Source organism: Hemitrygon akajei, chromosome 3, assembly GCF_048418815.1.
Source record: "Hemitrygon akajei chromosome 3, sHemAka1.3, whole genome shotgun sequence".
NCBI lineage: Eukaryota > Metazoa > Chordata > Chondrichthyes > Myliobatiformes > Dasyatidae > Hemitrygon > Hemitrygon akajei.
In genome coordinates, this window is record NC_133126.1 from 47,172,702 (window position 1) to 47,244,790 (window position 72,089).

At 41.1% G+C, this 72,089-nt stretch overlaps 1 long non-coding RNA gene and 1 pseudogene across 1 annotated transcript; both read right to left on the minus strand.

Annotated features, from left to right (window-relative positions):
- Positions 1 to 2,492: 2,492 nt before the first annotated feature.
- On the minus strand, positions 2,493 to 12,750 carry LOC140723272 (uncharacterized). The gene is made up of 3 exons (XR_012097851.1): positions 12,701 to 12,750; positions 9,965 to 10,156; positions 2,493 to 2,985 (listed from the first exon to the last, which is right to left on the minus strand). It is a non-coding gene; the product is annotated as an uncharacterized lncRNA (long non-coding RNA).
- Positions 12,751 to 15,632: 2,882 nt separating this feature from the next.
- On the minus strand, positions 15,633 to 39,559 carry LOC140724533 (RAC-alpha serine/threonine-protein kinase-like; annotated as a pseudogene).
- Positions 39,560 to 72,089: the final 32,530 nt, after the last annotated feature.

Consider the following 72,089-nt stretch of genomic DNA (forward strand, 5'->3'; position numbering starts at 1 on the left):
TTTGTGAGCTTTCTTCAAGTAACTTCAGTAAAATTGCTTTCATCAATTGGGCCTTACTCATAGTTTACGCTGCTGAGCAAATTTGAATTTCATTGTACAATAGCTTACATTAGTTACCGGAGAATCATTCACCAGATTACATACCAAGTGACTTGGAGACAGAGCAGTGCTACTTCGTCATCTCGAATTTAAATCCTGTAGTTCCCACTCAATATGCCACGACAGTACCTTCCTGGAGAGGCTGCTGTGAGTGGAGAAGACTGCTTATTATCAACCTAACACCATTGTTTTTGTTAAAAGGGTCCAACAGACCAATGTGAAATGGATTCTAAGCCATCCTGCAGGTCTCAGTTTTAAGTGGGAAAACAATGATCACCTAGGAAAGGGCCTCTCCTACCAATGACCAATTTAATTTTAGGGAAGAGCTGCATTAAGTTAGAGAAGACCCAAACTATTCAGCTTACTAATTTGTCCTGGAATTGTTGAACATTTAATAGGCATCTGTACCTTTACTTTAAGGAAAAATGATTTAACTTGAAATATATTTGAAACAACATTTTGAAAGCTGCATTTATTTGACGATGAAGCAGTACACGATTAATAGTTAAATGTTGACAAATCACTCTGTTCTATTATCGTGTAGTGGTTTCAGTTGAATCTTTGTATGCAGGATCAACATAAAATGATTTGAACTTCAGTACAAATAACATCTGGTTGCTGAGCAAATGTCACATTCTAAACAGCTCAAGAGAATACATACAGTCTGTCATACCACCTGGACATATATAAATTGCCAAATGGCAAGAGATAAACTACCACATATAGTGCAAGCTAATCTTTTACTTACAAAAGCGTGTATCATGCATTTATTTAAACCAAAAAGACATCAAATCATGAAAATATGCAAAGAACACCAGGAGAGATGTTCAACTCTTGGAACAGCTTAACATCAAACAAACAATATCAGAGCAAAAGAAGTTTTAAAACATACCAGATTTATGCAATTTGTTAAATATTGTACCCACAGATAATCTGTTTTGTATCCTTCTAAAGTTGTGCATATCTGGATGGGTCAGTAGCAATTACTGGCCATCCCTAGATTAAGAACACCCAACTTATAGACAATCCCTACATACAGCTTCCATAATATTTTTAAATTCAAATCTCAAATTCTGCCAAATGTACATATGTTCATTCTCTGAATGGTACAGTTTACTTTCTCTGGTTTACTAATTGTTTTTCTTATCAGTCGTATGTGCTTTTGATGCCATTCCTTACAAAATGTGGAGATGTGACTGCCATAATTGAGTGATTTATCGAAACTACGGATGAAATTGACTTGTGGACGTAGATCAAAATGGAACACATTCATTACCCAGGGACAGCCTATAAAATGCACATTGTGCTCGCTATTTGATGAAAGCTGGAGAGTCATACAAATGATGATTAGTGTGCAACCAAGCACACTAATCATCCCACAGTGTACAAACTTGCTGGAACCATTCTTACCATTGTATTATCAGGCAATCCTTGTGTTCTGGTTTATAAATCCACTATTGCTTCCACTATTGAAACTTGTGGCCAGTTCTAAAGCTACTTGCAAATTTAATATTTTTTTAAAAGGTAAAATAGATTTGAGAAACTTTAGTAGTTCTGTTATCTTACAGTCCACTGGAGAATTTATTCAGTTAGAAGACCATAAGACAAAGGAGCAGAATGAGGACATTCGGTCCATCTAGCAGGCAGAGCCATTATATCACGGCTGATTTATTATCCCTCTCAACCCCATACTCTTGCCTTTTCCTTGAATTAAATGTATTATTTACCTCCTCCATATGCATGAGGACCTGTAATCTTTGGCGTGACATTCTTACTACTCAAAAACCTGTCAATTTCTGTTTTAAAGGTAGCCAATGAATTGACCTCCACAGCTGTCTGTGGCAATGAATGTCATTGATTCACCATCCTCTGGCTAAAGAAATTCCTCCTTATCTCTGTTCTAAAGGATGTCCTTCTATTCTGAGCTGTGCCCTCTGGTCCTAAGCTCCCCCACTATAACAAACATCCTCTCCACATCCACTCTGTCTGGGCCTTTCAATGTTCAGTAGATTTCAATGAGATCCCTCCCTCACTCTTCTAAACTGCAGCGAGTATAGGACCAGAGCACCTCATACATTAACCCTTTCAGTCCTGCGATCATTTTTGTAACCCTTCTCTGGACCCCCTCCATTATCAGTACATTCTTTCTTAGATAAGAGGCACAAAACAATAGGTTTCAATAGGTACATTTAATGTCAGAGAAATGTATACAATATACATCCTGAAATTCTTTTTCTTCACAAACATCAAGAAAACAGAGGGGTGCCCCAAAGAATGAATGACAGTTAAACGTTAGGACCCCAAAGCCACCCCCCCCCCAGCTCCCACCTTCCATGCATAAGCAGCAACAATGCAACTACCCCCCCCCACATTAAAAAAAAGCATCGGTGCTCCCTACCAAGCACTGAAGCAGGCAGCAAAGCATCAATAAAGACACAGATCTGCAGTACCCCAAAGACTACTCACTCACCTGGTAATTTGACATACCACAGGCTCTCCCTTTCCGTAATAAGGGAAAAAGAAGTGTCCTCATTTCACAGCCAGAGGGGAAACATAGCAAACAAGTTGCTGATTTTATGATGTTAAAAGTCTGTTGTGTTGCTTTTTTTGAACTCTGAGCCCAGAGAGGCTCAGGTCTCTGGACACACAGCCCACGGCTGCTCCCAATGTTCTGTGTTCTTCTGCGACGCCTCAGTCAGTGGTACCGGCCTAAAATCAGCGCATCCCCAGAACCACGAAATCCCAGAAACATGAAGGCACACTAGTCTTCCAGGCCGTATCCTTGGGTATCAAAAAGCATCCAATCATGAGGCCCTGACAGCGGGTCTGATTTCCACAAAGAACTGACGTCAGTGTGTAATTCCAGGTCAGGGTCTTCAAAAGAAACTTAAAAAGAGAAAAAAGAGATATCAAAGGTAGAAAAAGGGATATCACTGCCAACAACACTCCAAGACTTAGAATTCAGCCCTTGCTTTTATATTCTAGTCCACTTGAAATGAATGCTAAGATTCCACCTTCCCTACCACAGACCCAACCTGCAAGTTAACCTTTGAGGAATCTTGCATGAGGACTCCCAAGTTCCTTTACACCTCTGATTTCTGTATTTTCTCCCTGTTTAGAAAACAATATATGCATTTATTCCTTCTACCAATGTGCATGACCATACACTTTCCTACACCATATTCCATCTCCCACTTCTTTGCCCAGTTTCCTAATCTGTCTAAGGCTTTCAGCAGACGTTCTGCTTCCTCAACACTACTTGTCCCTCCACATAAGACCTAAAGACATAGGAGAAAAACTAGACCATTCAGCCCATCTAGTCTGTTCTGCCATTTCATCATAGCTGATCCATTTCCCTCTCATCCCACTTTCCTGCCTGTAACCTTTCACACTCTGACTAATCAAAACCTGTCAACCTTTGCCTTAAATGCACCCAATGACTTGGATTCCACAGCTGCCTGTGGCAACAAATTCCACAGATTCACCTCCCTCTGGCTAAAGAAATAACTCTTCATCTTCATTCTAAATCAGGGGTGTCAAACTCATTTTAGGTCACGGGCCGGATTGAGCAAAATGCAGCTTCATGCGAGCCTGATCAGTCGGACGCGTGCGAACGCAGCTTTTGTTGCCTCCGTTTTTTCAGCCTGTTCTCATGTGTCTCAGTCTCTGCTATAACTACAAAGTGTTTCATTTTACAAATTCCGTTTCTTATGAAGAAGTCTGCCAAGCAAGACTGCCGAATAAACACTAAAAACCCTGAAAACCTGGTACCTGAATAAACTCAGCATTAGCCATATCATACGCCATAGGCGCTTCGATTACTGGGGCCAGCTTTAATAGTAATTAGATATTATCTCGCGGGCCAAAGATAATTCCACCGCGGGCCTTGAGTTTGACATATATGTTCTAAATGATTGTCTTATAAAGCCTCAGCATTACACCCTTGTTTATATTCTAGTCCTCTTGGAAGGAATGCTAGCATTGCATTTGCCTTCCTCACCATTGACTCAACCTGTAAGTTAACCTTCAGGGAATACTGCACGAGGTCTCCCAAGGCCTTTGCACCTTGGATTTTTGAATTTTCTCCACATTTAGAAAATAGTCCATGCTTTTATTCATTCTATTAAAATACATGACCATACATTTTCCATCTGCCACTTCTTTACCCATTCTCCGAATATGTTTTTCTTGTCCAACCTCCCTGCTTCCTCAGCATTACCTGCTTTCATATCATCTGCAAACTTAGCCACAAAGCCATCAATTCGGTCATCAAATCTTTGACATATAATGTAAAAAGAAGTGGTCCCAACACCATCCCCTGCAGAATGCCACTTGTCACTGCCAGCTTATCAGAAAAATGTCCCTTATTCCCACTTTTTGCCTCCTGCCAATCAACCAATCTCCTATCCATGCTAGTATCTTTCCTGGAATGCCATTGGCTCTTATCTTGCTAAGCAGCCTCATGTACAGCACTTTAGACAATAGACAATAGGTGCAGAAGTAGACCATTCGGCCCTTCGAGCCTGCACCACCATTCTGAGATCATGGCTGATCATCTACTATCAATACCCAGTTCCTGCCTTGTCCCCATATCCCTTGATTCCCCTATCCATAAGATACCTATCTAGCTCCTTCTTGAAAGCATCCAGAGAATTGGCCTCCACTACCTTCCGAGGCAGTGCATTCCAGACCCCCACAACTCTCTGGGAGAAGAAGTTTTTCCTTAACTCTGTCCTAAATGACCTACCCTTTATTCTCAAACCATGCCCTCTGGTACTGGACTCTCCCCAGCATCTGGAACATATTTCCTGCCTCTATCTTGTCCAATCCCTTAATAATCTTATATGTTTCAATCAGATCCCCTCTCAATCTCCTTAATTCCAGCGTGTACAAGCCCAGTCTCTCTAACCTCTCTGTGTAAGACAGTCCAGACATCCCAAGAATTAACCTCGTGAATCTACGCTGCACTTCCTCTACAGCCAGGATGTCCTTCCTTAACCCTGGAGACCAAAACTGTACACAATACTCCAGGTGTGGTCTCACGAGGGCTCTGTACAAATGCAAGAGGATTTCCTTGCTCTGGTACTCAATTCCCTTTGTAATAAAGGCCAACATTCCATTAGCCTTCTTCACTGCCTGCTGCACTTGCTCATTCACCTTCAGTGACTGATGAACAAGGACTCCTAGATCTCTTTATATTTCTCCCTTACCTAACTCTACACCGTTCAGATAATAATCTGCCTTCCTGTTCTTACTCCCAAAGTGGATAACCTCACACTTATTCACATTAAACACCATCTGCCAAGTATCTGCCCACTCACCCAGCCTATCCAAGTCACCCTGAGTTCTCCTAACATCCTCATCACATGTCACCCTGCCACCCAGCTTAGTATCATCAGCAAATTTGCTGATGTTATTTTCAATGCCTTCATCTAAATCGTTGACATAAATTGTAAACAGCTGTAGTCCCAACACCGAGCCCTGTGGCACCCCACTAGTCACCACCTGCCATTCCGAGAAACACCCATTCACCGCTACCCTTTGCTTTCTATCTGCCAACCAGTTTTCTATCCATGTCAATGTCTTCCCCCCGATGCCCTGAGCTTTGATTTTACCCACCAATCTCCTATGTGGGACCTTATCAAATGCCTTCTGAAAATCGAGGTACACTACATCCACTGGATCTCCCCCATCTAACTTCCTGGTTACATCCTCAAAAAACTCCAACAGATTAGTCAAGCATGATTTACCCTTGGTAAATCCATGCTGGCTTGGCCCAATCCTATCACTGCTATCTAGATATGTCACTATTTCATCCTTAATAATGGACTCTAGCATCTTCCCCACCACCGATGTCAGGCTGACAGGTCAATAGTTCTCTGTTTTCTCCCTCCCTCCTTTCTTAAAAAGTGGGATAACATTAGCCATTCTCCAATCCTCAGGAACTGATCCTGAATCTAAGGAACATTGGAAAATGATTACCAATGCATCCGCAGTTTCCAGGGCCACCTCCTTTAGTACCCTAGGATGCAGACCATCCGGACCTGGGGATTTGTCAGCCTTCAGTCCCATCAGTCTTTGTCAAAAGTCTTCTGAAAACCCAAGTGCACAGCATCGCTTTGTCTATCCTGTTCGTCATTTCCTCAAAGAATTCCAACAGATCTGTCAGGCAAGATTTTCTCTTATGGAAACTATGCTGACTTTGGCCTATTGTGCCATGCACGTCAAAGTGCCCCGAAACCTCAGTCTTAATAATCGACTCCAACATCTACCCAAACATTTAGGTCAGCTAACTGGCATATAATTTTATTTCTTCTGGCTCCCTCCTTCTTGAAGAGTGGAGTGACTTTTGCAATTTTACAGTCCTCTGAAACTATGCCAGAATCTTTTCTTTTTCAATCTTTTTATTTAATTTTTCAAAAACAAGTACATAACAGTCATAATAGTACAAAAGGAGTGAGATTACATTGTTGGCAATTAACACGAGTAAAAACTATAGGTAACACCAATATTATAGACCTCCCATACCCTTGATATAAACAAGATACAAATAAAATAAAATGATGGGAAAAAAACCCAAATTGAAAAATCAAAAACAAAGTAAACTAAACTAAACACAACTAAAACCTAAACTAAAAAAAAGCTGGGCTATTCTATTACATAAAAAAAAAATTAGTGTCATCACCTCCGCTCCTCTACTCAAATTAATGAATAATATAAAGGAATCAGAAAAGGTCAAATTACATTCCATGAAAATATTGAATAAAAGGCCTCCAAGTTTCTTCAAATTTAACCGAGGGATCAAAGGTACCACTTTTAATTTTTTCTAAATTTGAACAGGATATGGTTTGAGAAAACCATTGAGATGTAGTTGGAGGATTCACCTCTTTCCAATTCAATAAAATAGATCTTCTAGCCATTAAAGTAGCAAATGCAATCATCTGCCAAGCTGCAGAGGGCAGATCAATCATTGGTTAGCCAAAAATTGCAGTGATAGGATGAGGTCATAAATCAATGTGCAAAACTGTAGAGAATGTATCAAAAATATATTTCCAAAATTTTTCCAAAAGAGAGCAAGACCAAAACATATGAGTCGGAGAGGCTATGAAATTGGAAAAGTAGGTAACATCGAATAAAAAAATCTCTGATCTGTAAGTACACTGTGCCAGAATCTAGTGATCCTTGAAAGATCATTACTAATGCCTCCACAGTCGCTTCACCTACATCCTTCAGAACCCTGTCCATCTAGTACAGGTGACCTATATACCTTCAGAACTTTCAGCTTCCCAATCCCCTCCTCGCTAATAATAGCAACCGCACTCACTTCTGTCCCCTGACACTCTCAGACTTCTGGCATACTGCTAGTGACTTCCACAGTGAATGAAGACTGATGTAAAATACTGATTCAGTTCATCTGCCATTTCCTTGACCCCCATTACTACCTCTCCCACCTCATTTTCCAGTGGTCTGATAACTACCCTGGCCTCTCTTTTACTCATTATATATCTAAAAAAACAACATTTTGGTATTCTTTTTGATATCATTGGCTAACTTACCTTCATACTTCTTTTCCTTTCTTATATCTTTTTTAGTTGCCTTCAGTTGTTTTTTTTTTAAACCTTTCCATTCCACTAACTTCCCACCAGTTTTTGCTCAATTATATGCCACCTCTTTTGATTTTATGTTGGCTTTGACTCCCCTTGTCAGCATGGTTGCATCATTCTGCCTTTAGAATACTTACTTTTTGTGATGTCTCTATCCTGCGCCTTCTGAATTGGCACCATAAACTCCGGCCATTGCTATTCCACTGTCGTCCCTGATAGTGTCCTCTTCCAAGCAACTTTGTCCAGCTCCTCTCTCATGCCTCTGTAAGTCCCTTTACTCCACAATAGTACTGATACATTTGATTTTAGCTTCTCCCTCTCAAATTGCAGGTTGAATTTTATCATAGTATGATCACTGCCTCCTAAGAGTACCTTTGCCTTAAGCTCCCTAATCAAATTCAGATCATTACATAACATTCAATCCAGAATAGCTGATCCCATCATGGGCTCAATCACATGCTGCTCCCAAAAGTCATCTCGTAGGCACTCTAGAAATTCCCCCTCCTGGAATCCAGCACCAACCTGGTTTTCCCAATCTACCTGTGTATTGAAATCCCCCATGACTGTTGCAACCTTGCCCTTTTTTGCGTGCATTTTCTATCTCTCATTGTAATTTGTAGGCCACATCCTTACTACTGTTTGGGGATCTGTATTTAACTCTCATCAGCATCTTTTTACCTTTGCAATTCCTTAGCTCTGCCCACAGAGATTCAACACCTTCTGACCCTATGCCACCTCTTTCTAATGATTTGATTTCATTTTTTACCAACATAGCAATATGTTCCCCACCCCCTTTGTCTTCCTATCTGTCCTTTTGGTACAATGCGTATCCTTGGACACTAATCTCCCAGCTATAATCTTCTTTCAGCCATGATTCAGTGATGCCTACAACATCATACCTGCCAACCTGCAACTGTGCTGCAAGTTTATCGACCTTATTCCTTATACTGTGCGTTCAAATATAACACCTTCAGTCCTGTGTTCACCCTTTTCCATTTTGCCCTCCTTTTATGTTGCCACTCATCCTGTTGGCTGCAGTTTTGCCCTGTCAACTGCCTCTCCTCACTACACATTGCCTTTGTAAACCAGCCACCACATCTTCAGCTCTGGACACTAGTCACACCATGCTCAACCTTCTGATTCCTAACTTTGTCTGAGTTCTGTCTCCACAACCTCTCCACTAACTGTTCTGGCACTCTGGTTCCCATCCCCCTGCAACTCTAGTTTAAACCGCACCATGCAGCATTAACAAACCTTCCCACTAGGATATTAGCCCCCTCCAATTCAGGTGCCAACTGTCCCTTCTGTACCGTCCCACCTTCCCTGGAAGAGAAACTAATGATCCAAAAATCTTATGCCCTCCCTCCTACACCAACTCCTTAGCCACGTGTTATGCTGTATAATCTTCCTAGTTCTAGCCTCACTAACACGTGGCACAGGTAGCAATCTTGAGATCACAATCCTGGAGGTCCTGACCTTTGACTGAGCACATAATTCCCTGAACTCCCCATGCAGAACCTCGTCTCTCATCCTACCTATGTCATTGGTACCTACATGGACCACGACTTCTGGCTGTTCACCCTCCCACTTAAGAATGCTGAGGACTCAATTCAAGATATCCTGGACCCTGGCACCCAGGAGGCAAAATACCATCCAGAAATCTTGTTTTCACCCACAGAACCTCCTGTCCGTTCCCCTAACTAACAAATCTCCTATTACCACAACATGTCTTCTCTCCCCTCTTCCCTTCTAAGAAAGAGAGGCAGAGTCAGTGTCAGAAACCCACCCACTGGGTCTTTCCTCTGTTAGGTCACACCCCTGACGGCATCCAAAGTATTGAGGGGGATGGACCCCCGGGTACTCTGCACTGGGTCTTTAAACCCTTTCCCCTTCCTGACTATCACCCAGTCTCCTGTGTTGTGTACCTTGGGTGTAACCATCTAGTAGACATTCTACAAATTCCCTCTCTTAGGATCCAGCATCAACACCAACCTGACTTTCCCAATCTACCTGCGTATTAAAATCCCCATGACTGTTGTAACGCCATTTTGACATGTATTTTCTTTCTCACTTTGTAATCTGTAGCCCACTTCCTGGCTACTGTTCGATGGCTTGTATATAATTCCCATCAGGGTCTTTCTACCTTTGTAGTTTCTTAACTCTACTCACAAGGGTTCTGCATCTCCTGGTGTGATGTCACCCCTTTCTAAGGATTTGATTTCATTTGTTACCAACAAAGCCATGCCACCCCCTCTGCCTACCTGCCTGTCCTTCTGCCACAATGTGTGTCCTTGAGTGTTAAGCTCCCAACTAAAGTCTTCTTTCAGCCACGATTCAGCGGACCTGGAAATCCAAAGCAACGCACACACAATGCTGGCAGAGGGAGGTGCTCAGCAGGTCAGGCAGCATCTATGTAGACGGCCGACATTTTGAGCTGAGGCCCTTCTTTGAGACTGGAAAGGAAGGGAGAAGACATTGGAATAAAAGGTTTGGGGAGGGGAACGAGGCTAGCTGGAAGGTGATAGGTGAAGTCAGGTGGGTGGGAAAGGTCAAGGGCTGGAGAAGAAGGCTTCTGATAGGAGGAGAGTGGACCGTAAGTGAAAGGGAAGGGGGAAGGGACCAGGTGGTAATGATAGATAGGTGGCATCCGTCGGTCTTGAGAGACCATGGATCTGCGCCTGGAGTTTCCAGGGCGCAGGCCTGGGCAGGGTTGTTAGGGAGACCGGCAGTTGCCCAAGCTGCAGGCCTTCCCCTCTCCACGCCACTGATGTTGTCCAAGGGAAGGGCACTAGGACCCATGCAGCTTGGCACCGGTGACGTCGCAGAGCAATGTGTTGTTAAGTGCCTTGCTCAAGGACACAAACACGCTGCCTCAGCTGAGGCTCGAACCAGTGACCTTCAGGTTACTAGTCTGATGCCTTGCCCACTAGGCCACGCGCCAACACAATGATAGATAGGAGAGAAGAGGTAAAAGGCCAGAGTGGAGAATAGAGGAAAAGGGGAGGGAATTTTTTTTTACCAGAAGGAGAAATCAATATTCATGACATCAGGTTGGAGGCTATCCAGATTGAATATGTGTTGCTCCTTCATCCTGAAGGTGGCCTCATCTTGGCACATCTAATGGACCGGCATGTCAAAACAGGAATGGGAATGGGAATCAGAATTAAAACGTATGGCCACTGGGAATTTTGGCCTTTAGCGGATGGAGCAGAGGTGCTCAACAAAGCGGTCCCTGGATTTACGACGGGTCTCACCTATGTAGAGGAGGCTGCGTGGGGAGCACCAGACGCAACAGACAACCTCAGCACATTCGCAGATGTAGTGTTGCCTCCCCTGCAAGGACGGTTTGGGGCCCTGAATGCAGGTGAGGGAGGAGGTAAGTGGGTAGGTCTGGCACTCAGATTGCTTGCAGGGATTAAGTGTCGGAAGGGAGATTAGTGGGGAGAGATGAACGGAAAGGGAATCGCGAAGGGAGCAATCCTGCAGAATGCGGGGTGGGTGGGGTTTAAAGTAAAGGTATGTTTTGTGGCAGGATCCCTTTGGAGATGGCAGAAGTTGTGGCGGATGATATGTTGGGACGTGGAAGCTCATGGTGTGGTAGGTAAGAATGAGACAAGGCGACAGGAAGATGCTTTGGAAATGGAGGATGTTCAGGTGAGGGCAGCATCAATGGTGGAGGTAGGGATACCCCACTCTTTGAAGAAGGAGGACACCTCAAATGTCCTGGAAAGGAAAGGAAAAATTGTACAATATTGTGTGCAAAATTGTGTACAATTTTACAAAACTGTGAAAGGTGGTTTTGTTTACTAAAACCCAATTAGATGTTATTAACTTGGAACCTCCCATCCCGAGGGAAATAGAAAATAGTGCTATTTGTTAAATATCCACAATATTAACTCACAATATTCACAATATAAATGTTTTAATAACAGCTAACTTGAAGCTGCAATGTTAGTGCAGCTGTTTTAGCAGACCTGAAAGGAATATAGACAAGATTCCTATGTACTGATGATTGAACAAATTCTTTACAATTTGAATGCAATAAGTCAATTTTCTGCTGCATTTCAGGACAATTTTTTGTAAAAATTTAAAAAAAGTTATTTCTCAATGTTCACAGCCAGATACTAAACAAGACTTGATGGAATTGATCTAAAGGAAAATATTGACTAATGACATTTGAAGTGTCATGTCCAGAAGTGTCAAAAATATAGTATATTTCAGTCAGTAAAGACCTTTCCCAGAACGACCAAGTGCATCCTTCAATAACTGTGTTCAGTAGATGACTTAAACTAACGTTAGACCATGTTTTAGATTTAATTTCCCCCTCTCAAACTATGGCATAGATCCTGTTGCTGCAGCTGTTGTGTCTCACAGAGGCCATTTGATGTTTGCACATTTTACAAGAGGTAAACAAATTATAAGCGGAGCTTTGGTTGGACTCCAGACTATTTTTGACCTTTACCATGAATTGCACAGGTAAGCTTATTGAATTGAATGGGCCTTAGAGACTTTTTTAGTTTACTGATTAAATTAGTCAGTTCTTTCATGTACAGTATATTACCAACAGAAAGGATAGGAATAGTCATTACCCAGCTTTTAGAACTTGTAGGAAACCAGAAACTGAACTGAAACTGAAACGAAATTCAATCTATTTGAAGGTTTGTGTTTACCTGCAAAACAGATGATAAATATATAGATATTCTAGGAATGTCCAATTCAAACCATGTAAGACCATACATTTTAAATCCATGAGCTCCCTTAATTTTATTACTGTTTTGAAGTCTCTCTCTATGTATGTATATGTGTGTGTGTGTGTGTGTGTGTGTGTGTGTGTGTGTGTGTGTGTGTGTGTGTGTGTGTGTGTGTGTGTGTGTGTGTGTGTATAGTCAAAACAGATAACCTTTTTCAAAATCTCTTACAAATTTTACAATATTTGGATGAACAACTGGATAACAATAAACTTTCATATGCCTTTCCAAGAAATGCTTAAAATCCACCTGTAAGCAGTGATTTTCTTTCTTGCAAACTGTCAAGTTCTGTCCCTTCCATTGGCTGAGTAACAAAATTGAAGAAAGGGTGGTCTTCTCCCATCATCTGTGGATTCTATGCTGACATCTGTTGAACAGAAGAGATAGATCAATAAATACAACATACGGCATTTTACATCAATTGCAGTTTGTTTTAAAATTTTGACTTCTTATTTCAGGCACACATTCAAAGTAGTCAGTAGATAACTTCTTAGATTTGGTTTTGATAGACTACATGAAATTCCCACAGCTTCTGTTTCTGGTTTTAAAGTGATTATTAAGACAATTAAGCACCAACAGGGAAGAAGGCCTCCTTTCATTTAATTGTATCCAAAAATATGCAAGAACCTCTATCAGGGATTGATAGTTATAATCAGTACAGTAAGTTCTTCATCAAAGTACCTTGTATCCATTTCAAGGTCAGTTGAGACTTAAATGGCATGTGAAGCTGTTAAAGATGTTGGGCAGATTAAGAGAATGAGCAAAGATGTGGCAAATGGAATACAGTGACAAGAAGTGTATGGTGATGCAATTTGGTAGATGGAATAAATAAACGGAGACATTTCAAAAATCAAAGGTGCAAAGGGACTTGGGAGTCCTCATGCAGAATTTCCTGAAGGTTAACTTGCAGGTTGAGTCAGTGGTGAGGAAGGCAAATGCATTCATTTGGAGAAGACTAGAATATAAAGGCAAGGATTCAATGCTGAGGCTTTAGAAGGCACTAGTGAGGCCTCACACAGAGTATTATGAGCAGTTCGGGCCTCTTAATTGAAAAAGGATGTGCTGACATTGGAGAGAGTTCAGAGGAGGTTCATGAGAATGATTCTGGGAATGAAAGGCTTATCATACGAGGAGTGATTAATGGCTGTGGGACTTCACTTGCCGGCACAAGAGGAGGCCATGGATCAACACACTGGAACGTGAATGGGAGTCGGAATCAAAATGTTTGGGTGCTGGGAAGAATTTATCTTGCATTATTTCCTTTGCATCCTCGTAGCCACTACCTAACCTCAAGGGGAAAATAACAACTGTTTGCATTTATACGTTATCTTTAGCATAGTAAAACGTCAAATCAGTTGAAAGTCACATAGAAACAAAACTGAGCTAAATTTAGTTCTATCCAAATATGAACTGCATGGCCAGAGGTGAAAGCAGAGATACAATTTGACAAAGATGTTATTAAATTTGATGTAAATTAAGATTCTTGATAGTTGAAATATGTAAACCAATATTTGAAGCATTCCTGTATATTGCTATAATCACATTAATCATTGTAGATCTCTTATTTTTATGATCATTGTTATTGTGTATCAGCATTAAAGTAACTAAGTTATTCAGATTTCATGTTGTATCTGTGGACTTGGAAAGGAATTCAGGCCAGAACACTAAAAAAATGTCAGCTCACCTTTATGGTTCCCCATTAGAAACATCAAAATGGACATTCTGCCTTACTCTGCATACAGCACTATCAAAGTGGCATGCTTTGAGAACTACACAAATGTCAACCTAAATTCAAGTACTGTACTGGTGCTGACGTTCTGAAGCATAATTTGATCTCTCACTCTCTTGGCCCAGAGATGACAGCCAAGCAGGCACAGCTAATAATTAACCTCCTGAAATGCTGGCAATCACACAGCAGCTCAGCAACATCCATGGAGAGAGAAACAAAATTAAACTTCGGAGACAAATTTTTAGAGTTAGAGTTTCGGTAACAAGCAGGAATTGCATCAGGGGAGCTGAACTTTGAAGTGGACTTCCCTCAAGGAAAATAGCAGTTGAGTTAAAAGGTCATTATTTTGGAATATCACTATTTTTATCTTCACGGATGCTGCCTGGCCTGCTTGGTATTTTGCAAATTATGTTTTTGTTTAACAAACCTCCAGCATTTTTTACAGTGTAACAGCGAATCAAATTTACTCAGCAATTTCCAGAGCTATTTTTATCTTACCAGGTGTTGCTCTATCATGTAGAATTCACAACAACCATACCAGGGTAATGTGTTTGCAGTATTTTCAAGGTCTTTACCAAGTCCAATTTATTGCCTTTCTGGGAATACCTCTGAGAATGTGCTAATGAGATACAATCAATATAATCTGTTTGCTCAGCCCAATTCATCAATTAGTGAAAATTCAGAAATAAATAACTTACTCCCTTACACAAAGACATTTTGATTAAACTTGCCGTATAAAACAATATACTGACCAATAATACAAATAATTAACAAATTGCTAAGTGATTTATTGTTATGCCTGATCAGGAATTCTCTACAAATACAAAAAAGAAATAACATGAAATATCACTATTTTACATATGAAAGGAATTAGAAATAAATTTAGCAAGACAAACTAATGAAGTGTTAACAATTTCTGGTGCATTGCTTTTTAAAAAAAATTGCTTTTACTTGCTTCTTCTCAAAAAATGCATTCCTTGCAGCCCTTGGACATTCCAAGTGTAATCAGCTGTTATAGAGGAAAAGAGAATGATCAAAGTGCTAAAACAATCCCATAAAACAATGGTTGTTGGCCTAATCTGAGACACAAGAGATTCTGCAGATGCTGTAAATCTTGAGCAACACAAAAAATGCTGAAGGAACTCGAGGCCTGCTTAGTTCCTCCAGCATTTTTGTGCGTGTGGCCTCCTAATCTATTTTGTTGATGTTGTTGGAAGGAAAAGAAATTGGCCAGCTAAGTGGTTTTCTTCTAAGCATTAGTATGGGTCCTTGGTTTAAGCGGCATTTTCTGCCAGGAATCATATATTTACACATTGCTTCAAATATGTGTGTTGCTCGAGGCATAAACAAAGTATTAAAGTTAAATTTAATTATTTTGTAATCATATCTTCACCTCTCCCTATGTGCAACAATTGCTCAGATTAATTGTAGAAGAATTCATAGTAGGATTGTTTATAATTGTGTAGGTGTTAAATCCCTAAAAGATAACACACATCTTTGTTTAGGATCATTTTTCATTAACCCAGAGAGGAGAGATTTGGCTTCTGGTGACAGAGTACATGGAAATCTGATCTCCTCCATAAGAATAAACCCAAACAACCTTTCGTGGTCCTGGCTGTAGGAGGGAACGCAGCCGCACATCACTTCATACATCCTACCTCCAAATCCCCACCATTGTGGAAGCTATGGAGAGGGTGCAGAGGAGATTTAGCAGGATGTTGCCTAAATGGAAAACAAGTCTTATGAGGCAAGGTTAGCAGAGCTGGGACTTTTCTCTTTGGACCGCAGAAGAATGAGAGGGGACTTGGTAGAGGTCTACAAGATTATGAGGCATAGATAAGGTGGATAGCCAGTACCCGTTTTCCAGGGCATGAATAGCAAACACCAGAGGGCATATGTACAAAGTTAAGGGAGGGAAGTTTAGGGGAGACATCAGGGGTAAGTTTTTTACACAGAGGGTTGTGGGTGCCTGGAATGATGGTCAGGGATGGTGGTGGAGGCTAAAACATTAGGGGTATTTAAGAGCCTCTTGGACAGGCACATGGATGAAAGAAAAATAGAGGGTTATGGGGTAGTGTGGGTTTAGTACTTTTTATAAGGATTATATGGGTCGGCACAACATCGAAGGCTGTTGCTGTAGTGTGTAGTGTACTGTGCAGTAGTATTCTAGTGTCTAGTGTCTAGTGTCTCTAGTCTGTTCACCGTCATTATCCAAAATTGTAAATGTGCTAATAGTTATAGAATTATCGAACAAGTAGAGTTCTATTTGAATTCAGATTCTGAAATGCAATCACTATTTCAGCATCAGAAACAGAGGAATCAAACCTGCAAACAGCAGCCAGATCAGCTGTTTCAGCATCAAGACTGAGGAATGAAAATTTCCCAAGATACCCAAAGTATCCATCATTCAGAATAGATAATAAAACAAAATCAACAACTAATTTTTTATAACTAATTTTTATTGCAACACCAACAAATTACATTCATTACAACCAGTTGCCGATTACATTTTGACTGTTTAAGCCAGCCACCCCTCAACCCTCATTGCCATCCCCCTCTCCACCCCTCATCCTCATCCCCACCCCCTCTCCACCCCTCCCCCCCTCCACCAACCAACTGAATAGTAATGCATACACAGACAGAGCATTCCTATTTTAACAAAAGATCTTTTAAGTTAGATATCAAATTTGTCCACATTAAGATTGAGTTTGGTCGTGCATCATTTACTCTTGCTGATGATAATTCCAGGTAAGAAATGTCCAAAAAGCTCTGAAGCCAGTGAGTACTTGAAATATCATGAGGAGGTTTCCAACACTGGACTACAATCTTCTTAGCTGCAGTCAGGCCTGCAGCCAGACTTTGTGTGTTTTTCCCATAAGGGAAAGGTGGGAGTCATCATTTAGGAGATGTACAGTGGGGTCCATTGGTAATTATACCCCCGTTAGTTCTGTAAGAGTACTGATAACCTTCTCCCACAAACCAAAAACCCCTGGACATTCCCATACAACATGTATAAAAGAGCCAACAGTTCTGTGGGGGCAAAATGAGAAATATGGGTCAGGAACCAGTCACATTTGATGTCAATTCTCGGTGTTAGATATGCTCTATGACAAAATTTCAAGTGTATATACCGATGATTCGGGTTTTTCGAAGCACTGGCAGCATTATCCCAAATCGCATCCCAGTCTAAGTCTTGTCCCAATTCAGATATGTCCCTATCCCAGGCTTTCATTCCTGATGTGGACATATAATTCTGGGAGTTTAATTTATCATAGATATATGACACTATCTGTCTTGGAGCACTCTGTATCCAACTTAAAATGGATAGTCCTTTAAATCTGATCCCCAGGGAACCCCGTAGGCTTTACACACTGATCTTACTCTAAAGTAGAAGAAAAGAGAGTGTTTATCAATATTATATCTAGATACCAGTTCTTGAAAGCTAAGGGTAGTACTTGCCCCATTAATATCTTGAAGAGTAAAAATACCTTTATCCTCCCAAGTTCTGTTAGTGAATGGTTTCCCCCTAGATAGAAGATGATTATTGTTTAACTTGTATTAAGACCGTCTATGAGCCCTAAAGAACGTGAAAAAGGAGGGTTATATGTCAGCGCTCAGTGCTGTGCTGCCATCTTGCCTCGTGCCTCACCGAAAGTCATTAACAATTAATTTTTGATTACTGTCAACTTTAAAGGGGGTCACTCATTCTCAGGACAAGCGTTTGACAAGAAAGAAAGAGTAATCCAGTGAAATGTAGATCACTAGACTCAGTGCAACTTCCGTTGGTAAGAAAATAAGCAATTTGCATGTTGTTAGTTAGTTAAACTTTATTCCATGCTCTACAAATACAGCCTTATTCATATTTAAAACATATTCTATCTTTTTTTCAATCATTCCAACTCTAGAATATACCGAATACTTATTAAAGACACTGTCAAGCTGGTGATGGTGCAGAAAAGATTTAGGAGGATGCTGCCTGGACTAGAGGCCTGAGTTATAGGGACTGGTTGGACATGTTGTGCAGTGCTCTGCAAACGTCTTAGGCACATACATAGCTTGGGTGCTTAAGGCCTTTGCACAGCTGTAGCAAATTTATGTTTTGCTTTCTACTGCTGCCGCAAGAAAAACCTCACGGCCTATGTGAGTAATGACAAACCTGATCCTGGTATGGGTCTCTTTTGTGGACTGAGAGTGGCAAGGAGGCAAGGAAAGGGGAATTATAGTTGAGAAAAGGGGAAGGGAGGGAGCAGGAATCACCAGAGAAACATTCTGTAATGATTATTAAACCAATTGTTTGGAATCAGATGACCTTGCCTGGTGTCTCAAAGCTGGGTGTGTCTGCCCCCTCACCATCCACTGCTCTTGGCACTCCTTCTCTGCCACCTGTCCCACATCCCTCCCGTGGAGGACCACCTTCGCCATTTCCAGCGTCCTTTGCTCATACCAGATTTACAAGCTTGCTCTCTGCTCCACGTTGACAAATACAGTACTGTATCTTTATTCCTTGGAACATAGAAAATGAGAGATGACCTCACCAGAGTTTATAAAATCATGAGGGTTATGCATATGATGGACAGTCATAGTTTTCTCCAAGGCTGTGGAGTCCAAACAAGAAGGCACAGATACAGTGTAAGAGGAGAGGGTTTTAAATGACACCAGAGAGGTAACTACTTTAAACAGAGGGTAGCAAATACCTGGAATGAGGTGCCAGAGGAAGTGGTTGAGGCATGTACAATTGTAACATTTAAAAGTCAGATAGTCACAGAAAAGTACAGCACAGAAACAGATCCCTTTGGCCTATCCAGTCTGTGCCAAACCATTAAAACTGCCTGCTCCCATTGACCAGCACCAGGACCACATCCCTGCACATCCCTCCCATCCATGTACCTGTCCAAACTTCTTTTAAATGTTGAAATCAAGCTCGCATGGACCACTTGTGCTTCCAGTTCATTCCACACTCCCATGACCCTCTGAGTGAAGAAGTTTCCCCTCATGTTCCCCGTAAACTTTTCACCCTTCACCCTTAACCAATGACTTAGCTTATTGTCCTACCCATCCTCAGTGGAAAAAGCCTGCTTGCATTTACCCTATCTACACCCTCATAATCTTGTATACTTCTAACAATTTCCCTCTCAATCTTCTACATTCCAAGGAAAAAGGTCATAACCTATTCAATCTTTCCTTATAACTCAGGTCCTCCAGACTCGGCAACATCCTTGTAAGTGTTCTCTGTACTCTTTCACGTTTACTTAAATCTTTCCTGTAGCTAGGTGACTAAAACTGCACTCAATACTCCAAATTAGGCCTCAACAGTGTCTTATACAACTTCAACATAGCATCCCATTTCCTATACTCAGTACTTTGATTTATGAAGGCCAATGTGCCAAGAGCTTTCTTTATGACATTATCTACCTGTGATGCCATTTTCAATGAATTATGTACTTGTATTCCCAGATTCCTTTGTTCTACCGCACTCCTCAATGCCCTACCATTCACAGTGTAAGACCGTCCCTACTGAAGGGCAAGACCTCGCACTTGTCTGCCTTAAATTCCATCTGCTATTTTTCAGCCCATTTTCCAAGCTGGTCTAGATCACGCTGTAAGCCATGACAGTCTTCAGCACTGTACACTACACCCCCAGTTTTGTTGTCATCCACATATTTGCTGATCCAGTTAATCATCCAAACCACAATGGGCCCAGCACCAATCACTGGGGCACTCCAACAGTCACAGGCCTACAGTCAGACAGGCACCCATCTACTACCACTCTTCGTCTTCTCCCACAAAGCCTAATCCAATTCGGTACTTCACCTTCAGGTAGTAAAGTGGTTTTGGATAGGTACATGGAGAGGAGGAAGGGTTGAAGGGTTATGGGCCAAACACAGGCAACTGGGACTAGCAGGGACTCATTGGGCCAAAGGGCCTGTTTCCTTGCCATAATACTCTATGATTCTATAACATACTCAAGTTCAATGAATTAAATATATGTAAAACCCTCATTTAACAACTATCCCAAAATGTTAACTGGAGTTCAAAGAACCTGGGCAGAAAATGTCAGGGAAATCACAGGGTCATTGGGTAGCTTCAGTAGTGTCCAGCAGCAGGAGTGAAGGTGGGTGGATATCGGATAAACAACGTAACAAAATAGGCACTTAAGGGATCGGGTGGAAAACCAGCATAGCAAGTCAAGTACAGAATTATAAAAATTATGTTTGACAAATTTGCTACAGCTCTGTGGTGATGCAGCACAGGGAGTCAACAAAGAAGAATCTGTTGATGTAATTTTCAGAAGGTATTCGACAAGAGCTCATGGTATTGAGAAAAATGAGTAAACATAGAAGGAAGACTGGTTATCACATAGAAGTGTCAGAATAAACAGGCTCTATTCAGGTTGGTAGGAAGTGAACAGTGGAGTGTTCCTCAAATATTTATTATTTATACTAATAAATTGGAGCAGGAGGCAGATTATAAGGTACCCCAGTTTGCTGATGACACAAAATAAGTGGGAGGAAATGCTGTAATGAGAACAATTGGATTTCGCACAGGAATATCAATAGGTTGAATGAGCAGACAAAAACAGCAAAATTTCACCGGGGGAAAGGGCAAGGTCATACACTTTGGTAAGAGGAGTCCAAAGGCAGACTATTGTCTAAATGGAGAAAGATTTTATGAGTGAATTGAAGAGGGATGTAGTTGATCTTATTCACAGCTCTCAATGATAGCAGACAAGAACAGCAAGTTAAAAGGCATATTGGCATTTATTGAAAAAAATAGAATTGAGCCTGATTGAGCTTTGGGCTTCGATCTTTGGTATTAACACTCAGATTCCACCATGACTCATTGTCCTTGTGCCTCTTGGGACCACCTGACCTGGGACAGCCCAATATCCACGGGCACTTTTGTCACTTATCCACATCAAGCATGGGATGGAGGCCTGGACTCCGGATGTTCTCTGTCTGATGTCCACATTACTGGTCTTTGAGCACAGAGGGGAAGTCCAAACTGAGGATATCCCTCCTCACTGGCCTTCAAATGTTGAACACAGAATGCAGAGCGGAGGCCTCAACTCTGGTCTAACCTCGAAATCCTCCACAGCCCTGTCACTAAACCATAGTCAGACATAACTAAAAGATTAGAGGGTGATCATTTCAAACTGCCTCCAAGAGGGCCACAACTTTGTTGTGGTCTGAAGGCTTGCGTGCCACAATAACCCAGAGATGAAGTTGGCTGGGATCAGGGATTTATGCTTTGGCTCTCATGCCAAACAGGTCCAAGGGTAGAGGCCAGACTAGGACTGGTCCAGCATTCCTCCAGGTTCAGGGGTTCAGCTCAGGGCTACAACCCTGACTGGTAAAATAAAACTGTTACCGAATCCTTCTACATCTGCATATCTGACGGTAGTGAACACTGAGAGAAAGCTACTGACATGTTGAAGGAAGGTCTGAACACTGCCAGAGACGGAGGACCTTCATTACTGCCCTAAACAGCAGCGGCATAACGAGCAGCAAGTATTTCAAACTGAGGTGTGTACGATCATGCTAAATCTCTGGGCTTCTCTTACCTGTGGAATTGTAAAGGTTTGATCACTGGGGATTTTGAAAGATCAGGGAATTGAGGACTATGGAGAAATTGTGATGAAGAGGAATGGGGCAGACTGGCCACAGTCATATGGAATGGTGGACCAAGCTCCAGGGACTGACTAGCCCACTCCTGCTTCTGCCCATGTATCTTTAATGTTCGCATGCACGACGTGTGCAGAGATCTGAAATTGATATCAACTTTGCAGCTGATGTTGAAGTTAGATGACACACAACTGATGACAGGAGGAGCCCAAAGACCAGTTTTTAAAGATTCTGGTGGTAAAAGTGCAGAGAAACCATTCCTGGAAATGATCTTTATATCAATATGGAGCTATGGAATGAATGAAAGAGATTTTAGGACTACAGGGAAGTCCATGCTATTGTGAATAGGCACAAGAGTGGGGTTGAGGCTAAAATCAAATTACCGGTACTCATGATCTTTAATGGGGAGACGGGCATGTTCAACATATATGAACATATATGAATGTATAGCCAACTTCTGCTCTGATTTTATATGTTCTTTGGAGAGGTTTCATCATTAAATACAGAAACAGTGGACTGCTGAAAAAATGTCCTTCCTCATTATCAATTCATAAAGCAATAAAACTACCAACTAGTTCAAAAAATGCAAGTTTAGCAAGTATAAAGATCACTTCAGTTTTCAGTATAATTAATCATCTGACCTTTCTAATTAATAGTCAGAAACTGTTTGCACTTTGATGTAATACCCTAAGTTTAAAATCTTGGTTTTTTTTATATATCAGTAATTGACTCCCATTTATTAAGAAAAATTTAAGAATTTCTGTTTCATACCTGAGGTAGATTTTCTGAGATTGCCACCAAGCAGTCAATGATCATTTCGTAAATGTTTTTAATTCTTAATAAGGATTCAGCAGAAACGCAGAACGTATCTACCGGCAGGAATCTGAGCAGGTATTATGTTACTTCCAGGCAGGTCTATTTACAGCAGCTTCTGCCTGTATGATTCAAGTGTAGTGGCAGCTGGCTGTACAGCTGCCCCATATATGTAGAGGAGAAACACAGCTGCTTGCCTGCCAGAATTCCAGGAGCAGCGCTGATCAACTCAGAAGACTAATCAGGACGTTTTACTGCTCAGAAGCTATCACACTGGAGCCGAAATGCCTGATGACCTCATCGATGAATCTGAAACCTTAGCAATCATGTTAGAACTTACATGTAGGTTATAGTTGATTAAAAGCCTCAACCAGCAGTAAGCTTTCCCTTCCTCCATTTTCAGGTGCTGGAATACTGAGTCACAGCGCATTTTGTTACAAGTTCTACAGCTGTCATTTCACAGCTTCTCAAATCCCCACATAAGGTCCCTGGTCCACAGTGTACTGACTAACCTTCACTGGCAGGGGCAGCTATTACATTGTACTGCACTGCTTCAACTTGGTCAAAAGTCTTCACACGACACCCTCACTGGATGTACCACAAACTGGGTCAGAAGGCGGCACAGAAACCGGGCAGTGCACCTTCATACAGTGAAATCTTCTCCGAGGATCGTCACGTTCTTGTGGTAGAGAGGCTTGTGAGTTCCTCAGATCCCAGGAGCAATGCCGTCTGGAGGTAGGGCCTCTCATGGAGGTAAAGTCAAGGGGGAGGAACGAGACAAAGAGCGATCCAACCAAGGCCCCAGTGGTGGAGCTGGCGGACGATGATGACATATTACAACGGCAGTGAAAGTGGAGGTTGGCTGCAGCAGGGAAGGGTCCCCAGGCGTGTGCACTTCATGCTGCTGGACCGTGACCTTGACTGGTCAAGGACCATGAAGTAGCTGCTCGAGAATCAGCCTTCCCATGTTAAACAAAGTCACATACATGCATTCTCAATTAGGGCAACCCCTTAGGAGAACATTGCACTCAACTCGAGCGATTGCACTGCCACTGCAGTAAGATGTGGAATATTTAAAAAATCCAAATTCTGAAAGTGGTTATAATTGACAAAAGCCACCTGAATATGATGAAAGTAAACTCTCATTTTTAAAATAAGTACTGTTTAAATATAAACACAGGTTTCAGCGGTAACCAGCACCTTCTTCTTAAGTGGCTTGGGGGAAGAGTCTGCTATTGCATACTGGAGGCATTAAATACCACTGAACGTAGTGTGTTTAATAGACACATACTAAACGTTTTTAGGGTTTCCTTTCCCAAGGTTCATATTGAGCATTATGTTCTGGTCCACAGTGTACTCGCTAATCTTTACTAACAGGGGCAGTTATTATATGGTTACATGTTCTTCATCCTTGCTTCCTCAGAGATCAACTAGAGCAAGGGAAAGGAGCCACAACTTTTCTACCAATCCAGATTAAAGTGGTTAATGGAGGAAGAATGCAAGAAATCTTCCATCATTTACAGCTACCAGGATCAAGGGCACTTGGATCATCATATGAGACACAGGATGCATTGGGATAAAACGCTGGGCAGGTAGTCAGTCACGTTATAATGATGTTGCCACATACTTCCTTAGCTTCAACGTTGACTATTGGTTCTCATCATCACAACCATGTGCTCACCTTTTAATTTCTAGTCGTACTTAACAACTGTCACTTTCCATCTTACCACCCTCTAAGGTTATCAATGTTCAACCTTAATGCACAGGACAGCTGCCTTTTTTGCCCCTCTCCAGCAATGAAGTCACAGTCCTCTCCTGTGGTCCAGTCATGCACACTTCCAGCATCAGTGCAAATCCCGAGTTCCTGAGCCCCACTCCGGCCCAAAAATCTGGGACAAACCACAGACCTCTAAGGCATTTATTGGAAGGGGAAGGTGGAATGTGTGAAGTTGTTTTCAGTTCCCCCAACATCTTCAGTTTTTACACATTTTATGGAGGTGGCATCAATAAAAGTAAAATAAAATCACCTGTTGCTCTTTAAATAACTCAGCTGCAAAAATAAAGGAAGTCTGATGGTATCTGCAGAATGCCCACACCACATCCCCATTTGTGGCCTTATTCTAAAACAATATGAAGAAAGCTAAAGTCTGTAAAAGTGACACAGGGCTATCACACGGACAATAATGGGCAGCTGTTTAACGTAACTTACAAGAGAAACCAAGGCAGCTATAAATATTGAAGTCTTTGATAAGCAGAAGCTCACATTTCTAAGATACTACCAGGCCCCTAACCAAATTCCAGCATGCAGCTAAAAACAACTATATAACAACTGTGTAAACAGAGGCTACTACTCAACCTTCCAGTAGCCAAGTCAAAAGATGACTAATACAAGGAATATATCTACCTTTTAAGCTTAAGGGTTAGCCATCAGAAAATTCCAAAAGTTTCAGTAAACTTCTGAATTGTAAATAGTCATGTCAGCAGAAACTTCTTCATCTGAACAAACTCCATGCTTTGAAAACAACTTTCTTTTCCCTAAGCACCCCAGTAATCTCTTTATGGTTAGCTTCTACCCACCTTCATAATGGATTTTTATCTATATTTCAGATAATTATAAATGAAGCATTCAGAACTGCTTGGACTTTAAACAAGGTGGAAGGAAACATTACTGAACGTTCAGTTTTATTACCTGTACATTTGAATTTTGCAATTATAATAATTATGTTTTAAGTTCAAACCAACAGTCCAAATTTATAAAAATTTCTTAACTTAAAATCAAGGGATACATCTTTTATCAAATTATCTCCCTGGAGAATTAAATAAATTGATATTATACAAGTGAGACTCAAAATCTGTTAAATTTTCCTCATTTTATTCTGACCAAGCAGCCTACTTGCTCTAAGTTGCACCGGCCTGTGTCTGGCCCATGTCACTCTAAACCTGTCCTATCCCTGTGCCTGTACAAACGTAAATACTTCAAAGTTAGTCTAAAAACTGATATCGTTTCAATAATGCCACTTTTAAGTGGTACAAAAGAAGTGTAGGAAATCTGTTTATTTTTGAAATTGAGTCAAGGTTGTGCACAGTGAAGAAGTTTTGAGAAGTTATGTAATGCACCACAGGGCAAAATCCTGGCAGGTCCTTTCCTTCAACCAAATCTTCTAAAACATCCCAGCCATCGATAACAGGAAAGTATTTCAAATGTGGGAGAAATTTTTTTAAAAACCAGAAAATCTCAAAGAGTTACAGAAGTGATACTTCTTTCCGGGGTGGTCTGTTCAAAATGAACCTCGAGTCTAGTAAAGTCCCATGGTTAAAAGATGAGGAAGTATAAAAGATGAGAACTAAGTAAGTTGGTATTTACAAAGGAAAATTTGACAAATTATTTAAGGAAGTTGAATGGATGTTTGAAATATATTCTAAAACTAATTCCCATCACATGTTCAATCCTAAAGGATTTGTACAGCAGCTCACAGCCTCAGGACAATCTAACACATTCAACTATCAACAGAGTGCAACATGAGTAAGCCATATGGCTGTTAAGCGTTCTGCTCTTTCGCAAGATCAAGGCTGATGTGATCTTTGACCTTAACTCCGTTTTCACACCAAAAGCCCACAAACCTCAAATCCCCTGTGGTCCAAAACTCAAGTATAATGTTGAAGATACTTAAAGACTCAGTATTGTTAGTGCTCCTGGGTAGAAACCCCCAGATTTTTACAATCCACAATAAGAAATTCCCCCTGAACTTGCTCTTAAACGATCAAATGTCTATTTTAAGATGGGGGGGGGGTCCCAGTTCTGTTTTCTTCATCAAGTGAAGTATCATCTCATTATTGACCCTATCAAGCCTCTCACTCTCTGTGGTGAACTAGATATACCTGTCTGACTGCTCCTGTGGCTCCTCCCACAGACCCTGCTGACTGCTCCTGTGGCTCCTCCCACAGACCCCTGTATAAAGGCGACTGTGGTCTGCTGCTCTCCCTCATTTTCCCAGGATGTAGTGTTGTTTGTTCTTCCAATCAATAAAAGCCGATATCTCACTTCCTAAGTCTCAGCATGAGTTATTGATGGTGCATCACTCTCCCAAACTCCAAACATTACAAACCCATCCTACTCAATCTTTCCGCCAGGACTAAACCCTTTCTCCAATAGTCAGCTTAATGAACCTTTCCCATACAGATTCTGAATAAAGGATATCCTGCTTTAAAATAAAATAAATCAAAGCTACACAGAGATGTGGCCAGTAATATCATCTCAAGTTTCGCTCACCCTTACTCTCTACACCTTCGCCACAGATGTCAACTTTCTATTTGCCACGTTAATTACCTGCTACACAGCCCATAACATTCAATCTGTCATTTGCCAAATTTTCACCAGACAACATTGACCACAACACCTGTTGCATGGTGAACTCCCAGTGACCCTGCCAAATCTGCAGATTAGCATTCTCCCTGCTTGATATCCCTCTACTTCAATGACTACAAAAAAAAAACTTGTGGTACCATCTGCAGTTTTTAAGAGAGCCCCAAACGATCTGGAAACCCTTGCTGAAACAGCTCAAATAATGCAATGGTGATGATGGATGTCCTGGATAGTGTTTTTGGAGCAATGGGTCACCTGCGTGTTGTGAAATTACTGCAGCACTGGTAAATAAATATGTGGCCGAACTGAACAAGTAACCAACTGAAAATGGGTTGCAACTTCTTTCATAGTAATTATATTACATATATGTTTATATAATCCTGTGAAGGGTCTTGGCTCAAAATATAACCACGTCTCTGCCTCCATTGATGCTCTTTGGCCCACTGAGTTTGTCCAGCAGTTTATTTTCGCTCCAGATTCCAGCAACTGTACTTCCTCTTGTGTCTCTTTCCACAGCATTATCAAATTTCTTGTGCAAACAAAAAATGACACGATAAAGAAGAAAAACAAAAACAAATCAAGGCAAGGCAGCAGGAGGAAGGTTAAGGCTGTGCAACATACTGACCAGATTACATTGAGAGTATAATACCAAAACATGGGCAAGAGATCAAGAAAGAGGCACCTATTTATTCTAAATGGAAAGAAGAGCCATTATGAAAGATAAAAGAAACACAAGACCTGTAGTTTATTTCAGGGGTTTCCAACCTGGGCTCCACAGACCCCTTGCTTAATGGCATCGGTCCGTGGAACATAAAAGGTTGGGAACCCCCGGTATATTTGAAGGTGATCCTTGTGGAATGTGGAGGTTCTTGCACAGATGATCACATCACAATGAAGAGCACTGGTATTTAGCCCTGATGAAAAGCCATTTTAAAACAGAATCAGCTTTAATTTCATTGGCATCCGTTACTGAATTGTGGGAGCAGTACACTGCAATACATAACAATTCTAAATTATCAGTTACAAAAAGAAGTATACATAAACAAATTAAATCAAGTAAGCAGTGCGAAAAGAGAAGAAAAGATAGTGAGGTGGTGTTCATGGATTCACTATCCATTCAGAAATTTGATGGCAAAGGGGAAGAAGTTTGTTCGTGAAATGTTGAGTGTGTCACTTCAGGCTCCTATACCTTTTTTGTGATGTAGAAATGAGAAGAGGGCATGCCCTGGGTGATGATGGACACTATCTTCTTGAGGCACCATCTTTTGAAGGAGTAATTGAAGCTGGCGAGGTGCGTGACCATAAAACACTTGGCTATGTTTACAACTTTCTGCAGCTTTTTCCAGTCCTGTGCAGTGGCCCCTCCGTACCAGATGGTGATGCAACCAGTTACAGAGCTCTGCATGGTGCACCCTTAGAAATGTGCGAGAGTCTTCAGTGACATACCAGGTCTCCTTAAACTCCTGTTGAAATGGACCTGCTGCCTTGTCTTCAATGTAATTGTATTAATACATTCCACCCAGGATCTCCAGAGACACACAGGAACTTGAAACTGCTCACCCTTTCCTCAACTCACCCTTCCTGAAGTCCACAATCAATTCCTTGGTCTTACTGACATTAACTGCAAGATTGTTGTTGCCACATCACTCAACCGGCTGATCTATCTCGTGCCTGTCTGCCTCCTTGTCAGCATCTGAAATTCTGCCAACAACAGTTGTGTCATCAGCAAGTTTATAGCTGGGGTTTGAGCTGTGCTGTTACAACACACACCCATCCACGCCAGCTTCCGAGGTTCAGACACTCTAACTGCCTGGAGTATGGGTAGTTGTCATGGCCCCTTTAAAAATTCAGGACAGTCCCACTAAGTGGCAATTATGTTTTGGGTGCCAAGGATTGAGCATTTTAAGGAGCACCTGAACTGAGGTTTGGTGTTCAGTTGTAAACCTGCTCATGATTTTGTCTTGTGTTTGTTTTGTGCTCCGATTCTCGATCCAGTTTGAAACCGTGTCTTGACCCTAGCCTCCAGCATTTGGGTCCAAGCCATCCTCGTCGAGGACTCTTGTCACATGTGCCTTGCCACATGGTCAAGGGTGTAGAGAGAATGAGCAGTGGGCCAAGCCCATATCCTTGAGGTGTGCCAGTGATAATTATCAGTGAGGCAGAGGTGTTATTTCCGATCAGCACAGACTGTTGTCTCCTGGTGAGAAAGTCAAGGATCCAGCTGCAGAGCGAGATACAAAGGCCCAGGCTTTGGAGCTTGTTGATTAAAACTGAGGGTATGATTGTGTTGAATGCTATTGTCCAGGTGATCCAAGGCTGAGCGATGAGCCAATGAGATTGCATCTACTGTAGACTTGGAAATAGGTTAATTATTAGACAGTAGTCAGTGATTATTAGTTTTGCAGCCAGTTGAGCTGTGGTTATATACCTATGTCGATTTCTTTAGTCAAAAAATTGATGGAATACATGTTAATCAGTAAACAAGGTCAAAAGGCATGAGTTGCAGAAGAACTGTGGAGTTTTCATCACATCCTAAGTCCTAAGCTGAGCCAGAGATCCCTTCCATCGCTCGGTCTCCCAGCTGTGCCAGGATATTTCAAAGACGGATCCTTGGAGACAGAGGCTGACTAAGAAACCTCCTCCCCACCCACGCTCCCCCCAACTCAGGATTCCTCCTCCACTGGAAGGCAGGTGGGTGGAGCTCAAGTGAGTGATCCACAAGACACATTTCCTGAAACCATGATGCATCCCTTTCTGGGTGCATCATCGCCGGGTATGGCAACCGCTCTGACCACTGGAAACTGCAGAGTTCTGAATTGTGCAGCAGATCAGGAAAACCAGCCCCCCCCCCCACAGACTCTGCTTCATTAAGGCAGGCAGCAAGATCAAAGGCACCACCCTTGTGTGTTCATCATGCCTGACGTTGAAGTCCTGGGTGACCCAGAGCCTCCCAGCCAACAATATCTGCCTGAAGTGCATCCGGCTACAGCTCCTTGAAGATCGCGTTAGGGATCTGGAGCAGCCGCTGGATGACCTTCGGCTTGTACGGGAGAGAGGGGATAATTGATCAGAGTTAGAGGGAAGTAGTCACCCCAAAGTTGCAGGAGGTGAGTAGCTGGGTGACTGTCAGGAGAAGGAATGGGAAGGTGAATAGGCAGTTAGTGCAGGGCACCCCTGTGGCCATCCACTCAATAATAAATACACCGTTTTGGGTACTGTTGTGGAGGATGACATGGTTACTGACACTGATCACAGGTCCGTGGTGCAGAAGGGAAAGGGGGAGAAGAGGGGAGAGCTAGCGATAGGCGATTCATTGGTCAGAGGAGCAGACAGGAAATTCTGTGGACGTGAATGGGACACTTGGATCACACGTTGCCTCCCAGGTGCCAGGGTCAGGGATGTTTTAGATCGCGTTCACAGAATTTTGGAGGGTGAAGAGGAGCAGCCAGATGTCTTGGTACATATTGGTACCAATGACATAGGAAGGAAAAGCAAAGAGGTTCTAAAGAGAGAATTTAGAGAGCTGGGCAGAAAGCTGAGAAGCAAGACCTCCAGAGTAGTAATTTCTGGATTGCTGTCTGTGCCATGCGCCATTGAGGGTAGAAACAGGATGATTTGGCAGACATATACGTGACTGAGAGGCTGGTGCAAGGGGCAGTGCTTCAGGGTCTTGGATCATTAGGATCTCTTCTGGGGGAGGTATGACCCATACAAAAGTCTCTAAACTTTCTGCTTCTAACACCACCCCAGACAGGGTAATCCAGGCACCCACCACTCTCTGTAAAAAAAAAACCTTGCCCCTCACATCTCCTTTCAAATTACCCCCTCTTACCTTAAATACATGTCTTCCGGTATTAGACATTTCAACCCTTGGAAAAAGATATTTTAGCAATCTACCCTATCTATGCCTCTCATTATCTCATAAGCCTCTATCAGATCTCCCCTCAGCCTCCGCCACTCCAGAGAAAAATAACCCAACCCATGTTTGTCCAACCTCTCGTTATAGCACATGCCTGTAACATCCTAGTAAATCTCTTCTGCATCCTCTCCAAAGCCTCAACACCTTTGCTACAATGAAGCAACCAGAACTGTATGCAATAGTCCAGATGTGGCCTAGCTAGAGTTTATGAAGCAGTAACGTAACTTCTTGTGCATGCATGCCAGAAGCCTTTTTAACCACCCTATCAGCCTGTGTAGCCATTTTCTGGGAGCTATGCCCACGTATCCCAAGATCCATCAGCTCGTTAACACGAGCCTGTAACAGTGGCTCTTTGCATTTGGCCTATCACATGTGCAACACTTCATATTTGGGCTAAACTCCGTCTGCCATTTCTCCACCCACGTCTGCAAATGATCTATACCCTGCTGTATTCTTTGCCAGGCTTCCAAAACACCATCAATATTTGTATCATCTGCAAACTTACTAACCCACCCAGCTACATTTTCATCCGGGTCATTTATCTACATTACAAACAGCAGAGGTCCCAGTACAGATCCCTGCAGAACACCACTAATCACAGACCTCCAAATGGAATAAGTCCCTTTAACCATGACCTCTGTCTTCTATGAGCATGCCTGTTCTGAATGCAAATGGTCAACTCACCACAGATCCTATGCATCAAAACCCCAGGACATTAAGTACCCATTCCTACTCCTCTCTCCACCAAATCTCTGTATTGGCCACGACATCACAGTTCCATCACTTTTACTTTTACCCATAATGCTCCTGGCATTAAAATACACATTCTTCAAACTATCCATCCCTTCCTATCTTTTACTTTGCTCCTACTTGTCCCTCCTCTCCCTCTCTCCACCTTCAGACCTGGTGCTTTGGTTCCCATCCCCCTGCCAAACGAGTTTAAATCCAACTGAGTAGCACTAGCAGGTCACACCTGCCCCAGAAAAGATTCCAATTATCCAAGAACCTGAAACCCTGTCCCCTGCATCAGTTCCTCAACCATACATTCATCTGTACTGTCATCCTATTCCTGCCCTGACTCGCACATGGCACTGGGAGTAATCCAGATTACTACCCTGGAGATCCTGCCCTTCAGCCTCTTTCCTAACTCCCTGTACACACTGTGCAGGACTTCTTCCCCCTTCCTAACTATCTCACTGGTACCACGGTGCACCACGACTCTGGCTGATCACATCGCCTCTTGAGGTAATTTTACAGCACTCTGAGACATCCTGACCTAGCACTTTAATTTCCCTTTACTAAGTTACTAGTAACACAAGCAATCTTAAACATCCATCGACAAATCCCGACAGGCCCCACTCACTTTTTAAAACTGCCGAAGTCCACAACAACTCACTCCAGGATCACCTGCTCCACAGACTTCAATGTTCTTCGATATTTGGATTGATAACTGGTCGAGGGAAGTGCCTGGTGTGAAAAGTGTTAGTCTTTGGCTCGAGAGTCTTCGGCGAGGAGAATGAGGGAGGAGACTACGCCAGGCACAATTGGAGAGGGTGAAGACATGACCGCTAAGCTGATTCAGTGTGCTATGTGCTGCTACAGCTGTGGAAAGTGTGTCCAGATTCAGCTTCTGAAGGAGCATGTTGCAGCACTGAAGAAAGAACTGGATGACCTCAGGTTTATCCGCAAAAACGAGAGTTTTCTGGACAGGAGCTACAGTGAGGTCGTTACACCGAGGATACCAGAAGAGAGAAAGGGGGCGACAATGAGGAAGGAAAGGATGCTTGAAGTACAGGAGACCCCAGGGGATGTACCTCTCGTAAACAGGTTCACCCTCTTGGAAGCTGCCAGGACTGAAGATACTGCCAGTCTGAGAGGCGGACAGGTCTGTGAGCTGAAAATTGGTGCAGAAGCAGAGCCAAGGAGTCAGACATCAGGAAGAGCCGTGGTAGTAGGGGACTCCATAGTAAGAGGTACTGAAAGGGGTTTCTGCGGCAACAGGCGAGATTTAAGGATGGTGTGTTGCCTCCCTGATGCTAGGATCCAGAACATCACGGACCGATTGCAGGGAATCCTCAAGGGTGAAGGTGAACAGCCGGAAGTGGTAGTGCATGTCGGCACAAATGACATCGGGAAGAAGAGGAAGGACATTCTGCAGCAGGACTTCAGAGAACTCGGAAGAAGGCTGAAAAGCAGGACCTCCAGGGTGGTTATCTCTGGTTTGCTTCCAGTTCCTCGTGCTGGAGAGGGCAGGAACAGGGAGATAATGGATCTGAATGTCTGGCTGAGGAACTGGTGCAGGAAGCAAGGATTTACATTCTTGGACCACTGGGATCTGTTTTGGGGTAGGGATGAATTGTACAAAAGGGACAGGTTGCACCTTAATAGGCGGGGGACCAGCATTCTGGCAGACAGGTTTGCCACTGCAACACGGATGTGTTTAAACTAAGTAGTGGGGGGGAGGGGATGAACTGGAAATATAAGGATGGAGCTAAAGGGAAAGTGAAAATAAGAAAAGTTAAAAAGGACAACAGAATCAATGGAGTAGAAAGCTCAAGAAGAGATCATACAGTATGGCCAAGTGAAATAGGAATTGATATGAATGGAGAGGGGAGTAATGAATTAAAAGCATTATATATGAATGCACGAAGTATAAGGAATAAAGTAAATGAGCTTGAGGCTCAGTTGGAAATTGGCAAATACGATGTTGTGGGAATAACAGAGACATGGCTTCAGGTGTACAGGGCCTGGGAAATGAATATTCGAGGATATACATCTTATCGAAAGGACAGACTGACTGGCAGAGGGGGTGGGGTGGCTCTGTTGGTGAAGAATGATATTTAGTCCCTTGCAAGGGGGGGGCATAGAATCTGGGGATGTAGAGTCAGTATGGATAGAACTGAGAAATTCTAAGGGTAGAAAGACCCTAATGGGAGTTATCTACAGGCCCCCAAACAGCAGTCTGGATGTAGGGTGTAAGTTGAATAAAGAGTTAAAATTGGCATGTCGCAAAGGTAATGATACAGTTGTCATGGGGGATTTCAACAAGCAGGTAGACTGGGAGAATCAGAATGGTACTGGACCCCAAGAAAGGGAGTTTGTAGAGTGCCTCCGAGATAGATTCTTAGAACAACTTGTACTGGAGCCTACCAGGGAGAAGGCAATTCTAGATTTAGTGTTGTGCAATGAACCAGATTTGATCAGGGACCTCGAGGTAAAGGAACCATTAGGAGGTAGTGACCATAATATGATATGTTTTAACCTACAATTTGAGAAGGAGAAGGGAAAATCGGATGTGTCAGTATTACAGTTGAACAAAGGGAACTATGGAGCTATGAGGGAGTAGCTGGCCAAAGTTCAATGGAACAATATCCTAGCAGGGAAGACAGTGGAACAACAATGGCAGGTATTTCTGGGAATAATGCAGAAGGTGCAGGATCGGTTCATTCCAAAGAGGAAGAGAGATCCTAAGGGGAGTAAGGGGTGGCCGTGGCTGACGAGGGAAGTAAAGGGCAGTATAAAAATAAAAGAGAAGTATAACAGAGCAAAGATGAGCGGGAAACCAGAGGACTGGGAAGCTTTTAAAGAGCAACAGAAGATAACAAAAAAGGCAATACGCCAAGAAAAAATGAGGTACGAAGGTAAACTAGCCAAGAACATAAAGGAGGATAGTAAAAGCTTCTTTAGGTATGTGAATAGCAAAAAAAGGTTAAGACCAAAATTGGACCATTGAAGACAGAAACGGGTGAATTTATTATGGGGAACAAGGAAATGGCAGACGAGTTGAACAGGTACTTTGGATATGTCTTCACTAGGGAAGACAAACAATCTCCCTGATGTAATAGTGGCCAAAGGAACTAGGGTAATGGATGAACTGAAGGAAATTTATATTAGGGAAGAAATGGTGTTGGATAGACTGTTGAGTCTGAAGGCTGATAAGTCCCCGGGACCTGATGGTCTGCATCCCAGGGTACTTAAAGAGGTGGCTCTAGAAATCGTGGATGCATTGGTAATCATTTTCCAATGTTCTATAGATTCAGGAACAATTTCTGCTGATTGGAGGGTGGCTAATGTTGTCCCACTTTTCAAGAAAGGAGGGAGAGAGAAAACAGGGAATTATAGACCGGTTAGCCTGACGTCAGTGGTGGGAAAGATGCTGGAGTCAATTATAAAAGAGGAAATTACAACACATTTGGATAGCAGTAGAAGGATCAGTCTGAGTCAGCATGGATTTATGAAGGGAAAATCATCTGGAGTTTTTTGAGGATGTAACTATGAAAATGGACAAGGGAGAGCCAGTGGATGTAGTGTACCTGGACTTCCAGAAAGCTTTTGATAAAGTCCCACATAGGAGATTAGTGGGCAAAATTAGGGCACATGGTATTGAGGGCAGAGTACTGACATGGTTTGAAAATTGGCTGGCTGACAGGAAACAAAGAGTAGCGATTAACGGGTCCCTTTCGGAATGGCAGGCTGTGACCAGTCGGATACCACAAGGTTCGGTGCTGGGACCGCAGCTGTTTACAATATACATTAATGATTTAGATGAAGGGATTAAAAACAACATTAGCAAATTTGCTGGTGACACAAAGCTGGGTGGCAGTGTGAAATGTCAGGAGGATGTTATGAGAATGCAGGGTGACTTGGACAGGTTGGCTGAGTGGGCAAATGTATGGCAGATGCAGTTTAATGTGGATAAATGTGAGGCTATCCACTTTGGTGGCAAGAACAGGAGGGCAGATTACTATCTAAATGGAGTCAAGTTAGGAAAAGGGGAAGTACAACGAGATCTAGGTGTTCTTGTACATCAGTCAATGAAAGCAAGCATGCAGGTATAGCAGGCAGTGAAGAAAGCTAATGGCATGCTGGCCTTTATAACAAGAGGAATTGAATATAGGAGTAAAGCGGTCCTTCTGCAGCTGTACAGGGCCCTGGTGAGACCCCACCTGGAGTATTGTGTGCAGTTTTGGTCTCCAAATTTGAGGAAGGACATTCTTGCTATTGAGGGAGTGTAGTGTAGTTTCACAAGGTTAATTCCCAGAATGGTGGGACTGTCATATGTTGAAAGATTGGAGCAACTGGGCTCGTATACACTGGAATTTAGAAGGATGAGAGGGGATCTGATTGAAACATATAAGATTATTAAGGGATTGGACACACTGGAGGCAGGAAGCATGTTCCCGGTGATGGGTGAGTCCAGAACTAGAGGCCACAGTTTAAGAATAAGGGGCAGGCCATTTAGAACAGAGATGTGGAAAAACGTTTTCACCCAGAGAGTGGTGGATATGTGGAATGCTCTGCCCCAGAAGGCAGTGGAGGCCAAGTCTCTGGATGCATTCAAGAGAGAGTTAGATACAGCTCTTATAGATAGAGGGGTCAAGGGATACGGGGAGAGGGCAGGAACGGGGTACTGATTGTGTATGATCAGCCATGATCACAGTGAATGGCGGTGCTGGCTAGAAGGGCAAATGGCCTACTCCTACAGCTACTGTCTATTGTCTATTGTCTATTATCTATTCAACAGATAGTGTTTAATTTTAGAAAGAGAGATTTACCTTACCATTCCAACACATCCGAAAATAGCATGATTACATTTTACTGCAGCCGACAACTGATGGTACATCCAGATCGCAGGACACTCTTCCTTCCTTAGGATCTCAATACACCGCACACTTTCCCTGGAATGAAGATAATCCAAAGCAGAGATAATCTCTGCTCCATGGAAATGGGTGTGATCCTCAGAAGAGGTGTGTTCCTGTGACAAGGAGTTACAGAATATATCGACACTTCCATTGCTGTGTTATTGAAAGCTGATTACTAAGCACCTTTAGCTTAGTGAGTGGTGGACTATGCAGGTCAGCAAATTGAACCTTGGGCTTTCTGCCTGTCTGTGTTAATTCATACCAGTTCATGTTCAAATAACTGCACGTAGCAACAAAAAAGAAACCCAACATCCTAAAAAAAAAGCAAGGAAATGTAATTTCAAAGAGAAGCAAGCCTTCCAGATACTGCTAAAATAAAGTATGTTCATTGGCCCGAAAGGTTAATTCTGTTTCTTTATCTGACGTACTTAACCTGATGAGTACTTACAGATATTTATTTCATGTGCCTTCAGCATCTCCAGTATGTTATTTCCAGACAGCACTTTTTAATTAGGCATTATCTTCCTTCTAGTCAAGATGGAGTTGAGGTCGTGGCTTGGTCTTAATTATGTTCATAGGGATTGTTTTTGGGGATGGAGAGGGATGTTAGAGGTCAAGCTGGGGTTTTGGGACAGGAATATGGGGGAGTTAGAGGTCAGATTTGGTTTAGGGTTTATGTGGAGGAGTTAGTGGTCAGGTGGGAGCCTAGACCTCCACTCCACACTCCACGTTCAAAAGCCAAGGATGGGCGAAAAATGACACTCGAAGTCTAGGTCCCCACTCCGTGCTTGTAGACCAGCAAACTGACCATGAAACAAAGGCCATCAGTAGATGCCAGGGTGTCCCAGGATCGGATATCCGTGTGAACAGGAGGCACGAGGGCTGACGAGTCAGTGGGCCCGGAGTCCAAGGCCTGCATTTTGGGGCCCCTTCATTGACCAATCTGGGGGTTGATACCGAAGGTTAATTGGAAGCCCAGAAGTCAAAGCCTGGAGACTGGAGGCCCTAAGGGCTGTTCCTGTGATCGGTGTACTGTCCTTGTGTATGGGTAGGTGGGAGGGAGGAAAGAGACTTGCCTTGTCTGTTGCTTGCTGTGTTCTGTGTTGTTCTGCCAAGCACTGTGGGCATGCTATGGTGGCACCGTGATGTGTGGCAATTCTTACAGGCTTTCCCAGCACACCCTTAGGCTGTGTTGGTTGTTAATGCAAACCTTTCACTGAATGTTTTGATCTACGTGTGATAAATAAATTAATCTGAAATCTGACCAGCCCTCCATTTGCATATTTCATAACAAAGCACAAACAATCATGTGTTTGAGAAGAAACTTCCAGAGCCTTTAAAAAATAGTGAACAAGACGAAAATGTTTCACTAGTTTAAAAATACCATAGTTGAAAAACAATTTTTCAAGCTCCTCTGCCTTTAAAATCAGATAGCAATGAAAAGCCTTCACCAGCCAGGCAGGTCCTATACCACCATCTATATCGATGATTTGGATAAGCTTGCACCAAGCATGGTTAAAGAGTTTTCAGATGACACTAAAATATATGGCATAGTGGACAAAGAAGAAGATTATCAAAAATTACAAGGGAGCTTGATTGTCTGAGTAAGTGGGCCAAGGAATGGCAAATCGAGTTTAATTTGGCTCAGTGCAAGGTATTGCATTTCGATAAACTAAATCCAGGTAGGGCTTTCACAGTGAACGGGAAGGTCCTGGGGAGTGTTGTTAAACAGAAGAACCCTGGAGTACAAGTACATGGTTCCCTGAAAGTAGAGTCACAGGTAGACAGGGTGGTGAAGAAGGTTTTTGGCACACTGGCCTGCGTAAGTCAGGGTATTGAGAATAAAAGTTGGGAAGTCATAGTGCGATGGAGCTCAGGCTGCACTTGAAAAACACACACACAAAACGTTGGAGGAACTTAGCAGGCCAGGTAGCATCTAGGGAAAGAGTACAGTCGACGTTTCAGGCCGAAACCCTTTAGCAGGACTTAACTGTGTTCAGTTTTAGCCATCCTGCTATAGGAAAGTCGCTATTAAACTGGAAAGAGTATAGAAATGATTTAAAGTAGAAGGATATTGTCAGAACGAGGAACTGAGTTATAGGGGGAGTTATAGACAGTATAGGACTTTATTCCTTAGAGTGTATGATTACTGAAAGGTGCTTTTATAAATTAACATGGGCAGAGACAAGGTGAAGGTACTGGTTCATTTATGCATTGCAGGAAATCTGAGATTCTGTAGAATTGTAGTCAGATAAGGAAAAAAAAATCTGTTTTTTTTGTATTTTGTTATTTGTATCGCTTCATACTTTAGCTTAGATCACCTTATCTAATATTCAACACTGTACTTTGAACAGAAAAACTGGCCCAAAATAGAGTGCAGCATAGCCATGCTTCCACATCCAGTAAACTACTTCCACTTGTAGCAAGACCCTACAAGATCAAATATCAAACTCAACCCAAAAATCAAAGTGAATTTCAGAAATCTTGAACTAAAACAAAATCAATATACTTTTCAAAAACATATTTTATTTTGCTTTTAAAATTAACAGAGTAACATTTTTCAAAGTTTATTGAAAACATTGTTGGCCACAGACTTATTGAATGCGCAGATCTTTATTGGGAACTGCTGTGGCAAAATAATATGTAGCTGAACAGTTTGAAAGGGCACTCACAGTTAAAATGGATGTATGGAATTTTGTAACGCTCTGGTTTCAGTTGTAATGCATGCTAATTCATCCTACAAAAAAAAAGTTTGATTTTAATAAACAGGAAAATAATGAACCTGAATTTCTAGTTAGAGATGTTGATTACATTATAGACAAAATGTTTAGGCATAAACAATTAATAAAGCTCCATGGATTTATTAATCTATTAAAATTCAATGATGTTTTGACAACTTACTTTTGCTGGAATATCTTCGGAATTTTCATGGCATAATACTGTCCAGTAGCTTTCTCTTTAATTAGAATCACCTTTCCAAATGTGCCTTTGCACATTTTTAAATATTCAACATTATGCATACAGAGAACAATAAAGCAGTTTCATAGGACTACAGGGTTATAGAAAAGATACTGCAGTTAGATTATTTTGACAATTTATTCTGTACAATGGATTGATAAGGATTTTCAGCTGAATTTCCCCTGGAGCAATTATGTTACCTAATAGCGTCTTCAGAAGGACACATTGTTTTGCCTCTTGTAAAAGTGACGCTTGAAAACGCTGACAGGTATTTTAATATTTGTAATGCATCTTCGGTGATGGTGTCCATGATTTAATAGCGAAAGGCCAAGCTCCTAAGTGAGAGCTCTGCCTTCCCTGAACTGTGTTACTTGCCTGGAAAATAGATTTGAAAATTGGTTTACGATTAAATTGACCCAAGGAAAAATATAGCAACTAAAGCAGGCACACAAGGTAAGGTAATAAATGAGAAGTGTAGAGGAACAAGGAGTCCTTAGAATGCATGTCTGAAGGAGAAGGGACAGTTGATAAAGATAGATTAGGAGGTACAGATATCTAATTTTTGTGGGTTGAAGCACAGAGTACTGAATACTGAATATGTTTATACTGAACCAGTACAATACACTAGTTAAGACCACAAGTGAAGGTGGTAAGCTGTGCCGATACAAGATTTTATAATAGCAGAAAAAGTATGAGCAAACTGTTACGACAGAATATTAAAGAAAACCAAATGACACATATAAAAGCAAATGCACTGTATTTTAAACTTGAGGTTTTGCATTAAAAATCATAATCTTCTACACACACATTTAAAATGGAAAGTACATCACCATTGCTGATGTTCCAGTTCCCATTTTCCCGAAGTTATAATTGTACATTGGAAATGATCTTCTCTCCTATTACTTCATTTGATAGTTCCCTATGCAAATTAACTGTATGCAGTACCATTTCCAGAAAGAGAAAAATATTTGCAGAATTTTTACATATGCTAATGGGAATTTCGTCATTGACAGGGTGGCTATGTGGATCTGGGTGGGTTTGGCCTAGAAAGTTATCACAATGAAGTCTTTCAGTGAAATGTTTGTTTTCAAACACCATAATGTTATGTGCAACAATATAAACAGATGGGGAAATACAGAAAGGTTAAGGAGATGGAATAACAAGACAGTTGAGATTAATTCATGCTGATGGTAAATGAACTGAAAATAGAGTGTCATAAAAATGTAATTATAGAGCTGTACAGCCCGAAAACAGGCCTATCTGCTCAACTCCTCCATGCTGACCAAAGTATCTTTCAGAGGTAGTCCCATTTCCCTGCATTTGGTCCATATCCTCTGAATCTTTCTTAACTGCCCTCTAGTTCTGGACTTCCTACCTGGTGAAATCAGACTGTCACTAACTACCCTGTCTATGCCTGCCATGATTTTATAAACCTATAAAGTTACCCCTCTTCAGGGAAAGCAATTCCAGCCTATCCTAGCTCTCCTTATAGCTCAAGTCCTCCTGTGAATCCTTTCTAGCTTAATTAGAACTTTCCTGAGGTATGCTGACTAGAATTGCACACAGTATTCCAGGTGCGGACCCAGCAATATGTAAAAGAAGACAGAGGAAAGTATTATCAGTTAGGAAGCACAATGATCTGGTGAGGGAACCACAAAAGAGGGGGAATGGAGAGCCGAAAGGAAGTTGGGCTCGTAAGTTAACTCCTGAAATAATTCAAGAATAATCAGATATATTCGTGAAATTGTAAGACCATAAGATATAGGAGCAGAAGTAGGCCATTTGGCCCAACAAGTCTGCTCCACCATTCAATCATGGACTGTTCTAATTCTTCCAGTCATCCCCACTCCCCTGTCTTCTCCCCTTTGATGCCCTGGCTAATCAAGTACTTATCTATCTCTGTCTTAAATGCACCCAATGACTTGGCCTCCACAGCCACTCTTTGCAATAAATTCCACAGATTTACCACCCTCTGACTAAAGTAATTTCTCTACATCTCCGTTCTAAGTGGACATCCTTCAATCATGAAGTCGTGCCCTCTTGTCCTAGACTCTCATACCATGGGAAATAACTTTGGCATATCTAATCTGTTCAGGCCTTTTAACATTTGGAATGTTTCTATGAGATCCCCCTTTATTCTCCTGCACTCCAGGGAATACAGCCCAAGAGCTGCCAGACATTCCTCATATGGTAACCCTTTCATTCCTGGAATCATTCACGTGAATCTTCTCTGAACCCTCTCCAATGTCAGTATATCCTTTTTAAAATAAGGAGCCCAAAACTGCACACAATACTCCAAGTGTAGTCTCACGAGTGCCTTATAGAGCCTCAACATCACATCCCTGCTCTGATATTCTATACCTCTAGAAATGAATGCCAATTTGCCTTCTTCACCACCAACTCAACCTGGAGGTTAACCTTTAGGGTATCCTACACAAGGACTCCCAAGTCCCCGTGCATCTCTGCATTTTGAATCCTCCCCCCATCTAAATAATAGTCTGCCCGTTTATTTCTTCCACCAAAGTGCATGACCTCACACTTTCCAACATTGTATTTCATTTGCCACTTTGCCCATTACCCTAAACTATCTAAGTCTCTCTGTTTCCTCAACACTACTCATTCCTCCACCTATCCTTGTATCATTGGCAAATTTAGCCACAACTTCATTAATACCATAGTCTAAATCATTGACATAAATTGTAAAAAGCAGCGGTACCAACACCGACCCCTGTGGAACTCCACTGGTAACCAGCAGCCAGCCAGAATAGGATCCCTTTATTCCCTCTGATGCACCATCAATAACTCACGCTGAGACTTAGGAAGTGAGATATCGGCTTTTATTGACTGAAGAACAACACTACATCCTGGGAAAATGAGGGAGAGCAGCAGGCCACAGTCGCCTTTATACAGGGGTCTGTGGGAGGAGCCACAGGGGCAGTCAGCAGGGTCTGTGGGAGGAGCCACAGGAGCAGTCAGACAGGTATATCTAGTTCACCACACCCTCTCTCTGCTTTCTGCCAATCAGCCAATGCTCCACCCATGCTAGTAACTTCCCTGCAATTCCATGGGTTCTTATCTTGCTAAGCAGCCTCTTGTGCGGCACCTTGTCAAAGGTCTTCTGAAAATCCAAATACACCACATCTACTGTATTTCCTTTGTCTACCTTGTTTGTAATTTCCTCAAAAAATTGCAGTAGGTTAGTCAGGCAGGACTTTCCTTTCAAGAAACAATGCTGGCTTTGGCCTATCTTGTCATGTGCCTCCAGGTACTCCATAATCTCATCAACCATTTGGCCCCTTAAGCCTGTACCAGTTACTGGTGAATCTAGTTAGCTCCATTCTCTGGCTGCTTCTCCAGAGCCTTGGAAACTTCCTCCAGAAATCTCTTTTCAGAAGTGATGATTAAACTTGCTACTACACAATATGACCATAGCTAATTTGCACCAGGCTTCATTTCCTCTTCTGTGCCAGTTTCTCATGGTTCTCAAATCCCTGGTCTTTCAATAATGTATCTGCTTCCTCCTTAAATATTTCCAATGATTCTGCAGGTTATAGAGTTCAAGAACTTGATTAGCTTCCTCTCCATTGACTTTGCCTATACCTCTCTCTTTCTCATTAAAGCAGCCAGCATAAGCAACGCCCCTCCCTCCGACCTCAGACATTCTCTCTTCTCCCACTCCCACTGGGCAGCAGGTACATCAGCCTGAACACGTACCACTAGCTTCTACCCTCCTGTATTTAGAACAGTGAACCTATACGATAAGATGGACTCTTAACCTCACAATCTACCTCTTTGTGGTCTTTTTTTTTATTAAACAAAATAGACTTTATTCAAAAATAAAATTTTGTACAATAGACCATTCAATGACTCTCAGCCCTTTACAAATGTTTCCATTACAGTCTTTACATTCCCACACTTTTGCCACCCAGGTGGCACTCTGTTATTCCATATTTACATACACTTGTTCAGAGGTATACACCCCACCTCCCTACCCCTCAACTCCCGCGGGAGAAGAACCCTAGACTGTAGTCTTTCCTCATCGGGCCCTTGCGGTGGCTACACCAAGTTTCAGTGCGTCCCTCAGCACGTACTCCTGCAGCCGAGGATGTGCCAGTTGGCAACGTTCCTCCACAGACATCTCCATATGCTGGAAGACCATCTTTGTGGTCTTGCATCTTATTGTCTATGTGCACTCCACTTTCTCAGTAGCTGTTACACTTCTTTTGCATTCTGTTATTGTTTTACCATGGACTGTCTCAATACACATGCAAAGAAGTGATCTGTATGAACAGTGGGCAAGACAATCTTTTCCCTATACTTTGGTACATGCGATAGCAATAAACCAATTCCAATTCCACCCTTTGTTACTAGCGGCTCACTGCATCTCTGTTTTAAATAACAACTCTCTATCTGCTCAACTCAATAGTTATTTCAATAAACTCTATAGTTATTTCAACACACTGTGTGAATAGGTATTTGGCAAGCTTTGTTGGGCCAAATGGCCTGTTTTTGTCAAAAACTTTCTAAAATTCTAACGCCTTGCTCTCGTTGAAGGTTCTCTCACTAATGAAAACATCACGACATCTATTCCATTAAGCCATTTCAATATCTTATGTGTTTCACTCTTCTGAACTCCAAATATAAATCTAATTTCTCTAGCTGCAGATAAACCCACTTTTACTTCACAGACTAATTCACGGTAAAAAATCTCAAGGGCATCCGGAAAGACTTTCAACAACCATTATCACACAGTTTAAGGCCACCGTGAAGGACAGTTTTGGATGCTAATTTAAAGATTGCACTTATAATGCAATCTCTTGTAGACTGAAAGAAGTCGAGAGATTCAAACCACGTGCATGTAAAAAAAAATCACCATGCGTGAACAGAGTAAAACATCAGCCTCTGGATTGAAACTCACAAATAAAGACTAGAAAGGGGGCAACAGTGAAAGGAGCACCTGGATGAGGAGCTTGAAAAAAAAAATCACTGGGGAGAATACAAGTTACTGGAAGTCAGACTAGAAACCACCGCAGTCAGGGAAGGAGGCTGAAAAGAAACCACCAGAGATGGAGAGCGACAAAGCTAAAAGGAAGTGAGAAAAGAAATAAACAAGAGCAGGAGTTTAAAAATAGACAAACCAGAATGAGGACAAAAAGAAATAAAAACATTAAGGCTAATAAAATCTCACCCTTTTTTTAAACTTACGGACTTACTTACTGCCTGTTACTCTGCCGGCATTAAGAGCAGCAATGGAGCTCCTCCATCTGCCACACACAGTTATAGAAGGATTCTACATTGCTGTTTCTGTAACAATTGTTTTTTGACCAGTCAGGGTTGTTAGTCCTAAGCTGAACTCCCAAACCGGGAGGACCAGTGGACCACTCTTAGTCTGGCCTATACCCTTTGACCTGTTTGGCATGAGTGACCCTACCAAGAGCTAAAGCATGAGGCCCTGACTCCAGCCAACATAGTTCTCCGGGTCATTGAGATACGTCGTCATCATCGTTAGGCCACATCTAGAATTTCCAGTTGGCAGAGGATTTCCCTCCACGCCGCTCTGACGTATTGGGAAATCATGTACTCCACAGGTGACAGCAGTGGTTTGCCTTTGCCTACGGCCAGGCGAGTTTAAAGAGATCACCACCTCTTGCAGTGGATGATGAAGTGTCTTGTCGTGCTCCTAGCGCTCCACAGCGCCTGCTAGCCTGCCTTCTTGACAGTTGGACCGTTAATCAGTCTCCTCCGCTCAGTCTGCCAGGGCCAGACTTCACACGCTTGGATAGACAGATCCCCTACCTCACCGAGGGTCAAAGACCCGTCGGCTACCCTCACCTGGTTTGGCCCATCTGCCGAGACGGTTTACCAGGGTGTGGCCGCTGCACGTGTTACAGCTACTTGGAGCCACGGGTGAGAGCTGAGCGCCAGGTGGGGACCAAAGGTGGACGAGCTGCCCTGAAAAAGGGCACAGCAGGTCCCCCCCCCCACCAGAGGTGCTACCCTTCTCTAGACACCCCATACACCCCCACTGAGGTACACAAGCTTCCAAACCCTACAACAAGGTTGTGATCCTCTTGGAGGTCACTGTTTTTTTATACTACTATTAATACATGCTTTTTTTTTAATGTGTTTTAATGTCTCTTTTGAACATTGAGAGTGATTTAAGTCCGGGGGTCTCTACCTCATCAATGTAAAAAAATTTACGGGAGATCCCATTCCATCATTTTCAACTGAAGTAGATACAATATGTAAAACAAAGGAAATTCAAACATAATTTGTCAAGAATGTGCACAGTATAAATTAATGCATTACACTTGATTCTAACAGAATTGTCCAACTATTATTTCATTAAGAAATCTTCATTTGTTGGAGTAATACATTTATTTATATTATGTACAGCCTTGAAACACTAGAATATTTATACTGTTTTCTTTTTTTCAGAAAATGCAACGTTAACATTAATTTTGAGAGGACTAGAATATAAAAGCAAGGATGTGATGCTGGGACTTTATAAGGCATTGGTCAGACCACCTTTGGAGTCTAATGGCCACTTATTTACGAAAGGATGTGCTTTCATTGGAGAAGGTCCAGACGAAGTTAATAAATATGATCCCATGAATGTCAGAGTTAAAATATGAAGAGCATTTGATGGCTCTGGATCTGTACTTGCTGGAATTTAGAAGAATGAGGGGAGATCGCATTGAAACCTACTAAATATTGAAAGGCCTAGATAGAGTGTATGTGGAGAGGATGTTTCCTATACTGGGAGAGACTAGGACCAGAGGGAAAGGCCTCAAATAAAAGGATGTCCCTTGAAAACGGCAATGAGGGGGGAATGCCTTTAGCTAGAGAGTGGTGAATCTGTGGAATTCATTGCCACAGATGGCTATGGATGCCAAGTCAATGGGTATAGTTAAAGCAGAGGTTGATAAGTTCTTGATTAGTAAGGGCATCAAAGGTTACAGGAAGAAGGCTTGAGAAAGGGGTTGAAAGGAAAATAAATCCGGCATAATTGAATGGCAGAACAGGTTCAACATACTGAATGGCCTAACACTATCTCCTCCTATGTCTTACAGTCTAAGTTCACCAGCAATGAAATTCGCTAGCACCTGATGGACCCTGATCACTTGAATAGAAATTCTGATTAATTATAAGCTTATAATACAAGGTAACATTTAAACCAGTATTAAGAGAGAGGTGCTGTCTTTTGAATAATCATTGACAATGTGACAAACCAGAATATTAACTGGCCTCCCAGTATTCGGAAAGATCAAGGAAGTCTCTTTCAAGCTCTCGCCAATATTAATAGCTTCAAGCTATAATAAAAAAATTAGGTTTTATGTCATAATGATTTTGCTGTTGTGACGTGTATATTGTTTGATGTGCTAGCTGCTAAATCACTTCACAATAATTGCTTCTAGTGTTCAGGGGCTTTCTGAGGCCAGGAAAGGTCCTATATGAATTCATGCCTTTGGTGTACGTCTCTTTACTTGATTATCAAATCACCTTGATTCTCTCTGTACAGGCACACAGATCATAAAGATGTCAAAAACTTATAATATGGGATAGATGTCTGAAATATTAAGATGCTGCTTTTGATGAATTTTTATATGTGCTAAATTAGTGCAAAGAGGGATATTCAGTCATTATCCGCAATTCTCACTGGTAGTAAATTCTATCAACAAAATATTTCTCCAAGTATCCAAAATGAGCTTCTATTGCATAGTGTGTGTGCATGTGTTTGTATTTAAGGCATCCTGACACTCTGTTTGGTGCAAGAAATGTTCATTTGATCTGTTATTTGGAGACCCTTAAGGATAGTCTATGATCTCGCCCTCTTGCTTAAGGTTATCTGCTACTGTTTGGATTGCTTTTTCCCGTCTTCACTATCAGCTTTAACAAAACATATTCATGGTAAATATCACCTTAGATACAAGATATAGCAAACAAAATAAATACAGCTTAAATATTCTCTAAATCAGTGGTTCCCAACCTTGTCTATGCCTCACACCCCCAGGAAATGTTTGATTAATGTTCGCACCCCCTACAAAAGTAATATCACATTTGAAGATGAAGAAGTCTAATTTCTAATTTTTGAACCACAAATTGAACCACATACAATACTGTGGGTGAACAAATTGAACTTAAAAGAAAAATAAGCTTTTAACTCAGTGCATAAAATGCAAATATAAATTGAGCAATTAGATTCTAATTTAATCAGAAAAATTGTAAACAGTAAAATCAATCCCAATTGTGAACATAAAATTCAATGACTTCTTTTGCTCCTGCTTCTCATTCATGATTTTGTCAAAACGTGGAACTTTCTTGCTGACTGCGATCCGCAGGTCTGCCTGTGGATTCAGGCGATTCCTCGATTTTGTCCTGATTGACAAAAGAGAACTGAATCCAGATTCACACAAGTATGTTGTTGCAAATGGAATGAGGACACGGAGTGCTTTTCCACCAACTCTTGGTAACATATCCAGTGCTGCACACCAAAACTCCTCCAAAGTCTTGCTTTCAAATTGCATTTCAAGAGCTCGGTTTGTCCGCAAATCCATAAGATCTTCCTTCAGCTCTTCATTATCTGACATTTTCTCCAAATTGTAGGAGTATGGATTCATGATCCATTGTTCTGAAATCTTCAGGTCTCCAGCAGCAAAATATCCATCAAACAACTCTGACAGCATTTCCAAATGAGCCACAATTTCTTCATGCACAGTAGGAGTTATGGATCCAGCATCATCAACCATCTCTTCTAGTGAAGGAAAATTTGAGAGACTGCCTCTTTCCATCCTTTGACGCCAAAGACGTAACTTTTCTTTGAAGGCATTCAACTTTTCACAAGCCTTCAATATGTTTATCCCTTTTCCTTGTAGAGAAACACTCAGGTCATTCATACGAGTGAAAATGTCAGCTAAGTAAGCCAGCATTTGGGCGAATTCCTGTGATTCCATTGCCCCAACCAGATCACATTCACGCTCCTCCAGAAAAACTTTGATTTATTCCCGCAGTTCAAAGAAGCGGGTTAAAGCTTGTCCTCGTGACAACCAATGGACTTCTGTGTGGAAAAGCAAAACTGAATGCTGACTTCCCAGATCCCCACAAAATGATTTGAAGATGCAATGGTTCAAAGCACGCCCCCTGATCCAGTTGATGATCTTCACACAAGTATCAAGGACCTTCTTCAAATTTGGAGGCAATGTTTTTGATGCCAAAGCATGTCAATGAAGAAAACAATGTGTAACTTGCAAGTCTGGAATCTCCTTTTTCATCAATGCAGAAAAGCCAGATTTATTTCCAAGCATTGCAGGTTCCCCATCAGTGCACACAGAACCAATGACTTTGATACCTAAATCATGTTTGGCAAAGAAGTCTTTCACCAGCTGCATCACATCCTTTGCAGTTGTGTTTGTTTTCAGATCTTTACAAAACAGGAAATCTTCCTTCACAGCACCATCATTGACATACCTCACTAATGTGATGAGTTGACTACAACAGTTGACAACAGTTGACTCATCCAACTGAATAGAGATTTTAAGAGGACTAGCTCTGACATCTGAGATGACTTGGTCCAAAATACCTTCACTCAAATCACTGGTTCGGTTGTGAATGACATTATTTGATAGGGGCTCCTGTTCAAATTTTTTCTTGCTTCTTTGCCCAGGATAATTGTTGCCATTTCCAGTGCACATGGCTTGGTGAGATCTTCCGCAATTGTATGGGGCTTCTTGGATTTGGCCACTTTATACACCACTTAGTATGAAGCAAGAAGTAGTGGTTTTTCAACAGAAACAAATCTTAATTTTGGAAGAGTTCCTTGTGAATCAAAACGAGCTCTTTCGATTTTCAAAGACACAACATCATGTCCTTCAACATCAGCTCCACAATGCTTGTTCTTGAAGTGCTCTTGAAGCTTGGATGGCTTCAGATTTGAGTTGGAAAACACAATGCTACAAAGAATCCACTGGGGTTTTTGCAAGCCATCATTTCCTGTTGTGCAAGTGAAACCAAAGCACACATAGTCATCATTCCATTTCCTTCTTTTTGACATGATGAAGGGTTAATGAAGGGTTAAGGGTAAAGACAAAAATATGAGCTAATATGAGAAAAACTATCTGACTAAGTCAGGGATGACCGCTTTACTCAACCAGACACGCCTATAGGAAAGTATTGGGAGAAATACGCTTTCGAATATTATATTATCTGCGGTTACGCCAAGATAAATCGTCAGGTGGAAATGCTATGGGGACGTGACGCAATTTATTAGGCTACTCTCTACTGAATTTACACACCTATTTCCGTTGATTACCGGAGATATGAACTCCCATCACACGATTCAAAGTCTTCGGTGCTAACCAAGATACCTCCTCAACTAACACAATTCAAAATTATCAACAATTCAAGAAAAAAACCTTTTAAGAGAAAAAAAACCTTTGAAATTCAAAAACTTTTTTAATGAATTGAGACAAATACGAATGAATGACTTCAGCTGCTTTTTATCAAAATGTGGCTTTTTAAAATTTTATAATTGAATAATTTACCTACTGTCTGCGGGTTTGGTTTTAACACGAAGACATTACTCGATGGTTGATTCAGGATGTATAAAGATTTTGACATTATGAGATGATTTTTAACTCTGAGACGTAACCTTATAGCTAACATTGATGAGACTCCTCAACTCTAAGGTGTAACTTCCCAGGTAACACTGATGAGAATCCTCAACGCTGACTCGGGCAGCGGGAGACTGGAGTGTGCTTGGGACAAACCACTCCTCAAGGCACACTGGCAGCTAGCTGAGTGATGACTCGTGACTCGTCATTCAAGGACACAAGCCACTTTTTGTCGCACCCCCTGAAATTCCATCTCACACCCCCTGGGGGTGCGGGCACCCCGGGTTGGGAACCCCTGCTCTAAATATAATTACTCTAATATAGTTAAACTGGCTAATGACCTCTTTTTGTAGGAATCATTTCAGTTAAAATGTCTGTCACAAGGATTTATTTAGCATCTTTTGATTATCAATACAATGCAGCACAATTCTGCCAGTTACACTGCTTTCTCCTACCTGCACTTTGGTTTCAAAATTTCAGTTTCTACATTTGCAAAAATAACAAGATTTAAGTCATTCATCTTCCAGAATGAACCAATAACAGATGGTACCCAGAAATGGTCAAGAACAAATGAACGCCTATGTGGCTGGTCTTTGAGAGAGATAAAATTTGTCTGCCACAGTGATCAAAACCAGTTTAGATATACAGTACAACCACATTAAGTAACTATAGATGGTATGTATCTGCTCTACAGACACCACATAGAACATGGCAACCTGCCACAAGGATCATCACTGTCAAGCATAAAAATATATACTGACCAAGGCAATATAAAATGCTTATCATCTGAAGCACTCAGCAGCTCCAACAGAAATCCCACAGAATAAAGCGTAAATATATTTCTTCTTTTAACTGTTTCCCTTTTTAAATTTAAAACTTTCCCCTTAACTCATTTTCTTCCTTGATTTCCATGGTTCTGTATTAAAAAATATTTCTCTTTACTTAGTCTTCTCCTTTCATTTTATTTTTATTTAAAACAGCAGTTAACCCCTTGTTTTCTTTCCATCTATGAAAACAGTTTCGATTCCTCATCATCTCCCCCAGCTTGCAGAGGGTTGGAGGATGCACCCTGTGTGTCAGGTCTCATTGGAATCTGTTGCATTGACTGCAGGTATGGCTCTGTTGTCTCTATCTCACTCAGTGGCTGCATGCCCATGCTGTAAAGATGGGGACAACCCAGCAACAGTGACTGAGGGAACAAACTACTGTAAAACACTGAAAAGGAGTTAAAAATATAATCAGCCTTTCAGATCATAATTCATTGATATTGACATTTTGTTTTTCCACATGTGTACCTTTCAAATATTAACACTGCAGACAGCTTTGAGAAATGTAATAGGAACGAATCAACACCACAGCAGAAAACAAAACCAAGTCAGCACAACCTAGAATGACACTGGTTTAAAAAAAACTTGCAATGAGGATGGATGATAATAGATGCTGGGAGTGACCTTTTCTGCTATCCTTGCCCTCTTTTCTTTGTACAACTCCTTCCTGACTGATAAACACGTGGCTTCTGGACAGCCTGTATGTATGAACAAGCATTCAGAAAGCCAGTAAGATGATGGGGATGCACTTGCTGCCTGATGTGTGGCTGCAGGCATCTTCTGCTGGGAGGGAATGGAACATTTCCACGTGTCTTCTCTCTGTCTCACCATCATATCCCCAATCTATCACCGCCCACCTCCAGAGTCACAACAACCAGGGAAGGTCAAGCTGAACAGAGCTAGGAGCAACAAACAGACTAACTCACTGAGGTAGAGGCCTGATGATAGCCACTCTTCCCACACCTGCTCTCTCTCCGATCACAGCTGGTTCTGTCTTCCATTTAATTCAACTTACAGGTCAAGTTACAAACAATTCTCAGGAACGGAACCCTATCGTAGCCTGGGACTGCCTATTTCCTTTTATAGTGTTTATTTATAAATACTCAATCAATTAATTTTAACTTGCTCCAAGTAAAATATTCCATATTTTAACCAAAATGTGGAACAATCTTGTAACTTTTATCTGCATTTGTTTAATTAATGTCATTACCAAAGGATCATTCTTCCAAAGTTTTTCCAGAGTTTTGAAAACCTCTAAGTATTTTGAATGTATTACTCATGGGTTGCTTTAATCTTCACGTGGATTGGATTATCAACTTGGAAATGATAGCCCAGAGAATTGGTTCATAGCCTGCATTTAAGACAGTTTCCTAGAGTTTTGTATTATGGAGAAAGGTTCAAATTTGGTAACAAGATAGAAAAATCATCTGAGAAGAAGATTCACTTAGAACCAAAGATCATTACTCATCTTGAGATTGAAAACTTGGTCTGAAACAACTGTGTTAAATTTCAGTAGGTTAATTTCAAAGGAATCAGTAGAGTTGACTAAAGTAGTCTAGGTTAATAGATTAGCAGCTAACATAACAGACAAGCGGCAGTGGATATTTAGTAACATAAATAATATCTCCCAGCAAAAATACGTACCAATAGGAGAAAAAACACTGAAGTGTATGGGATGTACTAATCATATCTAACCCAGAAAGTAAGGTGCATATCGGTAAAAGTTTGCAATGGACATAAAAATTGGGATGAATTCAGATTTCAACAGGTTAAAGAAAACTCAAGGAAAAAATAACAGAGGGTTAAATAATGACAAAATTTGTTGTGTATTAAATATTTGAACAATATTATAAATATATTTTTATTAAACATTTTTTATTTACATAATGCATTACTGGTTATATGTAAAAGTACATAAATGGCATACGTCATTACCCCACCACATGATACATGTATGCCTTGCTTAAATTTTTAAAAATAAAGTTGAACTCCCATTCCTGGCTCTCTTGTCTTTCTTTGAATTAGTTTTTAGGTTTTGGAGTTACAAGACATAATGGTGGCAACAGGGAAGTTTTAAACAAACCTGAAACGACTACATAACTGATGAAGCATTATGAGATGTTTGAGTTAAAAAAAGCACAGTGAGAAAATGTTAGGTTTACCAAAAGAAGAGAGAGAAATGGCCAAATTTTTTTAAAGCGCAGCACGTTTTCTTCACAAAAGGAAAGACAATCGAATTTTTTAAACGGAAAAATTCATGAATTTATAAACAGTGAGTAATGGATGATAAAATAATAAATTAAAAGAGAGTGGGAATGGCTGGCTACGTCGCAAAGACTGATAGGTTCCATTACACAGTGGATAGCTGGCTCATGTATACTGAGCGAAATGAGCAGTATTTTGAAGCAAATTGAACAGCCAGTAAACACAAAGTACACTGCAGATGCTGTGGTCAAATCAACACGTACAAACAAGCTGGATGAACTCAGCAGGTCGGGCAGCATCTGTTGAAAGGAGCAGTCAATGTTTCAGGCCGAGACCCTTCATCAGGATTGAAGAAGGAGGGGCAGGAGCCCTATAAAGAAGGTGGGGGGAGGGTGGAAAACCAATCAGAGGAAAGATCAAGGAGTGGGGGAGGGGAAGCAGGGAGGGGATAGGCAGGAGAGGTGAAGAAGGAATCTAAGGGGAAAGCACTATGGGCCGCTGCCCCCTCCTTCTTCAGTCCTGACAAAGGGTCTCGGCCCAAAACGTTGACTGCTCCTTTCAACGGATGCTGCCCGACCTGCTGAGTTCATCCGGCTTGTTTGAACAGCCAGTGAGAAGCAAGTGGCAATTTTACTGAATGCATTGGATTTAAAGGCATAGAGTTCATTTAGAAATCTGACTGCTCCAACTACACCAGCCAAAGTGAGCTTTGCTGATATCATGAAAATAATGCAGGAACATTTAGAACTAAAACCATTGTTGATTGCAGACAGTTTAGGTTTCATAAGCAGAATCAAAAAGAAAGGGACTCCATTTTGGCATATTCTGTTCAAGGGCATTGATATTTCCATACCAGGCTGTAATTCAACTATTTAATATACTTTCCACAATACACCTGTGGAAGCTTGTTAAAGTTTCAGACATCATACAAAACTTCTAAGGAAGTAGAAGTGCTGCTGTGTTTTCTTCATAATTGCACTTATCGTGTTGGGCCCAGGACACATCCTCTGAAATGATAACATCGAGGAATTTAAAGGTACTGACACTTTCCACCTCTGGTCCTCCAATGAGGACTGGCTTTCTTCCTGAAGTCAGTAATCAGCTCTTTGGTCTTGCTGGTTGCTGTTCTGGCACCAATCAGCCAGATTTTCAGTCTCCCTACTACATGCTGATTTGTCACCACCTTTGGCCAATGACAGTGGTGACGTCAGTAAACATAAATATGGCACTGGAGCTGTGTTTAGCCTCTCAGTCATAAGGGAGCCAGGACTATGAGTCTAACTTCATTATTTTACTTTAAGTGAGGCACGCATGTATCAGGTGGCGGGGTGATGATGTATGCTATTTATGTATTTTCACATATAACCCATAATGCATTATGTAAACAACAAAGAATGCTTAATCAAATGATATATTTACAGTATTAATGAAATATTAAATACTCAACACTCTTCCCTGGTTAGCTGTAAACTCCAACTCAATATAGAATACATCACAACTTATATACAAATACTATATGCTGTATACAATATACTATATAATACAACTACTTAATGCAGATATCCATAGCATAGTAAATTTTAAATTGCTCCATTCAGGCCTGAAGATTTAATCGCTGTGGAGGATTTCTTACTCTTGTTGGATAATGTCTTTCCTGACGGGGGGGGGGGGGGGGGGGTCACTCTGCTTGGGAGGTGAGGCTTGTGGCTGTGAAACAATCTCAGGCTCTGGGGCCTCCTCCATGGTAATTGTAGGAATTGACTCTGAGACTGCAGTAAGTGGTTCTGACAGCTTTGGACACCTTTCTTCTCCTTTTCTTGGCTTTTCTGGATCTACTTCAATCCTTGCATCTCTCCTGGTCCTGGCTTCTTACCCTCTCTTTATCCCATACTTAACCTTTTCTCAATACTGCTCCCTTTCCTTATCCTTGTTTCTCTTATGATCCCTGTTACTGTCCTGATCCCACTTATGCTCTTGTTCCCATTCTTTTTCTTCTTTCTAGCAATTATATCTTGATCTTCGGAAGGTGCATTTAATTCACTGGAGAATTCTCTTATTAATCCTTCTGTTGTGGGGTGCAATTAGTGGACAGATCTCCCAAAGGATGAGGGATGGATAGTGGACTTGAAGAAAGCTGGATCGGCCATGCTTTGGAACACACACAAAATGCTGGAGGAACTCAGCAGGCCTTACCACCTTATTGAATGGTAGGACAGGCTTGAGGGGCTGAATAGCCTTCTCTTGTCCCCTTCTTTGTAATCTCATATGGCTAAATTGCTGAGACCATGTGCATCCAGTCTTAATTTAAATACATGCAATGAAGTAAAGGGGCCCAATATCAACATAACTTTGAAAAGCACAACTGAAATACAAAACAACTTTCTTCCCTATTACATTTATGTAGTCAAATAATTTTCAAAAATGTACAGATACTGCAGAGGACACGTTAATTAATTTAATTGTGCAGTGGTCTCTGGTTAACTGAGATATATCGGGACCATACATTTCAGCCCAATTAAACGCTGCCCCAATTAGACAAAGTTTCATGGAAATAGTTAAAAAGATATTAAAGGACAAACTGAGTAACAAATTATGTATTTAAATAAAACACAGAATCAATATAAACACTACCAATAATACCACAGCAGGTTATACTGTGTATTAGTGTATTAATTAGTAAAACTGTGCATTAGTTCCTAATAGTTATCGACAGAGCAATTCATCCAGTATACACAATGAACAAGATCAGCACAGTCACCTAGCACAGATAATGGACTGCCTTCATACCATGTTATTATGACTGATCCTCCAAATCTTCATTTTCATTGTAACATTCAAGACGATACCTTCAAACTCTTCATAATTCCTGGTTGCTTCTGGCATCTCCAAGCCTGGATGCTTGAAACCGCAGTGAGCAAAACAGTTCAGAATTGTCTTACCGATTATCTCTTGCCATCTATTAGTGACAAAAAATTACTGTTTTTTGAACCCAAACGCATTCATTTGAGACAATTTTAAAACTGTTCTCTCTAAGTACGGTGTAGCATGTGACAACCACACAAGTGCACCCAACTGATGCTAGCTAGAACCAGTTTGGCAACAGCCTCTTGCCCCAATTAAGTGGCACGGTGTCCCAAATAAATGAAGGGAATCCTCGCAATCTTCTCAATTAGTTTTTGTTCTTTAAGACTTGTCCTGAATACTCTGATTCACCAATGGCCCAATTAACCCTGATCTGCTGTATTAACATTTCTGTATACAGGAAACAAGCTTCCCCATACTAAATGGCATTGTTTCTGAAAACACACTTCCTTTCCTAGGACACACCGTTCCTCTGGGGTATCAGCGTGAAATGTTCCTTCAATTACTACAGCCCACTGGAGACACCAAATGATGGATGTGTTTGATTTTGGCCATTCTGTCTTCATCAGCTGGCATTTGAACAGAAAGATAAAATTAACTTGAAAATGCAACATTTCTAGAAGCAAAGCTTTCATTTGATCTCTTCAGTGAGCATGCACACATCTTGCTGCAAATCCGTCTCCTCACCAACTCTAGATTTCTGCCTCACTTTGAGGTCAAGAAGAGAGGGAATGATGGAGCAACAGCAATGATCAGTGGTCATTGTATGGTCTGGTTGTTATTCCAGAAAATCTGCAGAACTACAGATGCTGGAAATCTGAAGTAAAACACACAAAAAAGCCGGTCTGTGGACAGAGAAACAGAGATAATGTTTCAGGTCAAAAAAAGCAGGTTCATTGCAAAATCTGAGTGGGCTACTCCCACTCACATAAGACACTGAGTAAAAAGAGGAACGCAGAGCCACTGGTGTCCCAGACAACAACTTCTTACTTTTCATTTGTGAACTTCCTTGCACCATACATTGAAGCAGACTAAACCAATAAATAACACCTTTCTGGTGTGAATTAAACATCAAAGGACAAAATAACATAGTTCCGGTGTTGAGCTAGACATCCATCACTTAATCTACACACGTGAATATGTAAAGAAAAATTGAAATGCAGGCTGGGAGACAAATATATAATAACTATAATATGTTCTTAATCAGGTTGTCTATAGATGTTAAAGAACAGAGCAATGATATCTAAATCGTGAATATTCATCTCAGACATACTGCTGTTGCTGGAAGATCATGACGAGCAGTTAGCACTGAAGCTTGGGAATCCTACGAGGATAAACCCTGGATGAAACTGACTACAAACTGCACACGCTCTCTAATTAAATGGGGTCTGGAAATAAGTTCTGTTGCTAAAGGAAATCATAAAAGGATTAAATAAAGGTGAAAAAAATGTCACTAATAATAATAATAAATAAAATAAACAATAAATATCGAGAACATGAGGTGAAGAGCCCATAAAAGTGAGCCCATAGGTTATGGGAACAGTTCAGTGATGGGGCCAGAGAGGTTGAGTGAAGTTATGTCCGCTGATGGATGAGGGTTGCTAACTGTACTTCAATAGGTTATTAATTCCCTCCTTGTACACAGAAGTTGCTGATGCAGGAGTCGATAAATGCAAATTGGATAAACAAGAATTTTGTGTACTAATAACCACCACAAATCAAGAGCGTCACACAGCGTGCTTTTGTCAAGTGGAACAATATGCTGCCTAATTAACCAGCTCTACTATTACAGCAACCTTATTAAATCACAGATGAAATCTGAGCCTCTTGGCTAATAAGAAACATGACACTATATCAATGTCCAGATTCAGAACAAAATTCAACAGTTTTCCTATAATCTGGCTGGTAACATGCATCACATCTCATCAGTATTGTTACTAGGGCTATAATAGGCAGGAAGTTCCACACTATGTATTCTGATAGTAACACAGTAACTTGATAAAGTGGAATCCATTTAAGGAAGATCCATTCATAAAAAGTTCACAATTTTTCAAACAAATGTTTATTGACAAAAGAAAGAGAGTGAGGCCAGAAAATATAAAAAGGAACTGCAGATTATCAAAATCTGGAGGAAAATACACAGAAAATACTTCGGAAGTCAGACAGCATTTGTGAGAGAGAAAACAAAGTTGAAGTCTGAAATTGGTGACCTTTCACCAGTATTTCTCAACATTGCGTATTTTAAAGAAAATACAGGTAAAATAGACACTGTGCTTGCAAGTTAATAAAAAAAATGGGAAAACAGATGAAGCAAAATTCGTGGCTTCGTTCCCACCCTAGGAAACTGATGACCTGTTGTATTTCCTGGAATCTCCCTGCAATCTCCTTCAGGTTCACAGACAGAGATTTATAAGGAAATGCTTTTGTTTGAGATACTGAACTGCATTTAACAAGTAGAAGATTCCATCAATAATTTTACTCTAATGCACAATGTAAATGCATTAAAAAACTTAAAATAAAAGCTAGCCAATGTGAAATGCATTACAAATTGAATATTTATGAAATAAATTATAACAAGACATTTAAGACACAAGAATTTACACTATGTTTACACTATCGTGGAAATATCACAGTTCTTTTTTATTTCTATGAACATTTTGTTGAAGCTCTAAGCTATGATGAAAAAAAATTTAAAATAATACCACACATAATAACTACCAACATCCCTGTCTTATGAGCATCGTTTCTCACTTTAACAAATACCTTCAAATTGAAATTTGTGTCTCAGCTGAACCAGGAATTTTCACATCTGGTACAGCAAATAGGCCAAAGTAAGAACAGTTTTATTTGTAAAATTTACATTTTAACATTCAGATTCAGATTATTGTCATTTATAAACCACAAATACAATGCAGTTAAAAAATGAGACAATGTTCTCCGGAATGATATCATGAAAAAGCACAAAACAGACCACACAAGAAAAACCACATATCGTTTGGTAATCCCCAATCCAGAGTCCAGAGAGGCTGCTGTGTATCGATATCGCGCTACCGTCTTAGCACATTCCCCGGAAAGGAACTACAAACCCATTAGACAAAACTAAAGCTACAAGACCTACACAAAACCACATAGTTACATATAGTTATAGTTAACATATAGTTTCAACAGTGCAGACAATATTATAATTGATAAAAGACTAACTGACAAAGACCACATAATTATAACACATAGTTTCAACAGTGCAAAGCAATACCGTAATCTGATAAAGAACAGTCCATGGCACGGTTTAAAAGAAAGTCTCAAAGTCCCGACAGCCCATCATCTCACGCAGATGGTAGAAGGAAGAAAAACTCTTCCTGCCATGAACCTCCAGCGCCGCAGCTTGCCGAGACAGCACTTTGGGAGCTCCGACCACAGCCAACTCCGAGTCCATCTGAAAACTTCGAGCCTCCGACCAGCCCTCCGACACCGAGCACCGAACACCATCTCTGCCCAGCGCTTCGACCCCGGCACCGGCCGCCAAGCAACAGGCAAAGCCGAGGATTCGGGGCCTTCCTCCCGGAGCTTTTTCCGATCGCACAGTAGCAGCGGCAGCGAAACAGGCATTTCAAAAGTTTCACCAGATGTTCCTCCGTGCTTCACACACTGATTTCAGTGATACACAAAATGCATTTAAAGTAGTGATCTGTAAGCCACCAATGTGACCTAACAGGGTACACTCTGAACTATATACACGTTTCACACAAAATCAAACACATTTTCTGAATGGTAAATAAATAAGCTTCATAACAGAAATGAGATCACTGTCTTGCAATCTATTAAAATAAACTAGAATCATTACAAGTAAGTTTGCCAGTTGACAGCTTCATAGAGTGATACACTTTGCTTCCTATTTATTTACATTTTATAGTTCCAAATAATATGCGGGGATTTTGCACCCTCACAGTGAGGGAGATTACAGACTGAAATGGCTGGCCATACTTAGGTGCAACAGAGGATTTATTCAAAGGTATCTCTAGTTGGACTATATCTAGTGGCTTCTCATACCCAATAAATGTACCATCAGTTTTCAGAGAAATATATCTGTGTCTTCATGCTTTTGTGTGTTCTACTGGAAATATAGAAAACTGGGGATTATGAATTCCTAAAGAATAGCAATAAGCTCTCAAAACAAACTGTACAAGGCCTTTATTTCTCTAATCCCTATAGACATATCATTGATTTGGACAAACCTTGAAGAGATAAACAATTCTTTGCACAATGGACTCAATTTCACTGGGAGAAGTGGACCAAGATAGGCCCATGTGTTCTTTCTGATGGTGACCCACTAAGGTCACAAGGTCAGCGAGAGGCTCTGCAACTTAAATATCTCTGAAAGACTGGGAACACTTCACAAACAAGACAAAGTAACTCAATATTACTGTCAAATAATCCTGAATGTAGTCATCATATTTTTAAACTATTATTCTCAAGGGAGCAGGGTGGAATTTTAACTTACGTATTTAACCTGCCTTGAACGAAGTACAAAAACAATGCTTGTGTTTTTACCATGAGTGATTTCTTTTTGATTATGAATTAAATCATGTTAACTTTAACTTGAATATAGCCTGAAAATATTGTACTTCTTTAAGATCTACGACTGCATGGAGAAAGTTGATGGAACATTTCATTGAAGAAACCAGCTAAATGTGAAACCAGCCATTTTACCAGTATTTAATCTGATTAGATTAAAGTAAAAAATCCCCAGATTGCCAAATGTGCACATAAAGTAAATTAGGAGAATAATTTATCAACTGCCAAAAGAGAAAATGCTCCTACATCCACCTCCTTGCTATAAACTGGTGACCTTCCAAGTCTCTCCGATCATTGCTCTAAAACTGATTCTGATTGAAGTACGCTCTATTGTTGACTTGCCATCAGCTTTCCCTTTTACTTCCTTTTCAGGAAGAGTATGGCCTCCAGATGGTATACCCTTATTGTGAGAACTCATGCGTGCAATACTTCATTCTATCCACTCTGTGGCACAGTATGTTAGAATATCAAAGCTCTCCACAGATTGTTATATCACAATTATGAAACTAAATCTGAATTTATTACCAATCCAATTATTAAAATAAATGTCACAAATTTGGTACTGGAAGCATAAAAAAGGTTATCTGCTTGTGCAACAAAGAATTCGCTAAAGTGAATGCATTTTATTGCCACTAAACAAAAGATTTCATTAGCACTTAATGTGTTAAACCTCAGTTGAGAGTGCTTGCTGATTCCAAGTCTGTTCAAATGAGTAAGTGTCATGTTCCCAGCACCAAGTTCATTTAAGCTCAAGCTTTTTTCTTTAACACTACTACTGTATGATGTTCAGTCTTTGCAGCCATTAGTATAATATTGAAACAAGATCTCAGAGTTTACAATACTCAGTAGGTCAGGTAACATCTATCAAGGGAGGAACAGAATACTCTTCTAAGACAATACCTTCTCTGATGTTGCCTGATAAGATTAATTCTGTAAGATTAATTCTTTCAACAATGTGAGCTTTTATTTCATCCACTGCATTTTACTTATGCATTTATATCATGCTGGTTATTAATTATAAGGTTTATCATTGCTTGGGGGATGGGTGCAATTAATTCCCAGCAGCACCTGAATTTGCACAGTAAAGACAACAGTCGATAAATCATAGCCATCTACGACACGCATCAGAACGACGGGCACCCAAGCGATCTGGTGACACCGAGATACATCCTAGGAAGTGCTGGGACACTTCACCAGTGATGTAACCTGGGGTCATCGGGTGTTTCAGGTCTTTCAGCATCAGGCACTCTCACCCAGGAGACCCAGCCAGGGCTGATCAGGTCCCGGCGTGTGTCCCAGCAGCATTGGTCTATGGGTCACACCTCTTGATCCGTAGCCATCTGGAGGCGCGCTCAGCAGCCACCGTACGGTCCTGATGGCTCTTTCCTTTGCAGCCCCCATACTGCCATTGAGTGAATCGGTTCTGCAGACCAAGCAGCCAGCAAAACCTCTACACCCCACCTCCATGGGCTTGCAATGTGCCTTCACCCCTATTTCTGGCACTGCTGTACCAGCTGGTCTTCTTAATGCTTGAACGTCTCCTCAATCTGGTCTTCCCAAGGCACGGTCAGTTCCACTATGCCCACCTACTTCGAGGTTTCTGACAAAATGACCATGGCAGGCCTCAGGGATGATGATTGATGAAGTCAGGGAACTTTAATTGCTTGCCAAGATCAATTTTCAGTTTCCAGTCGGACACCATGGCGAGCAAGCCTGCTGGTGATCTGGGCTGAGGCTGTGGTTGGTCTCCAGCTTTGACAAGCAACTATGACGATGTAAGATGTATCCCAGAACAAAGATTATTGAGGGGTAGTTTCCCAGAACCTATCACAATCAGAAGCCTTGTTGTGTAATGTTTCCTCACGATGACACTGTGGCATAAAGCTATAAGGTCTGGTTGTTTCCCGAACTGCGTCATGCCTCATCCCAGATGAATTATTGAGTTAAAAAAAATCCTTCTCAGGAGGTCAGCAAGAATGGCCTTTCCTGTCTATCCTTTATTGTGCTGAGAAGGTTCTGGCTCACAAAGCCGCTTCAGAAGGCAGTATGTATCAGCCACGTTAACCTAAGATTGGTGACAATCTGGCAGGGTTTGCAAGACATTACTTCCTACAAAGTGAAATCCAATAGCATGAATGGCAGCAGTGCTTCACTACCAGCTGAACCTCGACGCTTTCTATGCCCGCTTTGAAAGGGAGAACACAACTACAGCTGTGAAGATCCCTGCTGCACCCAGTGACCCTGTGATCTCTGTCTCAGAGGCCAATGTTAGGCTGTCTTTAAAGAGAGTGAATTCTTGCAAGGCAGAAGGTCCCAATGGAGTACCTGGTAAGGCTCCGAAAATTTGTGCCAACCAACTGGCAGGAGTATTCAAGGACATTTTCAACCACTCACTGCTACAGGCAGAAGTTCCCACTTGCTTCAATAAGGCCTGAGAAGAATAACATGAGCTGCCTTAATGACTATCACCCGGTAGCACTCACATCTACAGTGATGAAATGCTTTGAGAGTTTGGTCATGACTAGACCAAACTCTTACCTCAGCAAGGACCTGGACCCATTGAAATTTGCCTAACCCACAATAGATCAACAGCAGATGCAATCTCAATGACTCTTCACCTGGACAACACAACCACCTATGTCAGGATGCTGTTCATTGACAATAGCTCAGCATTCAATACCATCATTCCCACAATCCTGATTGAGAAGTTGCAGAACCTGGGCCTCTGTACCTCCCTCTGCAATTGGATCCTTGACTTCCTAACAGGAAGACTACAATCCATGAAGATTGGTGATAACATCTCGTCCTCGCTGACGATCAACACTGACACACCTCAGGGGTGTGTGCTTAGCCCACTGCTCTACTCTCTATATACACATGATTGTGTGGCTAGGCTTAGCTCAAATACCAAATTTGCTGATGATACAACCATGGTTGGTAGAATCTCAGGTGGTGACGACAGGGCGTACAGGAGTGAGATATGCCAACTAGTGGAATGGTGTCGCAGCAACAACCTTGCACTCAACATCAGTAAGACGAAAGAACTGATTGTGGACTTCAGGAATGGTAAGACAAAGGAACACATAGCAATCCTCATAGAGGGATCAGAAGTGGAGAGAGTGAGCAGTTTCAAGTTCCTGAGTGTCAAGATCTCTGAGGATCTAACCTGTTCTCAACATATCGATGCAGTCATAAAGAAGGCAAGACAGTGGCTATGCTTCATTAGGAGTTTGAAGAGAATTGGTATGTCAACAAATACACTCAAAAACTTCTATAGACATACCGTGGAGAGCATTCTGACAGGCTGCATCACTGCCTGGTATGGGGAGGCTACTGCACAGGACGAAAGAAGCTGCAGAAGGCTGTAAATTTAGTCAGCTCCATCTTGGGTACTAGCCTACAAAGTACCCAGGACATCTTCAAGGAGTGGTGTCTCAGAAAGGCAGCGTCCATTATTAAGGACCTCCAGCACCCAGGGCATGCCCTCTTCTCACTGTTACCATCAGGTAGGAGATACAGAAGCCTGAAGGCACACACTCAGTGATTCAGAAACAGCTTCTTCCCCTCTCCCATTCAATTCCTAAATGGATATTGAATCTTTGGACACTACCTCACTTTTTTAATATATATTACTTCTGGGTTTTTTGCACAATTTTTAAATGATTTTTAATCTATTCAATATACGTATACTGTAATTTAATTTATTTATTATTCTTTTATTTTGTTTTTTTCTTCTATATTATGTATTGCATTGAACTACTGCTGCTAAGTTAAGAAATTTTACAACACATGCTAGTGATAATAAACCTGATTCTGATTCTGAATCCCCCTCCATCTCTAAAATAACATTAGTGAATATATATTGGCGTGTTAGTGATAAATTCACAGCTTTTTAATTGCTATTACTGGCACCAGATGAAATTGGTAGACATTACTTTAAAATAAAATCAAAATTCTCAAACAATCCTGGTGGAAGTGAATTTTCAATTAATGTCCAGGGTAAACTCAAGAGATTCTACAGATGCTGGAAATCTTGACCAAAGCTCACAAAATGCAAGAACTCAGCAAGTCAGCCAACATTTATGGAAGGAATAGACAGTTGAAGTTTCAGGCCAAGACCCTTCATCAGGACTGGAAAGGAAGTGGCAGATGCTGATTAAGTGTTTTGGCCTGAAACATTGACTGTTCTCTTCTATAGATGCTGCCTGACTTGCTCAGTTCCTTCAGCATTTTGTGCATCTCCTGGGTAACACAAGATCTACACTGTCAAGTTATCCTACCATTTCACCATAATCTCATCATTTCCTCCAGGGATGGAAGAATTTATAAAGCACTCCCACATTGCTCCAGGTCTGAGAAATTTCACAAGCACCCCTTCTCAGTTAGTTCAGTTGTCTAAATGGGCAGGACGAAGGAAAATCAAAAGGTGGTTGCTGAAAATAAATTCAAAAGCACACTTAAAAACTTACTCGCAGGATCTCATTCAAAACAACAAGAAAACAAGCCATTGGGTGTGACTACAACCTGAGGTCTGAGTTAGGTGTGAAAGGTGAAAAGTTTAAGGGGAACATGAGGGGTAACTTCTTCACTTAGGGGGTCATGAGAGTGTGTAATGAGCTGCCAGCACAAGAAGTTTGGATAGGTACATGTAGCGTAGGGGTATGGAGGACTATGGTCCCATCGCAATGGGAGTAGACAGTTTAAATGGTTTGGCCTGTGCTAGATGGGCCAAAGGGCCTGTTTCTGCACTGTAATTTTCTATGACTCAATGACTCTAACGTTATGCTTGTAAGTATCCTTGTAAACATCAAGTATCATTGCAATATTTTTATTTACAAAATATAACTTTTTACTTTCTTTGGGTCATGATGTTTAAGATGTCCTGTTCAGAGCTAAGCACTTCCAAGATGGAATAGTAACCAAGTACAGGCTGTCCTCAGGTAAAACACATGTTCCTTTTTTCACAAATGTCCATAAGCTGATTTTGTCCATAAGCCAAAAAAATTCACATGGTGACTATGCCTGTGCAGTATTGTCACAAACGGCATAAAAAGCATATAAAACTGATATAGAAGGAACAATTATTATAAATGTAGAGTGAAAGGAAAGTAGTTCTACTGTTCATAGGAACAAATATATGTATGCACATCAGACTTCTGAATTTGATAATATTAAAGGTGCCTGTTCATATCTAGTGTCAGACATCCGTAACTCGGGATCAGCTTGTGCAGCATTTAGAAATTAAATTTAGTCAAATATTAGGTCAGGTATCAAGAAAATTGACAAGAATATCAGGCTAACATGGATTCCCACTCACTAACTGTAGAGAAAGAGATTGTTGTAGACCCTCCAAATGGCATTTAAGATTTCCTCTTCTTTCTTTCATTATTTATTCAGCTACAGTGCACAATCGGCTCGTCCTGCCCTTCGAGCCTCACCGCCCAACAACCCCCTGATCTGATCTGAGCCTAATCATGGGACAATTTACAATGACCAATCAACACAACAATCTGTACATCTTTGGACGGTGGGAGGAAACCAGAGCACCTGGAGGAAACCCACGCAGTCACGGGGAGAACTTGCAAACTCCTCACAGGCAGAGGCAGGAATTGAACCTGGGTCGCGTGTACTGTAAAGTGTTCTGCCAGCCATTACACTACTGTGCAACCTACTATTTATTATCAAGACCAAGAAACATGCTACTTTATTTGGCTCTTTCATACACCGGTTTTAAAATAATTTTGATTAATTTAGTAGACCCCTTCCTAGTTATACCACTACAGACATTATTGTAACAGTCTGATTCTAGTATGTTTAAATTTTCAATTCTGTAACTGATCCTTACCAATCAGTAGCTAATTTTATCTAGATGAAAGCTTTCATACAACCATAGCCATAGCCTTTGAGTTTACCATTAGCTAATAGCTTACTTCTGTAGCCCTTCCTTAATTCAGCAAAGTCATGTCTATGCTGCTTGAGCTATTTCCATACGCTCTCTCATACTTTGTGCCAGGATCAGCCTCCTTCTTACAAACTTCCAGTTATACACCCCATAGACTGGGATCATTCATTGAAAAGACTTGAAGGAGAAAGGATAAGACTTAAAGAATAAGAACACTAATCGATTATCAAGTATTACTCTGATCATGTTTTCTAAATACAAAGGGAAAGTTGCAAAGTACTGTTGGAATTGCCCCACTGTGAAATGTGGAGAGATGGCACAAATGCCAAATCTGTAGCCCAATCCAATTTGCCCTTGGATACAGAAACGTCTCCTATCAGCTGATGTGCTGAGCAAGAGCAGCTGTTCTGTGGAAAAAGCACATTTTCTCTCACCTACTCTTTGGCAAATGGATGTGAGGTGTGAGGTGACAGCGAAAGAAAGAAGTCCCAAATAGAAACCCACATTTCAGAAACACCTTCTCCCCCTAACAGGAAGTTTCACAAAATCTATGAATTCAAGCAAACTACTTCGTCTGAAATTAGTGTTAAGAGTATTCCTTCACCTGAAAGATTACCTGATTACGACTTGCAAAACTGCTAAGGCATTTTGCCTGCTGTGAACCCGGCAATGTATTCTGAATTAACATTCCCATGCCAAACGGAGTAAAACAGAGATATTTGTTATACTGTAAAATCCCATCAAGCAAAAGAAACTTAGAATTTTAACTGTTAATGGTAGATTTTCTAACTCTTTCATATGGCAAGAAATTTTAGTCACTGTAATCATGAATCGTAAAATCCACAAATTTGTGATGCCTGATCAGAGCATTAAAAACTTCGTACTCTCTATTCACAAGTACATACTTAACATGAGGCACACCACTCGTCACTGACCTCCATGCAGAATATGACCCGTCTACAACCACTCTTTGCCTTCTGTGGGCAAGCCAGTTCTGGATCCACAAAGCAATGTCCCCTTGGATCCCATGCCTCCTTACTTTCTCAATAAGCCTTGCATGGGGTACCTTGTCAAATGAATGAAATAAATGGCACCAATGGAAGTATTCCTTAGGACCCTGAATGGTGGTGAGGGGGGCAATGTAATGGCATGCCTGCTATTTAAATGTCGGCCCATGACCTTTTTTCCCTCCCCCATCTTCTTGATTTGCCTATCACCTACACTATCTTCCCTCCAGTTCCCTCTATCACCTCCTTCCTTCTATCCCTTAGGCCACTGTCCTCTCCTATTAAATTCCTTCTTCTTCAGCCCTTTGTCACTTCCATGCATCACCTCCCAGCTTCTTACCCTGCTCTCCCCCTCTCCTCATCTACCTATCTTCCCCCCTTCACCTGGGTCCACATATCATCTGCCAGATCTTGCTCTACCCCTACTCCCCTCCCCCCCCCCCCCCCCCCCACCATTTCATTCTGGCCTCTGCCCTCTTTTTTTTTCCAGTCCTGATGAAGGGTCTTGGTCTCAAACATCAACTGTCCATTTCCATCCATTGAGGCTGTTTGACCTGCTGAGTTCCTCCAGCATTTTGTGCATTGCTTAAAAAGGTAATCTAATATTATTTGTAACATTGGTAATATTAGTATAAGATCATGATTAATACCTGTTTTAACAGCCAGCTGTTTAAGGAAATCAATGCCGTAAGATTTTCTCCTTAATATAAAGTCTGCCACTGTGTCCTTGCTTTACCATTCACATCACTGGGAGGGTCTGGATGAAACTGGAAACTTCCGTACAAACGCAAGAACAAAATATTTCCTATGCACAAAATGTTAATCAGCTAAGCAGCCTACGAGTATTACTCCAATCATTTAAAGTACGTTTAAGATCCAAGTGCCAAATCTGCAATGTACTTTAAAATCTCTCCAGTTACACAGATGGTTTAACCATCATCAGGTATTGTGGAACCATCCTAGGGTGCAAAAAAGGATCATAATGTTTTTACAGGGGCTGGAGAGTTATTCTCAGAAGCAGCAGCTGCTTTCCAGCACAGTAAAGTCCAGTTACAAACATTTAATACAAACACCAAAATCTGTATAGGAAATCGGTCATGTAAGTGAAAATACTAACTCTCACTTCATGCCACTACAAAATGAATTATTTCCCTCTCTGAAACATCTGCTTTAAAAGAACTCTTTAACGTACCACAGCAGATGTCAGATTGTTTTCGCTGTTACAAACATTTTTTATTGTGACACTCCAAGAATGGCTTCACTTTCAGAAGGTCTGCACTGCAAATAGTTTATACACAACAATTACTCTAATTGACAAATAAATTGTTTCAAACTTCTAACACATTATCTGTATCTTTGCATAGAGAGCAAAGAATGAAATACACAATTAATTACCCTAATCTGCAAGAAAATCTAGTATTATTTACGTTATCAGCAAATCATTTCTAATTTCAATATCAGTTCTGCAACATGTTATCTTGGCCCTATTTGGGAAAAAAAGCATCATTACTTAAGGAGTACTTTAGGAAGACTGAAAAATTCCAGCTGTATCATACATAGCTCCTAATGCAACTATTAATTGAGAGTTCTCTGCAGCAAGAGTCATGAAAACTGAACGGAATAAAGAGAGAGACAATTGAAATGCAAACAGCAAGTGGGGGAGGGAATAGCTTAGGGAGGGAAATGCATGCAGATATTTTAAATCCATGAGTAGGAAATTAATTTGTGTCAAAAATCTACAAGTTTACATTTTATATAGTGTCATTTATTTACATAGAAGATGAAGTAGTGGGAGAAGAAAATAAAGAGAAAAGAGTTATACAAAAATACATTACCCAAAATTAATTCATCATACAAGTAACAGGACAAGACAGTATCATTAATTACAAAATTAACGTACCACTACTATCTGATTAGAATTAGTTCTGCTTGGTCTACACCTTAATTCATGGTTAAACCGAGGAAAGCTAATTAAAGTAAATGTTCTAGGCACTGTCTAAATACTTTAAAGCCATTAGTTCCTTGCAAATTAGCTGTTCAATGTCTGGTGTGTTCAGGATATGGAAATAACTTAGTTTATGCACTAACTTCCCCATATATTTTATTGCAAGAAGTGTTGTAGGAAAGGCAGATGAACTCAAGGCAAGAATCAACATATGGAATTATGATATTGTAACTACTTGTGAGACTTGGTTGCAGGAGGGGCAGGACTGGCAACTCAATATTCTGGGGCTCTGTCATTTTAGATGTGACAGAGTGGGAGGGATTAAAGGGGGAGGGGTGGCGTTACTCGTCAGGGAAAATGTCATGGCAGTGTTCAGTCAGAACAGACTGGAGAACTCATCTAGTGAGGCTTTATGGGTAGAAGTGAGGAATAAGAGAGGTATGATCACTTTAATGGGGCTACATTATAAACCACCCAATGGTCAGCATGATTTAGAGGAACAAATTTGTAGAGAGATCACAGACCGTTGGAAGAAACATAAGGCTGTTATAGTAGGTGATTTTAACTTTCCAAATATTGACTCGAACTCCCATACTTTAAAAAGATTAAATAGGATAGAGTTTGTCAAATATGTTTGGGGGACGTTTCCTTAATCAGTACGTAGAAGTCCCAGAATAAGTATGCAATACTTGATCTGCTATTAGGGAATGAGATAAGACAGGAGACAGGTTTGCAGAGAGGAACTCTGCATCTAGTGATCATAATGCCACTAGTTTCAAGGTAATTAGGGAAAAAGATTGCTCTGGTCTGCAGGTTGAGATTCTAAATTGGAGAAAAACTAATTTTGATGGTATCAGAAAGGATCTGGCAGGTGTGATCTGGCAGAAGTGTACTTGGTACGTGGGAAGTCTTCAAAAGTGAAATTTTGAGAATACAAAGCTTGTATATGCCATCAGAATAAAAGGCAAGGATAACAGGTTTAGGGAACCCATGTTTTCAGGAGATATTGACGCCCGGGTTAAGAAGAAAAGGAGTGTCTAGCAGGTATAAGCAGGTTGGAACAATGAGGTACTCGAGGAATATAAGAAATGCAAGAGAACACATAAGAAAGAAATCAGAAGGGCTAAAAAAGGCATACGGTTACTCTAGCAGACAAGCAGACAGAGAATCATAAGGGCTTCTACAGGTTACAGAGGAGTGTTTGCTATCTTGAGACAAATTAGGGTGGACAAATCCCCAAGGTCTGGCAAGTTACTCCCTCTGACTCTGTGGGAGGCAAGTGCAGAAATTGCCAGGGCCCTAGCAGAGATACTTAAGTCATCCTTAGTGATAGGTGAGGTACCAGAGCATTGGAGGATAACTAACATTGTTCCACTGTTTTAGAAAGTCTCTAAAAATAAACGAGGAAATTATAGGCCAGTGAGCCCGACATCAGGAGTGTGAACGTTATTGGAAGGTAATCTAAGGATCTGGATATATGAGTATTTGGATAGACAGGGACCGATTAGGGATAGTCAGCATAGCGTTGTGCGTGGTAGGTTACGTGTAACTAATGTTATAGAGTTTTTCAAGAAAGCTACCAGGAAAGTAGATGAAAGCAAGGAAGTGGATATGGTCTACATGGACTTTAGTAAGGCTGGTCAAGAAGGTTCAAACACTTGGCATTCAGGACAAGGTAGCAAATTAGATTTGCCCCATACATCTTCTTTGAACTATCTCTCTTTCCCATCTTAAATGTATGTCCTCTGGTATTAGACATTTCAACCCTGGGAAAAATACAACAACTGTGTACACAATGCTTCTTACAATCTTATAAATTATATCAGGTCTCGCCTCAGCCTCCACTCCTTCCAAATTTGTCCAACCTCTCCTTATAACACATGCCCTCTAATACAAGCAACATCCTCATAAAACTCTTTGGCACCCTCTCCAAAGCTATGAACTTGGACCCCATGATTCTTCTGTACATTAGAGCTGTTATGGGTCCTTCAATTAACTGTGTACATATCATCTTCTAAAGCACACCTCATACCATCCATATCTGCATCTGATCTATATCTGGATGTATGCTTTGGCAACCTTTTATACTATCCATAATGACACTAACCTTTGTATCATCTCTAAACTTACGACCTCCCCATCCACATATTTATCCAAGTTATATACCGCATATATGACTTAGATGTATATACATCGCAGACAGAAGAGGTCCCAGTACAGGTCCCAAGGAACACCAACCAGAATAAGACTCATCAACCACTTCTCTCTGTCTTCTATGGGAAAACAAATTATGTATTCAAATGGCCATGTTACTATGAATCCCATGTGTCTTAATTTTCTAGATGGGTCTACCTTATTGAATTCCTTTCTAAAATCCATATAGACAACATCCACAGCTCTGACTTCTATTGATCACTTTTGTCACCAACTTGAAATACTTAATCGTTAGGAGAACATTGTCCCAACAAAGCCATGCCGAATATCTGAAATTAGGCCATTCTTTTCCAAACATTCATAAAAAATTCCTCTCCATTTGTTTCCCTACAATGACATGAGAGTCACTGGTCTATGATTTTCAGGATTATCCCTATCTCCCTTCTCGAACAAAAGAACGCCATTAGTTACTCCCCAGTCCGCGGAGACCTCACTGTGGCAAACTGTG